General features: G+C 29.9%; 5 protein-coding genes across 7 annotated transcripts in view; 3 read left to right on the top strand and 2 right to left on the bottom strand.

Moving 5' to 3' along the window:
• Positions 1-2,366, bottom strand: part of LOC122859551 — a 2,879-nt gene extending 513 nt beyond the window's left edge. The window contains exons 1-8 of the mRNA XM_044163215.1: positions 2,037-2,366; positions 1,788-1,933; positions 1,562-1,705; positions 1,246-1,500; positions 1,012-1,180; positions 861-929; positions 709-789; positions 1-621 (exon numbers count right to left, since the gene is read on the bottom strand). The exon at positions 1-621 is cut by the window's left edge and continues 513 nt beyond it. Coding sequence (XP_044019150.1) covers positions 215-621; positions 709-789; positions 861-929; positions 1,012-1,180; positions 1,246-1,500; positions 1,562-1,705; positions 1,788-1,933; positions 2,037-2,235 — 1,470 coding nt within the window. The 5' untranslated portion in view covers positions 2,236-2,366 and the 3' untranslated portion in view covers positions 1-214. The remainder of the gene's footprint in view (positions 622-708; positions 790-860; positions 930-1,011; positions 1,181-1,245; positions 1,501-1,561; positions 1,706-1,787; positions 1,934-2,036) is intronic.
• A 210-nt stretch (positions 2,367-2,576) lies between these two features.
• On the top strand, positions 2,577-5,789 carry LOC122859546. 2 transcript variants are annotated; one of them, XM_044163208.1, is made up of 4 exons: positions 2,577-2,797; positions 2,912-3,055; positions 3,138-3,383; positions 3,453-5,789. In XM_044163208.1, the coding sequence occupies exons 1-4, from the start codon at positions 2,714-2,716 to the stop codon at positions 5,661-5,663; spliced, it is 2,685 nt and encodes an 894-aa protein (XP_044019143.1). In that variant the 5' UTR covers positions 2,577-2,713; the 3' UTR covers positions 5,664-5,789. The 2 variants fall into 2 exon arrangements, with proteins under 2 accessions (XP_044019143.1, XP_044019144.1); XM_044163209.1 differs by having other exon boundaries at positions 2,695-2,797; positions 2,879-3,055; positions 3,453-5,733.
• Positions 5,790-20,505: 14,716 nt separating this feature from the next.
• On the bottom strand, positions 20,506-36,674 carry LOC122859561 (ras-related protein Rab-7a). 2 transcript variants are annotated; one of them, XM_044163225.1, is made up of 5 exons: positions 36,421-36,674; positions 27,278-27,478; positions 26,987-27,205; positions 26,767-26,904; positions 20,506-20,888 (listed from the first exon to the last, which is right to left on the bottom strand). In XM_044163225.1, exons 2-5 carry the CDS (start codon positions 27,455-27,457, stop codon positions 20,802-20,804), a joined length of 624 nt encoding a protein of 207 aa, XP_044019160.1. In that variant the 5' UTR covers positions 27,458-27,478; positions 36,421-36,674; the 3' UTR covers positions 20,506-20,801. The 2 variants fall into 2 exon arrangements, with proteins under 2 accessions (XP_044019160.1, XP_044019161.1); XM_044163226.1 differs by lacking the exon at positions 36,421-36,674 and adding an exon at positions 35,617-36,172.
• On the top strand, positions 20,896-23,465 carry LOC122859558. The gene is made up of 5 exons (XM_044163222.1): positions 20,896-21,241; positions 21,400-21,488; positions 21,574-22,438; positions 22,509-22,704; positions 22,817-23,465. The coding sequence occupies exons 3-5, from the start codon at positions 21,942-21,944 to the stop codon at positions 22,844-22,846; spliced, it is 723 nt and encodes a 240-aa protein (XP_044019157.1). The 5' UTR covers positions 20,896-21,241; positions 21,400-21,488; positions 21,574-21,941; the 3' UTR covers positions 22,847-23,465.
• Positions 36,675-55,789: 19,115 nt separating the features above from the next.
• LOC122859560 lies at positions 55,790-71,791 on the top strand. Its single transcript, XM_044163224.1, has 4 exons — positions 55,790-56,800; positions 71,104-71,308; positions 71,397-71,583; positions 71,656-71,791. Exons 1-4 carry the CDS (start codon positions 56,654-56,656, stop codon positions 71,780-71,782), a joined length of 666 nt encoding a protein of 221 aa, XP_044019159.1. The 5' UTR covers positions 55,790-56,653; the 3' UTR covers positions 71,783-71,791.
• The last annotated feature ends 298 nt before the right edge of the window (positions 71,792-72,089 follow it).

The raw sequence follows: 72,089 nt of genomic DNA, 5'->3' as shown, positions 1-72,089 counted from the left end.
AGAGACGTTCGGAAATATTTCTCTGTAAAAGACACGCGGAGATAATTTTTCCGCGGTTTCTTCAGAATAGACTTCGAAAAGAATAAAGGAAAAAAAATAACTCACAGAATTTTATAAATTTTATTTATCATTTACTATTTCATATCAAAAATAAAAAAGGAACTAAAAAAAGGTACCTCGTAGCTTTTACAAGTACAACTCCTTCGAATTTATCTTATTCATTGTTAGATTTTTCACAAAGATCCTTGGATGGCGTTTTTTCCGGTGGTGTACCATTTGTGTCAATTTCTAATTTTCTTTTTAGTTTATTAGCATCCACTTTTTTGGCACCATCAATAACCCGTCCTATATGGGTATTAAATTGCTTTAACTCTATGTTCCGGGCATCTTTCATGTAACCGACTTTTTTTAGCCAGCTTGCAAACATTTCTTTTCCTTTCACCACTTTTTCTGGAGTTAAAACCTTTTTTGAAATACCTCGAGTCTGACGTACAACTCGATCCTTTAATTCTTCTTGAGTCCATATTGATCGCACTATTGATTTTGCACAGTCAGCTGCAGAGTTGAAAGTTTTGTTGCATAATTCGTTAATCTCAGGTATATTTGAAGGCTGTTTATTTTCTATGAAAAAAAAAACACCAAGAAATTATTATTTCACTAATTAACAGAAAAAAATTTTTAACTCTATAATATTTTGTTGATCTTTACCTAAATTATCAGTAACTGTATTTTTTTTTGGCTTAACTCCATCTTTACTAGGTGCAGTCATAAGCATTGTCTTATCTGAAACTATTGAATTGATTTTTATTATTATTTTTATCATCTTGTGTCAGTTATAAAAGAAACAATCCTCGTTTTACCTGATATTTCATCAACAGTTGATTTCTGGCTGGACTGTTGAACCAAATCATTGAATGGTTTTTGCAAATCTGCAAAACATAATACACACCGTTATCGAATAAGAACTAAAACAATCTTTGCGAAAACAAATTACAAGAATAATGGCGTTACCAAATCGATCAAGTATTTCGATGAGTTTTAGTCCAGTTTTTTCTGTTATTGGAAATGACTTGGACTTCAGAAGATCGTCATATTTTTGTTTCCAATACTGAGCATATTTTTCAGCATCCAAGAAATTGCCAGTCGAGCTTGAATTCAATATTTCTAAGGATTGTTTGGACTGAAATAAATTTTTGGATTTAAACAAACTTTAATTGACGAAAAATAAATGAAAAAAATAATCACCTCATTTTCATTACATTCTTCATAATCCAATGATAGAGGATCCTCGTTGAGAAATATCTCTTGAGGTGAAATCATATCACCTTTGCCAACCTTGTCCTTTGGGGATGATGTGATTTTTGGATTGAATATATTGGTTTGCTCAGTGGGAAGGGGTGAAAAGAATTTTGACTTCTCTGCAGTATTTTGACTTTTTTTAGCATGTTTTACATGGGCATCAATGACTTCTCGAGGAGATATTTTGGTTTTTTTTCGTTGCTAAAATCATTTATTGAAAATGACAACATAAACTAGTTAATTCATATTACGATTCTCATACCTGCATTGTTTCACTGGGATTTTCAAATTCATTCTCGTAATCTTCTTCATCACTACTGTAGATTCTATGATTTATTCGCTTGAATTTAGATGTAATCGCTTGTTGTGCATTGTATCCTGCTGCTGTTTGTTGAACTTTCTTAATCTATAAAGCGTAAAATTGTAATGAGACGTTTCCATTTCTGCCGTGCTACTTAGTAGTGTGTATGATATAAAGATGACATTACTTTTCTTGATTGTTTTTCTTGTTCACTTCCATTTGATTTATTAGAGTCATCAGATTCATCACATACATCGTCAATAGTAGATTTACTTAATTTTGGAATATGCCAGCGCTTCAGCTCTATTGATTTTTCAATACCGCTGCGAGTTTCTGCAAGGTCAGATTGTGCCGGATTATTAAGGAAATAGATTGTCGGAAAATTAATCATCAGTACAATATTTTTGTGCTGGTTTACCACCTATATATACTCTACCTGAAATTGTAATAACCTGACAAGTCAAATGAACATTTTGTTCAGATGGCTTACGAAGGAGATATGGTTTAGATGATCTTGTTTGTTCATCTTTGCAAATAAACGTGCCAAGATCAAAATTTTGTAACCAATCCGTTTGTATAACTTGATACGACTTATTTGGAGTTTGTTTGTGAACGTAAACATATGCAAACACCATTTTTTTCACAAATTGTATGACACTTTTGGTTCAACGGAACAAATTTTACCACTAAACTTTACTGGCAGTAACACGCTTACACAAAGTTTATGTACGGCAAGTGGCAACTGTAAGAAATCTTAAGCACATCTGGGCGTATGAGCAATAGTGGGAAGATCAACTAGTGCGCGCGCAATAATTTCAGCAATTTTTCTAGGGACTTTGGGTATTGGCAGTGTTTCATGAGTATATTACTAAGAGAAGTTTTCTTGCTTTCATAATTTTCTAGAGTATAAAACTGTATAATACTGTAGAGAAGTACTAAACCTAAAAATCGACTGTTTACCTAACACGGCTTATTTAGTGAATTAGCGCTTAAACTGCGTTGTATATAGAAATGATACCTATATAAATTAGTTATACTGTCAATAAAACAGCCTATGCAAAGTTGAGTTATCAAGAGAATAAATCCTTTACAGATATACTCAGCGTATTAACCATGCGTCGTTATAAAAGATATATGGACATTGGAAATGATACTGCGATTCCACGTAAAACTGAATATCGACACAGAAGGATGGAGGTTAGTAAACCATAATATAATAGCCGAATCTGTTATGATTAAAGTTTTTTGTAATTATCTCCATTTCACTTTTATAAACAGTTCATTTGAGTCAAACAGTGCTTATATTTATAGATGATGCATTCGAATCCTTCAAGAGAATCCAGCGTGGATAGCAATGAATCAGCAATTGATCAGCTGTTAAATACATCACTCACCGATCAAAATGAAATAGTTCATCTTACCGCCAGCGAAATCAATAGTATTAACAATTTATCGGTAAACAACTTCTCTTTCGTGCTCTTTCTTTGTGGTATCTACAATATATATGAAAGGAAACTATAAATTGAATTTCTTTCAGACTGAATTTCCAGTAAACTCGATTCAAAGAAGTATGTGTGAATCAACTAGTGGTGTATCTTGTACACTCGAGAGTGACTTATTTACTAGTAACCGAATAGATGATTGTGAAACTGATAATACACGTGCAGTAGCTGAAGAATCAAAATCAAATAGTAATAATATATCAGAAATAAGTAATGTAAGCAACAACGTCGTTTTTGATGGAAGTGAAAATGAAGAACGTTCCCAGGCTGATGATTCCAGCGTATGTTGAGTTTTTTCCTTCAAATTCATAGGTATCGAGTTCGGGTAACTTATTTCGTTTATTTTTTAGGAAAACGCTATTCCGGAAGAGTTTGAAAGCAATGCTGATCTTTCCCAGTTGCTGTGTAATTCATTAGATTGCACTCGAGGAGAAGTATTATTGATGGCAATGACTATAGGAATGCGTCACTCACTAACGTGGGAAGCTATTGTTGACATACTTAAAATGGTCAACGCTATTTTTGGAGAAAAAGTTGTTCATGATTCAAAATATTTTCTACACAAATTTTTTCCATCTAACATTGCTAATGGTGTGTATCATATATATTGCCCCCAGTGCCACAGATACGTCGGTATTCGTAATAATTTAGAAAACAATATTTGTTGTCCGTGTGGATACACAATGGATATATCTACTACGAGCTCTTATTTTCTACAATTCGACGTTCGCAGTCAACTAAAACATTTTTTTGATAATCCAAAATTCAGAAATAATTTAAATTATCGATACACTAGAGTTAAAATAAATAACGCGGCGCTGGAAGATATTTTCGATGGCCTTATGTACCAACAAAAAGCTCATTTATTCATCGATAATCCAAATATATCATATACCTTCAATACCGATGGCTGCCAAGCTGCTGACTCATCCAACACTACGGTTTGGCCAATCTACATGATGTTACATGATTTACCCCCAGCGGAACGCAAAAAATATATGATACTTGCTGGTCTTTGGGTTGACAGAATTGAACCGAAAATGAACATTTTTTTAGAATCGTTTGTTAGCCAAGCGAATGATCTTTCTTCGTCAGGAATCACGTGGAAATTAGGTGACAGACAAATAACTAGTCGGTTGATTCCCTTGATATGTCCGGTAGATTCTGTAGCCAGGTGTAAAATGTTAAATATGAAACAATATAATGGGTTCTTTGGGTGCACTTTTTGCATGCATCCAACTGAAACAGTTGATCGGCAAAGATGCTATACAGTTACAAAAAAAATTCCAGCACTTCGTACTGATTCTTCTATAAAGTCAATGATGTTAGAAGCTTCTAATATTAGACAATTAGATACCAGTGTTTTCGGAGTTATGGGAGCTAGCAGTTTGATGAATCTGCATCATTTTGATCTTGGTGAAGGAATGGTTGTTGATGATTTGCATGCTGCATTTCTGGGAGTAGCTCGTAAATTTACAGAGATTATTTTGTCAGCAGTAGGAGAAGAGTATTACGTGGGAACACCTTCTCGTTTATCTAGGATCAATCGACGTTTGTTGCATTTTTGTCCACCGACTGTAATATCACGCACACCACGAAGCCTGGATGAAAGACGGAATTGGAAAGGTTCTGAATGGCAAAATTGGACTATTTTATATTCGCTTATATGTTTAAAAGGGATACTAGAAAAGAAATATTTTGAACATTGGGCCTTGTTTGTGGCGGCTATAAATATTCTGCTTCAAAACAGTATTGTGGAAGAATCATTGAAAGATGCGGAAGTGCTTTTAATTAGGTTCGTTGTTGGATTTCAAGAACTTTATGGTAAAAGAGCTATGTCTTATAATATTCATCTTCTCTTACATATATGCCGAAGTGTCAGAAATTGGGGTCCTCTATGGACACACAGCACATTTCCATTCGAAAACCAGAACCGTTTTCTGTTGAATCTGAAGCATAGCCCAGCTCGTATTATTCCTCAAATAAGCCAAAGATTCCTATCTTTCCAAAAAATTCAATCATTTCCCGAACAAACAAGAATAAGTCCGAGAGTTCAAAATTTTTGTAGTTCACTTTTTGATAGAAACCTTAAGTTTTTTACAAGGACTCCAGATTGTGTCCTACTGGGTAAAGGAAAAAACCATATTTTGAGTAGACAAGAATTGCTAATTTTGCAGCATGATGTGGATGCTTGCTGGTCGTATGATAAAATGATCTATAGCGGTGTTAGATATGTTACTGCTTTATACCATCAAGAAATTTGTAAAAAATCAAACGATTCCAACGTATGTCTTAAGTCAGGACAAATTGGAAAAATTGTTAATATTTATAAAATATCGTATGAAGGCCAAGAACAAATCTTAATTCTTATCAATTTGTACCATATTGAGAATGATTTTTTGTCAAATAGAAACGTTACCGTACAACATATAAGAAAATGTAGTACTGTTGATAATCTTCAATTATTTACACCTACAGATTTACTTCGACCATGCCTGCATATGAAAACAGAAAAGTCAGAATATGTTATCGTAATACCATACGGCTGTGATCGAGATTGAAGAATATTTTTGTATTTTTATATTTGTACATATTTGTATATTTTTAAACATCGACGATAAAATTGAAATAATTGACCAACTTGCTTGTGTAATTTTTGTTGTTAATAAATAAAAAATTTCCCTCAGTTTCTGATTTCTTATATTATTGTACCCCTGGTGAAAATCCTTCTCCGAATTTCTCCGAATTTCTCCGCATTTACTCCGAATTTCTCCTCAGTAACTCCAAATAAGTCGATCATCAATTGTTATTTACATACAATATATAAAAAATATTATCCATTCAACATTATCGAAATTTAAACATTAAACATATTTTTGTTATCATTTCTCTACGTTTGTCAGTTTTGCGGAAAATTCGGAAAAATTTTTCCGAGTCACGATTATTTTTCTCCACGTTTCTCCCCATTAGCTTTTTTCGGAGAAAGTGCGGAAAAAGTTCGGAGTAATTTTTCCGCGCCGAAAAAAAGTTCTCCACCCATTTCTCCGCATGGGTCAATTTGGGAGAAATTCGGAGTAATCGCGGAGAAATTCGGAGTGAATGCGGAGAAATTCGGAGTAAATGCGGAGAAATTCGGAGAAATTCGGAGAAATATTTCTACCAGGGAAGAAAAAGAAAAAGATTATGGTATTTTACAATTTGACAAAATGCTGAATAAATTATTATTAAAATGAATATAAAATATCGGATGACATCCGGTGAACTTTGGATAATGTGACAATCTTGATCATATAAGCAAATACGTCACAAAACGTTAGTTTTAAAACTAAAATATTATATTTGTAAAAAAGAAAAAATAAACTTACTTATGTATTTTCTGTTTTTGTGTTACAGCTGTCAATCACGGTGTGCTGCTACAGCGGCCAGTGTTTTCGAAATTGATAATGAAAGTATTATGCTGATATATCTGGTTCATTGCTTGCAGTACGAAAAAATTATTTATTAGTTTATCAAACATTCAATTCAACACTCAAAAATATTATTTAAAAAAAAAAAAAAAATTCCTTATTTTTCTAATAGTAAGAGGATGAGATGTGTATGAATTTGTTGTAGGATAGTTATAGATTCAGACTCGGAAAAAATTAAAGATCTTTGTGCAAATAAAAAGGAAGTTAACCTCCACTTACAACAAAAATACGGGAAAAATTATGACTTAGTGAAGATTTTCACACATAACACATGGGATAAGACATGTGACATAAGACATGGGAACATAAAACATGGGACATAACACATGGGACATAAAATATGAGACATGGGACATAAGACATGGGAACATAAGACATGGGATATAAGACATGGGACATAAGACATGGGCCATAACGAATCGCAATTTAAAATGACAAAATTGAAATCTGTATTACCGACCCAGGGTAAAAATGCACACATTCGAATTTCTTTACCATCTCTGTATTACCTACACGGTCTCATTCCCCTGCCTTTTCGCCGATCTACTATTTTTCGACCGCCCCTTGTCACAGTACTCTATTAGCTACACTACTAGCTAAGTTAAAAATTCAACCGGAGAAATGTGTCTTCCTAAAAAGAGAAGTAACGTTCTTAGGACACGTTGTCTCAGAATAAGGACTGAAAACAGATCTAAAGAAAATAGAAGCATTCGAGTGCTTCCCCACTTCAAAAGTTAGAAAAAACATAAGACAATTCCTGGGACACACAGAGTACCCACACGAAAAAAATATATGAAATTTTTATAAAAATTATATATAATCACTTATATATAATTCTTATATATAAATTTTATATAAAAGTGGGTCAAAAATGGTATAAAATTTTTATATAATTTGCATAAGTTGTATTGTATAAATGCTTACATATGATACCGACTGTCCCATTTTAAGGTGTTACCCGCGCATATCTAGAGACCTCTTGTGGATGGCATTTAGAAACATAATATTTCTATGAGTGCGAACGAGATAAAAAAAAAAGGAGAAAATCTCGTTTCTCACTTCCACTTAAGTATTTAGACAAAGACAAAAATTTATTTTTATTTGTTGTAAAATAAAAAGGTCTCAAAGCCCTATTAATTTTTATATCAAAAGTTTCCTTATTGTTTCTTCTATCTATACTTAGTTTTTGATAAAGCTAGCCGTATTTTTCATGAAATGGTTAACCAGGTTTCTAAAAACTCAACCGGACTCTCCATAAGAACCTATGTATAACCTCCAAAAAAGTAGCCTACTTTATTAATTAATTACTAAGTAATTAGCTACAAGAAAATTATCATAAAATTTGAGCGTGTGTATTACTATTTCATTAAGCTACTTAAAAAATTACAAGGCTCTATCCGTATTTTTGATTTGTGCTGGATATTCCTTAATTCGATAATGGATTTTTCTTGAAAAATATAGCTCAAATTGAAAAATGATTCAAGTAAAAATTGTAGGGTTTGGACGAGGACCTAGAAAAAAAAAAAAAAAAATTCAAAGAATTCAAAATGGCGGAGTTTCAGGTATGAACATAGTTTTTTTAAATAAATACTGTATTTTTTTTTCGCACCAAAATGTCTCTTACATCAAAACTAACACTTTTTATTTGAAAAATTTTTCGATAAAATCACTGTTTTTTCGGCCCGATTTCATCTGTTGATGGATTTTCCTAAAAAAAAAAATGGCTTTGATTTGAAAATGATATTTGGAAAAGTTGTAGCGTTTAGGAAGACAAACACGAAAAAACAAAAAAAATTTGTTAAAAATTTGGAATGGCGGAGTGAGAAACATGGATAAAAAAAATGGTCTTAGCCAAAAAATTTTATTTAGAAAAAGTGTTAATCTTGATGCGAACAATTTTTTAGTAAAAGATGTTCATACTTTATACTCCGCCATTTTGAACTTTTTAAAAATTTTTTTTTTCTTTTCGTGTATGTCTTCCTGAACGCTACAACTTTTCTAAATATCATTTTTCAATTTGAGCCATATTTTTTGAGAAAAATCCATCAACAGACAATATTGGGCCGAAAAAAAAAGTGATTTTATCGAAAAACTTTTCAAGTAAAAAGTGTTAGTTTTGATGTAAGAAACATTTTGGTACAAAAAAAAAATATAGTACCCATTTGAAAAAACTTAGTTCATACCTGATACTCCGCCATTTTGAATAATTTGAATTTTTTGATTTTTTTTTTTTACAAAATTTATTTATTCAGTATTACATGTTATACATTGGGTTTTACATTATGTTTGACTGCTGTTCTTAGTTGAATTAGCAATCACACGTAGCAACCAAACACTAACTTTTTCTAATTATGTTTACTTATTTATATTAATATTAATATTTTATACAATATTAATATCTATATATTATTTTAATTAAGTAATATTAACAAATATGATGACGTTTTTGATAAACGTAGTAACCAAACTTTTTTTATTCAAATATTAATTTATTAATACATATTATACTTTGTATTCACCAATATAAAATTTATTTAATATAATACTTTTTTATTAAATATGAATATATAGAACTTAATAAAAAGCTGTAATATGACTTTTGATCTAGGAACGACACAACTCAAATAAATTAATTGCCGAAAATAACCAAACGTAGCAACCATACAACAACACGTAGCAACATGTTAGTATAAGAGAGAAAATAATAAAATATTAGTTATAAACAAATGCTAAAAAATTTCGACCAATTACATCACGAATAAAAAGCGTTCTATAATTTTACGTTCTATAATGGCTATTGGTGCAAGACATTAAATTCTAATGATTAAAAAAATAGGCAAATAACTTTCGAAATTTGATTAAAAACTTTTTATCTGGTGTTCTGATCGATAACCGATATTATACTAGTAGTTAGGTAAGGAGAGTTCTGGCTCACCCCCTGCTGTGCTATTGTTCTTCACGGTGGGGGGTCTATTGTTGTTCACAGCGGGATCAATGAGGGGTCTATTATAGTTAATATTTATTAAATTTCATATTTTACTAATTTTTTCTTTATTTTATTTTTTTGTTCATTCGAAATTTTTTTATTTATAATTGACAACCTATTTTTTTTTTTTTTTTCAATTTTTTAGAAAATTATCATTTTTAAATTAAATAATTAATTTTTTTTTTTTTATTTATGGGAATAGGGAGGTAGAAAAACAACAAATACTTTTTATCATAATAAACGAAATAGATCATCATTGTTTATTTTTATTCACCAATATCACTATCTATATTATTATTATCATCATCATCATCAATATCAATATTTTCATTTTCATCATTATTATTATTATCTTCTTCTTTATTCTCTAATATGATGATATTATTTTCATTATCATCATCATCATCATCATTATTATTATTATTATTATTATTATTTTCATCATCATTATCTTCATCACTATTGTTTTCATCTCCATCAGTGTCATCACTTTCCATTTTACTCATCCTCTCTTTATATTCCTCAAATTTTTCTCTTGATTTTTGTTGCTCATCTAAATATTTGAGAAACTCTATAACAAATAAAAAAATAAAAAATCAAACAACGTTATCAATAAAAAAGTATTTTAAATTAATTGATTATTCAATAGATCTTACCCTTATGAATTTGGGTTGTCCTCATCGAAGATTTGGACAGCACACTCAATTTTCTTCCGCCTAGTCGTATCTAGAACAAAAAAAAGATCTGGTAACGTTTGTTGGGGCGTGTGGCCCGCGTTACCGTTGAAAATTAAAAATTTTCAATACTCCGGCTAGGGCCGTGTTAAATTTTATCTCTTAAATGGTTTTTAAAAGTAACAATACAATAATAGTACATTTTTTTTTATTTTTCTGAAAATCGATTTTTTTTTTTTCGTTCAAGTTAAGGCAAGCTATAACTTCTGTTAGAATCAACGGAATGACTTTATATTAGGCTCAAAAAACGTGGTTTTTAAAACTCTATCGCCCCTTAAGGAGATTTTCCTGATTCCAATAGTCAATTTTTTTCTATTTTTGAAACAAAAGAGAAAAATATTTCGAAAATTCTATTTTTTACTATTTTATGAAAACTATAATTTTTTTTGAAAACAGTTTCGACTAAAAGTTGTAGGATTTTACCACACATGCTTTTTAAGTCTTATACGAAGTATCTAGGACGATCTTGTCGAAAGTTAGAGCGTTTTTCAGAAATTACTCGAAAACTAGGAATGCAATAACTTTTGATAAAATTGTAGTGGAGACTTCGTATTAGGCTCAAACAACGCGTCTTCTAAAACTCCATCGCCCTTCACGAGAAAGAGCATTATCTGTTCAGTCACTTTTTTTTTTTTTTAAAAAAACTAAATTTAAAAAAAAAAAAACGGTTTTTTTTTAATTTTTATGAAAAATATGATTCATAGATCAAAATTTTTTTCGGAGAGGCGATAGAATTTACGAATACGCATGTCTTAAGCGTAATATGAAGTCTCTAACACCATTTCATCATGAGTTATCGTTTGCCTAAAAAATGAAAACGGCACGAGCTATAACTCAAAATAGAGTAGTCGCAGAGGTTCATATTAGGCTTAAAATAATCGTTTTTCAAAATTCTATAACTTATAATACCATCAACTAAAAAAGGATCTTGTGTTAGAAGAAAAAAGTGTTCAAAAAGAAAAACAAGAAGTAAAAAAATTTTTAGTAACGGATTCGTTCTATTGAAAATTGAAAATTAAATTATATGAATAATTTTAAAATCAAAAGAAATAGGTATGTAGAAAAAATTCTATTTCTGCATTCTGATAAACCGGACAACATTAGGAACCAATGCATTTTTTTATTTCTTTTCTTCTCGATAAAATATATTTTTTGATCAAAAAAAACTCAGGAGATGATGAAACAATTCAATATCTATATCCTGGTGAACCGAAAACCAATATGACAAACTAAAGCAATATTTTCAATATCTTCTTTTTGTAAAAATATATTTAATAATAAGAAAAACCCTGAAGATAATTGGAAAAACCATTTTGACCTCCTGGTGATCGTAAAAAGTAACCTGGATGAGTTTTTCGTGGACTTAAACCCTCCTGAGCTCAAACCAAATATATATGTTAAATTTCATGTAAATCGGACCAATAGTTTGCGTAAAACTGCGTTTCCAAGGATCCGGCCACTTCTTTTTATTATATAGATAAACAATAATAATAGGTTTATTAATCTTGTAAATGAAAAATACTTGCAAATGCATGTATATATATGTACAATATGAACTTTACTTCGCCTAACAAATGCAAGTATAACTAATCAATACAAATAAAATACTTGTATATTAATATATACAATGGCGCATATATATGTAATAATAAATAAATTAAATATATAAATACTCGCCTTTAAATTCATCTATACTACAGAAAGCCTGATGGTAACGGTTACCGACCGATTACCATGGCACTGCAAGGCGCAATGTAGACTGACAGAAAATGGATTCCTGCCCAGATCCGTTACCGGATCTGACGTCTAAACTCTATGTTTTTTCCTTTTACTCCATACCCAACCCGCACCTAAAGATATTTACACATCAAAAATAGTTAAAAGCATATAGATTTTCTGATTATCCCCTCTCTTTTCCACTGATTTGCATGCCCCCTTTATTCAATTTAAACAACTTTTAATTTTTTTATTGTATCTAATATATTTAAACAAGTTTTTTCCAACTTTACTAAACGTGAATCTAAATTTTGAATGAGTTCCACATTTCGCATAGTAAGATCTTCAACTTCTTGAATATTAATCATGTGATTTTTTTCATGTTCAAGAGCATTGGAGTGTAATGTATTGATTATTATCTGATGATTCTCATTGCTTTCTTGTAATGCTGTAATTGCATGATTAATTGTTCTTTTTTCTTCTTTAATTATATCATGAACGATTGTAATGGAAGCAGCATCATTCATTTCCTTAGGATAACCTATATTACATAGTCTTTTATTTCGAAGGTTCAACTCTCCATCTTCCGTTGTCATAAATCCTTCACCTGGTGGTCCACGAGGTCCAACAGAACCATTTCTAACCTTACTTTTTGTTAATTGATGACCGAACACATCAACGCTCATCGTGTTTCACTGTTAAATAATTACTAACTAACTATCAATGAATATAAAATGTAATTTGTATTGATGGTGGAAAGATATCAGCACTGAAGTTGTAATCATAAGTTGCTAAGGTCAATTCACCATGAATACAAATTTTTTGTTTCTAATCAAAATTCAAATCAAATTCCACAGATTTTGATGAGTTTGCCTTTGGAATTGTGAGTTCTTCTTCATCATTATATTCATCATCAATAAAATCCTCTTCTTTTACCCTTTCTTCTTCATTTTTTTGTTCAAATTTGAACTCATATGTATTTTTTTCTTTGAGGATTACTAAAACATAAGTCAATTTATTTATATAATGTAATTTAAATGAGTAAACTAGAAATATTATGAAGTTAAACGACATACCATTTTCAGCAGCCTTTAATTTTGATAAATCATCCGATGCGTCAAGAAGAGTTTGAGTTAACTTTTGAATCTAAAAATGAGATTATTGAAAAGTATATTTTTTTATTTTATTTTATATAAAATTAAAGATATTACATTATATTATTCTTACACTTTCTATTGTGAGTTGAAGTTCATTAACCTCTCGATTTTTAGTTGTTTTTGATGAATTAATAACTTTTCTTGTTTGTCTCAATTCATTTTGTATACGTGTCAGGTTTTTATTCATCTTTTAGATAATCAAATAAATAATTAAATCTGATAAGTAAACTAATAAATTAATAAGAATTATTTGCTTACCTCTGTACGTATACTCATTTTATAAGCTCTTAATGGACCAACACTTGCTCCACGCATTTCAAACATTTTAAAACTTGTTTAAACTTGTCGAAACTTGTTCTACCTGATTATGGTGTATTTTCAACAATAAGGTTATGGATTGCAAGAGGAATATGAACGGCCTTATATACTATCTATCCCCACTTCGTTATTTCCCCACTCCCTTTCACAATTGCCCCCACTAATAAAATAAAAAAATTCTATATTATCAAAATGTCGATAACATAGATATGTATATTTCTCATACGAATTCGAAAAACCCTACATTATCAAAGTTGGTAATAAATCATTGATATGGTAAAACAGATTGCTTTTTTCTACAGCTACACCTAAGCTATAACCACCTGATGTGATATATAATAAACCCCCCCATTGATCCCGCTGAGAACAACAATAGACCCCCACTGTGAAGAACAATAGCCAACAAAAGAGGGTGAGCCAGAACTCTCCTTACCTAACTACTTATATTCGTTTCAAAATGTTTGTTAATATATATACCATCAGAAAAAAATTAATTAATAAATAAATGTTTACAATTTGCTGCGAAAAAATGACGGAAAATAAGTTAAAATTTTTTTTTTAAATTGTCAGCCGAAAATGAACTGAAAAAAAAAAATCTTAAGGGGTACGTAAACATGCAAGAATATTTATCACCAGATATCTCTGAAAGTTTTAGTAATTGCTGGTCATAAAGTTTTTAGAAAAAGCGATTGAGAAAGGCTCATGAAAATGGCCAGTTTGTTTTTTTTTTAATACGGCGCTTTCAATAAATTCCGATAAAATGCTCGTAGAGACTTTGTATTAGGCTGAAATTCAGCGTCATTAAAATAAATTTATGTTACAAGGGCAGTGGGAATAGTGTGTGAATTTCCAAAGCGTAAGAGGGGTAGTGCGCTTTTTGGAAATTCACACATTATTACCACTGTCCCTAGTAACATAAAATATGGTTCGTTACATGTAAAAAATTTAGTAACGGCTGCATTCTCTTTGAAAATGCAAATTTTCAAAACTCCGGTGGGAGGACACGTTAACTCCGAAATTATAATTTTTATTTATTATTTAATAATGAATTGTAATATAATAATTTATTATATTACAATTATTCGTTATATTAAATTTATTTATAAAACTTTAACCTTAAACTTTCAAAAAACAGGATAAATACAAAATAATAAATAAACCAAATTGATTCCTAGAATTGTTGAGTGCTACCATCTGCTATCTTAAAAAACAACACTGAAAAAACGTTCCCGCTGCTGGCACGGTACGTTCCCGCTGCCGTAGCAGTAAAGTAGACTGCGAAGCGCTGTACTGCTGTGAGAGCAGTACACTCAACTTGGAATTTCTGTACTGCTCTCACAGAAGTACAGCACTGCTGCTGCAGCCGAACATTTTACTGTCGATGAGTTCAGGCGTATTAGCAGTACAAAGAATAGCTGTATGACACGTAAAGACTCATTCGATAAATTAAATGATGTATATAATGTATATTATTAATATTAATTATTAATAAATATAATTATATATTACTATTATTATTGAATATGAACTGATTTTAAAATCTTGTATATTATAAAAAAATATGAATAAAGAATATGAAAAAAATATATTTTATTTGAATATAGAATTAAAAAAAAAAAAAATTACATTTTTAATTTACCGTGTAATAATAATAAATTAACTTATTGAATAAACGAAAAAATTGCATTAACTATAATGATAGCATAAAATAATATTACACGGTAAATTAAAAATGTAAAAAATTTAATTGTTAACGTGAAAAAAAATTTTCAAATTTAACATTAAAAGGAATGTTTAATTGAACATTTAAAAAATTCTAAATTTTAATCCTAACCTATAAGTGATGTCAAAGTCATAAACCGTATATGACCGCGCATACAGATGTGCGCATTCAGTTGCCACAGCAGTGCTTTGTACTGCTCTCACAGCAGTACAGTTTACCGAGAATATACGAGTGCTTACTGTGGATTTACATGGACATCCTGCTACTGTAGCTGTCTACCATTACCGGTACAATAGACCGTGCCTGCAGCGGGAACGTTTTTTCAGTGAAATCTAATGGTAAAAATGAGTGGGTATTATGCTCTACAGTCACAAGTGCGCATGCGTACGGCAAAAAAATGATGAAAAAAAAAATAATGATTGTTTAAATCTTCATTAATTGTTTAAATAATTAACTAAAAAAATCTCATATTATAGTCAAAAAATTTGTTAGAAAATTTTCTGCAAGCTGTCAAGCCAAATTAGCTCATTGAATAATTTCTTTGTGGTTCTTTTTATTTTATAAACTACTCACTCTGATATTTTTTATAAACAATCGCTAATTATAAAAAAACTAATTGTTGAAAAAAGTTTGAGTATGGCTCTGGTTGTAGATTTTTTGACGAGAAATCCATTAAAACTAAAATAAAACCTCTTAGTTAATTTTTAAAAAAGTTATGTCTGTTCCAAAAAAATGTCGTTTCAGTTTTTCTTGAATAAACAAACGAATTCGATTTTAAAAAATATAAACTTTTTTTAATTATCTTTATTTCATTATTTACTGTTATCTGTAAAATTTTCGCATCCATGATTTTTTCTTAGCTTTCTTAATATTTCGCTTCGAAGATTTTGTTACATTTTTCTTTCGTCATTTGTAAACTCAATAATTACCCGAAAAATTTCAATTTTATCAGAGGCTCTGGAGCTCATCGAGATCTTTAATTTAAGCCTAATACGAATAATCTAGCTTAATTATTATGGAAGCTATGAGCGGTATTCATAAAACATATAGTGAAAACAAAACTATGGTGGGACGCTTCGCGTCTATCCCACCTCCGTAAAAATCGAAAAAAAACAGTTTTTTTTTTTTTTTTCTCGAAAACTATAATATAAAAAAATCAATATTACAGTTGCTGAAGCAACTGTGCCTTCCCTCCGGGGGGAATTTTAATTTCTTCTTTAATATATATTAAAATTCGTGACTACAAATTTATTTCATTCTCTATTGTTACAATGATTATTGTTACAGCTAAAATTTATTTAATTTTCATTCATTTTGCTTGTTCCTTCTAATGGGTCATCTCCATGTCCAGAATCGCTTTCTCCTAACCTTTTAAACTCTCTGTTTTTATTCATTTTGTTGTACTATGATTTTAGCCTGTCAATGTTAAATATTTATTACAAAATTGTCAAGTTCGATTGTATTTATTCTATTTATTTTTTTCTCTCGGTTGAATCAGGGTTTAACGTTTTAGTTGTTGCTGAAGTCGTCATTATATTTTTAATTTTTTATATTCATTTATTTTCAATTCCTTTAATACTAGCACATCACCCTTTTTTCCCTAGAAATTTTCTGCCTTTTTATTCCATATCGTTAGTTCAATCTAAAATATATTTTCTTTGGTAAATTTATTATCTTTATTTAGTTTAATCAAACTTTTTTTCATTTAAATTTTATTTTAATTCATAATCACTGTCGTCTGCTAATGTTATTGTTCTTTATTTTAATAACCGTCCTGACATTGCATATATAAATTCCACTTTATTTATTGCTATTATGATTGCGATGATATCTAAATAATGTCATTATTACTATTGAATAGTTTTCTTTTTTTTTTTTTTTTTTGCTAAAATTATTTTGCCTGCAAATGAATTAATTGGTAGATGTACAATTTCTTGTATTTTTTTAAACTCGAAATTAATGTTTGGTATATTTTCATTTTCCTCATCGTCATCGAATTTTATATTAGCTTCTACTGGTATCATTATTTCTTTATTATTTATTGATGGGTATTGTTCATTAATTTTTCTCAATAATCCTCCAGTGATCGTATATATTTTGTTTAAATTGAATATTTAATAATTTATCATGTTATTAAATTTTTTTTAAATCTTTTTGTTGAAAAATCTTGTTGAAAAATATGATTTTTCCATGATATTTTGCTATACTTTTCTTTTTTTTTAACTGATATTTTCCTAATATTTTCCTATAATTATCGTATTTTTCTTTATATTCAGTGATTTTTCTATATTTTTGTTTATTCGTTTATATATTCTTTATTTTCCTATATTTTTCTTCATTTTCCCTATTCATCGTGTTTAGATTGATTAAGGGACTTAGAAAATTTTCAGGGGAGGGGGGGGCATAATTGATATGTTCCCTTATTTATCGTTTTTTTCTTTATATTCAGTCACTTTTCTATATTTTCCTTTATATTCACTGATATTTTCCCATATTTATCGTTTTTTCTTTATATTCACTGATTTGTCTTCGATATTTTCCCATATGTATCGTATTTTTCTTCATATTCAGTGATTTTTCTTTCATATTTAATGATGTTCTCCATATTTATCGTATTTAGATTAAGGGACTTAGAAAATTTTCGGGAGGGGGGGGGGGTCCAGATAAAAAGCGAAAACAATAGGAAAAATAAAATTCCCTAAAAAAAATAATTTTATAGAAATATATATACTTTCCGAAAGACGCATTTTTTAGGCTATATACGAAATCACTACGACCATTCTATCAAGAGTTATCGAAGTAGCCGTTTTTCAGAATCCATTAAAATTGCTTTAAAACCGTCATTAATGCATCCATTCCTGCTCAAAAATATTTTTTATGAGCCTAATCTCATACAGCTGAATCTCTGAAAAAAAAAACATACCATGATTGATAGACTAACTTCAATAGTTTTCACTCTATAATTTTTTGAATGATGGAAAAAATAATCTAATTCTGAGTTTTTTTAACTTTTCTAAACAAAAACAAATATGGAGAAATGTTTTTCATCACGAGCGATAGTGTTTTCAGAGACGCATCTTTCAAGCCCTAAACGAACTTTCTAGAACAAATATTTTATAAGTTATAACATTTCTTTTTTTTTTTTTGCCGATGATTCCAATATTGCGGCTGAGCCTTTATAGTTCCTAGCCTCCGTAATTTATTAACAAATTTCCTGAAAAAAAATTTGCTGACGAAACGCTGACGAATTTTTATTTTTTTGTTGAAGAAATGCTGACGAACGCTTGATGATTAATCAAACGGCAAAACTTTTTATAACCTCAAAATATTCATTTCTCAAATTAACAAATTACTGATAATAAAATCTTGTAGCGAGTGAAAAATAATACATACATATTTCGATACACTCACGACATCAGCCACGTGACGTGACTTATGCGTCGGTTAATTTTAAGAATGAGAAATTAAAAAAAATTACTGTGTCCAGCGACCAATCTATAAGGTGCGTCGGAAAATTGTCTTGATAATTTCTGTTGGTGACGTGGCTTTGCCACATCATAAACTAATAATCATACTGTATTATTATTCAAATATTCTGTTTTGTAATATAAATGTATAAATAGTCGTAATTTGTTTTAAATAATAAAATTGTGTTACTGATTTTGAATAATAATTTAAAATGAATATTAAATTATATAAAGTAAAGGTGTATAAATAAAACACTTTACAATTGGCTCAAACTACGCAATTGAAAAAGAAAATCATTGCATCTCAATTGCTGAGAATAAAAATATTATTCTAAAAAATAATCAGAAATAAAAATTTAGGCAAGATTACGATATCCGAGACACCCCATTTTTTTGTTGGTTTCTTATAGGAAATTTTCTCAGGATTACGGGAAAAATACGAGAGGTGAAAATTGAGAGGTGAAAACTCCATAACTGATTCTGAACAAATTGTGGCTTGGAATATAAAAAGAATCAACATTAAAATATTGCGAGTAAAAAGAAAAACTATTCAGACAATTTTCATAATTTAAAAAAAAAATATAGAAAACTCGTATAAACTTGGCAACAAAGTGTTTAACACGTCGTATTCGTAAATATTTTATAAGAAAAATTACAAAAAATAATAATAATGGAAACAAGACATAAATTTACGATTTATGTCCCCAAAAAAGCTTCAATTTTTTATTAAGGGAGAACGGCCCCCATTGAAGGAAATTATAAACTTCTTTTTTTATTGCGTTTTTAGATAGTTAAAATTATGATGAATCTATTAAAACGAACTTCTAAGTCTCTTACAGAGTTAGTTTAAGAGTTATAATGTTTATAAAAAAAATAATTTAACATGGCCTCTTATGGAGTAATGAAAAAATGACCCTCCAAAACAATAGTTATTGCAAAAAAAAGTATAGATCGGAATTATTTTGTATAGTGTTTTTTTGTGAATATGAGTAAATGAAATTATTTAGAACAGATTGACAGTTTTAGTTTTGTCAGTTACTATCTTATTATTTATAAAAAATAGCAATTAAAAAAAAAAACGCTAATTTTATCATTTTTTTTTTCTTGTCAACAAAAATATGGTAACTGCGCATTGGATTCGTGTTATAAATTTGATGGTATATTATCGACTGCGTCTCTAAAACGCGTGTCTACTTAGATCAAACGTTGCCAAATCGCTTTTGTTGTGTAGGTGTGAATTTTTTTTTAATTGTGTGGGTAAAAAAAATCAAAAGTTTTCACGTCAGCGACTGGTTTTGGTACAGGCAAAAAATAGAGCTCAGGGACAAAACTTTTGGTTGATATGATACGTACCGTTCTCCCTTAACTGTTTATTTATCATTATTTCAATAATCAGAAGACGTGAAATATGAAAAAAAATGTTAAAATTTTAAAGTATAAAGTTAGATAATTTGCTGAAAAAAAAAAAAAAAAAATTAGGCGGTTTTATTATAATATTATTAATTAATATTATAATATGTATCAAAATCGTTATCGTGAGAAAAAGTCTAATTTTTTTTTTTTCTTTTTCATTCAGCACATTATCCAACTTTATACTTCAAGATTTTTACATTTTTTTTTTATATTTCACATATTTTGATTATTAAAATAATGATAAATAAACAGTTAATAAAAAGTTAAGGCTTTTTGGGGACATAAATCGTAAGCTTATGTTTTGTTTCTTTGCATCATGCGTTAAAAGCATGCGTTTTGTCAAAATCGGTACTTTTTCTCATTGTATACTGATCAGTGTTATTTGGCACAGGGGCTTGAATTAATTCACAACTTTATGTTCGTAACTTACTGAACTTTATTTTATTCATTATGTTACTTTTACAATAAAATCTTAGGCTACATCGAAATCAACTTTTCACTTGACTGTGAATAAATTTTTTTAAATTATTTTCTTTTAATTTATTTATGATGTTTTATTTTAATAACAAATGTTATATTGAAATCATTCAACACGATGTCAATTTTTTATCAACCAACTTTTGACAAAAGATTGTCGAAGCATCTAATATCTTTTTTTCGTACCACACATGATTATTTGTATGTGAATATATAATTAATAGGAACCAGCTCAATATTGTTAGCAGGTACATGAGTCACTTTTTGCCGATGTTCCTTGCTGATTGTTAAGTTTTATTTGGTCTGGGAATTCGTTATAAAGTTCCACCTGAAAAAGAAATTAATTTATTTCTATTTTTTCTCTATATCAACAAAAAAGTTGTAAGATATCATAACCATAAAATAAAATGTAATTATAGCATGGAGGTGTATAAGGAGGGTAATCTCTCGAAATTTACTGAAGCTCACAGAATGGAGCAAGTCAGTACGTTTTTTTGCCGGTGATGACGCTTTTGCTACAACAGTTCTATGGTCACATGGTATTTTTGTTTATATTTTTTCATGATAATGTGACAAGTCAAAAGATAATTATTTATTAATTGTTATTAATTAATGTGACGATTTAAACTATGATCATAATATAATAAATTGATAAAACTATCAATAAGTCTGCATTTAAAAGTAAGTTAGTTCTTATTTTTTTTATAATAAGATATAAGTATGGATATGTCAATCCTTTTGTTTATGTAGCTTTAATCTTAAAAATATTCGAATATTATTAATTACAGTTATAACTGATATTTAAAATTATTTTATTATCACTGGTGTCCTTTTTTTAGCACGAAAAATGGTACAAAAATGTATTGTTTCCGAATGTCAAACATTAAAGGGAAATAAAAATGGTATTTCTATTTTTTCTGTACCAAAGGTAATATTTTAATGAAATATATATTTATATACCTATATATATATATTGTTTTTCATACTAATTTGTATTTTCTTAACAATTTAAGGATCCTAAACTTTTTGATGCTTGGAAATCAAATCTCCCAAAGCTAAGGAATTCCCTGAGTGTATCAAGTTTGATTTGTGAAAAACATTTTCATCCAAGTGATATAATGTCACAGTTTACTCAAAATTACCTTCAGAAACGTGGATATATCCTCGTAGTAAAAAACGATTGAAACCTAAGGCTGTCCCTATATCTTCAGACGTCTGTTCAACTTCAGATAATACAATATTTAAGGGTGATAACGAGGCAATAAAAGCAAATGATGAAGTACCAAATGAATCTATCGTTGATGCACCAATTAATCCTTATGTTCATGTATCAATTAAACCTGGTGTTAATGTACCAGATGAGCATGAATTTTATGTACCAATGCAATGTAATGTTCATGAACAAAATGACTCTGATGTTCATGTATCAGATGAGTATGAATTATATGTACCAATGCAATGTAATGTTCATGTACCAACTAAATCATCATTACATATGATACATGCGTCAACTCAGACTGTAGACCATGAAGACATGGAAATTGAAGAACTACCAACTGAACACAATTTTTGTAAAGTGCCATTTACTTTTGATACTCTACTCAATAACCTGAATAATATAAAATATCCTGGAAATTGCAACTGGGCTCATACTGTAGCCCCTGATAAAAAAAAAGTAATTTTTGTATCGATTTCAATTGACAATATATTGCGTCGAGTGGAAATATATGATAATTTAAGTTCTCGAGTTTTAATGGAGTTTATTCAAGTACATGAAGATTATTTGCATCATAATTTTGAAAAAATAAAAGAAGTTGTTGATTATTTAACAACAGTTTATAATTGGAATCTTTGTGTCACTTTAAAAAATTCTCCAAGGTAAATAAATTTAATTTAAATATAATTAATTTTTTACCGTATACGAATAAAATTTTTTTTTATGTTTTAGATTTATTTCTGATACAGTTTGTGAAGCCATTGCTTCATGTAACAGACAGAGTATAGGTCGACCAACTTTGAGATGCATGAAATGCAATATAAAGATGGAATCACAGAAATGGCGAAAACCTCCACCAACTACTACAGTAAAAAAAGTCTTAAAAAAAAAGATCTTGCAACAGAAGGTGAAGCGATTTAAGCAAAAGGTACCATTAAATTATTATTGTTGCTAATATTATTATCATGAATTATGAAAATTATCCAGTATTATTTATAATTATTTTCATTAACATCCTTACGTTATTATTTTCCGTTTAGATTGAATCACTAATAATTTGTATAAAATAATAGCTACAGCTGAAAACTTAATACTTCATACTGTGTATGAAGAAAATTTAACTACTGATTTGTTGTCTCATATTTTTAATGCCATAGAAGATACTAAATTTCCTAAAATTGGCTGTGATAAACATGACCTGAGATCTCAAATTTTAAGCTTTTTTATAATTTTTCGTATGAATACACTTTGTCATCGTTACAACGATATTTATTTATCATCAAATAGAGACAAAACTCAAATGTATACGAAAATAGCAAAATTATAGTAGGTGTTAATATTTTTAGACAGCAAAAATAATGTAATGATTCATTCAAACTAAATAAAAAAAAATTAAATGTAAGCACCGGTAATTTTAATTTTTTAATGATCACCCGGGAAAAACGGTTTGTATACAACCATATACAACCATATACAACCATATACAACCATATACAACCATATACAATCATATACAAACATATACAATCGTATATAGATGTATATGGAAAGCTGATTATTTTAGTGACTTTGTATACAACCTTATACAGTTGTATATAAGTTTATACAATCATATAAACTTGTATATAAGTTTATACAATCATATAAACTTGTATATAAGTTTACACAATCATATAAACTTGTATATAGGTTTATACAACTATATACAACCATATACAACTATATACAACTATATACAACCATATACAACCATATACAACTATATACAACCATATACAACTATATACAACCATATACAACTATATACAACCATATACAATTATATACAACCATATACAATCATATACAACTATGTACAACTATATACAATCATATACAACCATACAACTTGGTAGCTTAGTTTATTAATCTTGTATACAATCATATATGGTTATATACAAACATATATGGACATATACAACTGCATATATTTATATATGTTTATATATAAATTTATAAAATCATATACAACTATACAACTTGGTAGCTTACTTCATTTATCTTGTATACAATTATATATGGTTATATACAAACATATATGGACATTTTTAAAATTATATACAATTTTACAACTCAGTAGCACATTGAAGACTGACCAACCTATGACTTGCCATTCATCGATTTTTATTCGGGTCACTAAGACTGATTTTTTTTCATTCTTTCCTTGTATATATAAAAATATATTAAGAACCGCTATTATGTATTTAATATTGGAAGGGTGTTTGTTTAATTATATATAACAGCTACTTATTTTTTTTACGAAACGAAAATTTCAGGGATAAAAAATTTTTTTCATAAATTATGACAATACATTCCGGGGTATACGAAACAAATGAAATTCATATATCGGCCGAGTGTTAGTTGATCCTTGGATTGCTATGATTATAATGAATATTTAAGTAGAACAAATTTTCCTAATTTTCAATTGTAGCTGCCGTGGTTAGGTAAGTAAGGCTCTGGAGTTTCAACTAGAAGATACCGTGTTCAAGTCCCGTTAAAGTCAAGTATTTATGGTGTAATTTTTTCTGTCAAATAAATCATTAAATATATAAACAAAAAGATTAAATTGTTTAAATAATTATAAATTTTTTTTTTTTTATGATATTAATAAATTTTTGAAAGTCACCGCATATAAACTTGTATACAACTATCTATGTTTGTATACAACCATTCTTGAATTTGATCTATAAATTCCATATATGGTTGTATACAACTGTATACAACTTTATAAATTTGTATACAGAAAATGGCGATATACAACTGTATGAGTTTGTATACAATCATATATGGTTGTATATGATTGTATATGGTTGTATACAAACCGTTTTTCCCGGGCATATACTTTGATGTGTCACATTGTCATGTATTATTATGAGAGTGCCAAAAATGTAAACAAAAATACCATGTGACCATAGAACTGTTGTAGTAAAAGCGCCACCATCGGCAAAAAAAGGTACTGACTTGCTCCATTCCGTGAGCTTCACCAACAGCCTATGCTTTAACATAGGAGATTACCTTCCTTATACACCTCCATGAATTATAGTCACCGAAAATCAAAACGCTAACCCAATTAAACATTCAAGTCAGATTCAGACAGAAGCGAATCAGGCCTTATAGATACAAAACCTGGTCATGGTACTTGACATGGAAAAGCCAGAAAATGGATAACTGGTCAAGAATTGAGGGTCCGGATGCAATAATATTTTTCTTATTTTTCACCCACAGCAACATAGCGTTTTCTTGTCTTCGAGCGCTCGACTTGTTATTGCATCCAGAATCTCAATTGTCTAATGTCTCATTCGAAACTGATCGAGAAAAGTTGTTATAAATCCAAAATAAAACTTTTTTTTCGATTATATCATTATTTATCGAGTTACTTTTCTAATATCTTGGACTACTCACTCAAAAAACAAAAAAAAAAAAACGATACCCATTAGATGTAATCGATGTTACTATTACTATTATTACTTGAGATATTGATATAACACAATAAAGAACACGTGCAGATAAGCTGTATGTGATTACACTTTTGGCGGGAGTCACGAAACAATCAAAACTTATATTAATGTCGAACGAAAAAATGACCAATAGAAATTTAAAAATACCAAAACAACCTAAGAAATTATTTTTTGCGCAGTTTATTTACATGAAAGTTGAACACATTTGTTTCATCGTTTCTCGAGCGCGTTGCGTTCTTTCAAGCAAAATTTTTTATTGATATCATTCAAAAATTTATTTTATGTTACAAGGGCAGTGGGAATAATGTGTGAATTTCCAAAGCGTAAGAGGGGTAGTGCGCTTTTTGGAAATTCACACATTATTACCACTGTCCCTAGTAACATAAAATATGGTTCGTTACATGTGCCCAATCAGAGAGCCCGCTCACAACTCATTTGGAGGGGAAACACTCGCCAAGGCTCGTGCTTGCCCCTCCAAATTCGTTGAGAGCACACTCTCTGAGTGGGCACTTATAACGAAATATACTATTATGTTACAAGGGCAGTGGGAATAATGTGTGAATTTCCAAAAAGCGCACTACCCCTCTTACGCTTTGGAAATTCACACATTATTCCCACTGCCCTTGTAACATAAAATACAATTCGTTACATGTGCCCAATCAGAGAGCCCGCTCACAACTCATTTGGAGGGGAAAACACTCGCTAATAGTCCGTAAGCTGATGGCAAAAAAACTAGACTCAACCGTATATGGAAAGAACTTGTCAAATGGTAGTCCTTGGGACTTAGAACACGTTGCACATACCCTCAAGCAGTTTTTTGGTCACCCGTCCACAGGTAAGCCAGGTAAAAAATCGATTATTTAGACTCCTTATAATTACATAATTTTTTGTTTAAATACTTTTAATTTTATTATATTAACTTAATTTTAAACTCTCAAGCAAATTAATTGTAGCCCCGCCGAGATATTAATTTTTGAAAATTGCAAAAAACACGATATACAAGAGACATTATAACTGATTGGCGAGCTAGGGTATTTTTTTTTAATGTATTTTAAATATAAAAAAAAAAAATCTCAAGCAAAAAAAAAATAGCTAAAGGGGTTAAAAAAATTATTAAAAATTAAATTGAATTGTAGAGCAATGCGGGGGCTGAGCGGCATGGGGATTACAGAGGGGCGCGAAAAAAATAGAGTAGTGGGAAGTTTTTATCTTTTTTCTCGATTTTTTACCTGGCTTACCTGTGGACGGGCGACCAAAAAACTGCTTGAGGGTATGTACAACGTGTCCTAGGTCCCAAGGACTACCTTTTGACAAGTTCTTTTCGTATACGGTTGAGTCTAGTTTTTTTGCCATCAGCTTACCGTCTATAAGGCTCGTGCTTGCCCCTCCAAATTCGTTGAGAGCACACTCTCTGAGAGATACTATTCCCTCATAATTTATAAAATGAATAACTATATCAAAATAAATAAAGAATAATCAAAATATATTTTCACCTCACTTTCCTGAGCTAAGGCATTTTTTGCTATCGTTTGGAACGCTTGTTCAACATTAATAGCTTCTTTCGCACTTGTTTCAAAGTAAGGAATGTTATTTTTCGACTGGCACCACTGCTGGGCTCTCTTACTTGAAACCTAAAACAAAACGAAAATTATCTGTGTTAAACGTAGTGTCATTTGATGGAGCTTGTCAATAGAAATCATAGAAATAACTAACAGCTCTATTTTCAAGATCAACTTTGTTACCCAGCACCACAAAAGGAAAATTATCAGGATCTCTTGGTGATGCCTGAATTAAAAATTCATCTCGCCATGAGTCCAATGACTTAAATGAAGCAGGCGCAGCAACGTCGAATACGAGAACGCAACAGTCAGCTCCCCTATAGAAAGCAACTCCCAGACTTTGGAATCGTTCTTGTCCTGCAGTATCCCAAATCTAATTTATAGAAAAATATATAAATATTAAACAAAATATCCATCTCTGTTCTATGTGATAAGTTAATATTACCTGCATGGTAACCATTCTATCATCAACCATAACTTCTTTTGTTAAAAAGTCCGCTCCAATTGTAGCTTTATATTGATTGCTAAATTTTTTATTAACGTACTGGTTCATAAGTGAGGTTTTGCCTACACCAGAGTCTCCAAGAATAATGACTTTGAGCAGAACTTTTTTTCGCGATGACATTTTTAACGTTGATAATGTTTTCTAAAAAAAAATTCAAAATTTTTGTTAGGTGATAATAAAAATAATCGTACATTTTTAGGAAATTTTAATTTCTTATTGCTCTCGCTTTTTTTCTCCATACCGGAAGTTGTTAAGCCCCATCTTTTGGTTAGTTAGCGTGAAAAAAAAATTATCATAATTTCCGACTGTAGTTTACTTGACATCCTTTATAAAAAAATCACTTTATTTCAGCTAACTTCACACTGAAAGGTTTTTATTTTGTTATCATATTTTTGGATTATTGTAAAGTTAGCTGAAATATAGTGATTTTTTTATTTTGTCTTTATTTTTTTAGTTTGTTATTTTTCATTTTGTTAGCGGTCAATTCGTATAAATTTCTTAATGATGTTAATTTAGTTTTTTAGATTAAGCTTTTGAGAATTACTTTTTTAGATTTTTTTTTTCCTTTCTGTTCAGTTAATTATTTGAGTTATTAGGATGTTTTTATTCATTGATATGTTAGTTTCTGTTATTGAAAAATTAATTTTTTCATTTATTTTTTTTAAATTTTTGTTTTTCTTATTTTCGGTTAATTATAAGCTGTCGTTAGTTGTTGATTTTTAAAACGTGATAGAGTAATATTATTTATAGATTTTTTTAGTTTTAGTTTTGTAAATCTTTAAAACGGTCGTAAAGGGTTAGAAAAAGGTTAAAACCGCGGAATTCATGATTTTCTCGATTACGATTTTCTTTTCGTTTTGAACATTCGTGGCTGTCAGTTTTAAATATCATTTTCATGGGGTACAAACGTAATTCAGGAATTTCTTGAGGATATTTAAATATGTCAAAAGGAGAGAGAAAAGGGTTAGAACCGTGGATTTCATGATTTTCTTGATTTCGGTTTTTGTTTTGACCGTGGTGGAAAAAACCTCTCCTGATTTTTTCAGATTATTTTTATAATATCTCCGGATTTTTTCTGAAATTTCCGCTAAAAAAACCCAACGGGAAAAGAATGGAAAAATGAATGAAAAAACGAGAAATAAGAGTTTACATAGGAAAAATTATCAGGAAATATTTTTTCAAAAAATCCAGACAATGTTCGAAAGAACTTAGGAGGTCTCAATGACGTAAAAATCTGGAGAAATCCGTACAAAATTCGGAGAGATCCAGAGAGATTTCTCTACCAGGGGACTCAAACACAGTGTTGCCAGAGCGTAAACTGAGAATGTGCCTCCTAGGCAGGGGGAAATGTGCCTCTTGGCAGATAGATGTGCCTCGACTTAGTTTTGAAAATTCAACACTAGATGGCGATACCATATTTTCTTTATATTCAAAAGTTTATTTAATTTACTGATACAATAATAAATAATTATTTATTATTTCAAGCGATATAATATTATTTCATTTGATAATTGAATTAATTAATAATTTAATTGCTAAGTAATTTAATTTGATATAATAATAGATAATTATTCATTATTTAATGCGATATAATATTATTTCATTTAATAATTTAATTAGTTAATGATTTAATTTCTAAGTAATTTTATTCACATTGTGAATATTTGCTATAAAAATTGTGCTTAGCCTTTTCCTAAGAACACATTTATCCCTGAGTTACAGCTTTACCGTTATATTTTAAGAAAAAAATAAGAAAAAATTACATAAAAGCCTTTATTTTACTTTAACAAATTAAAATAAAAAAAAGTTGTGACGTAGGCAAAATTGTAATTTGCGGGATAAATTGAAAGTGCAAGCCACTGGCCCAGGAAATCTTATATAGAATGGAGCTAAGGAATTGATGCAGCTCACTATTTAATTTCTTTGGCTACATTAATTTTATAGCTTCATCTTTTTCTTAGCTACTGCTTTTCCTTGGTATTTTTATTTATTAAAATAAATTGCATTTATTTTATATTTGTTAATTAAATCAAAATACCAAGGAAGAGCAGCAGCTGAGGAAAAGATGAAGCTAAAAAATTAATGAATAATATTGCTTACCACATAATTTCTTTGGCTGCATCGATTCCTATAGGCAAACCCTAATAATTAATTTCAATGGCAATCAACACTAATTAAAATTGTATTATACAATGAATATTTTAGAAAGAGTTTCTTAAGTTGTACTCAATGCTTGGAACAGGGAAAAGAATACTTCCATTCCGAAACATAATATCCATAACATAAACATAATAAAAATAAAACATAAACATCATAAAATAATAAATTCGAATTTTGAGGTTATTCAAAGCAAGAAGGCAGTTCTTACCGCATTGAAAAAAAAAAAATTCTAAAATGTTTTGGATCTAAAATGTTTTGAAAGCATATAAAAATAATGGAGCTGAAACTAGCGCCCGACAGTTCCGCGCCCACTTATAGTTAGCGAAATAGAGTATAGACTATATAAATGAGAAGCGCGTGGATTTTTTTTTTTTGTTTATGGTGTTGTCTTGGCCGAGGGAATTTGTTTTAAAAAAATTTAAATATACCATAATTTAGAGAATAAAAAAAGCTATAAAAAAACCACCATAAACATGGGGATCTAAGATTTATTATGGTGGAAATGGACTGCGCGCCCAGAAAATATTTTGTTATTTTTTTCAATTTTATTTTTACGTTTTTCTGGGCGCGCGGTCTATTTCCACCATAATAAATCTTAGATCCCCATGTTTATGGTGGTTTTCTTGTAGCTTTTTTTATCCTTTAAATAATGATGTATATAAATTTTTTTAAACTAGATTCCCTTGCCCAAGACAACGCCATAAACAAAAAAAAAAAACGAAAAAATAATTAAAGTAACCAAGTTATTTTGTTTTTTTTTTTGTTTATGGTGTTGTCTTGGCCGAGGGAATTTGTTTAAAAAAAATTTATATATACCATAATTTAGAGAATAAAAAAAGCTACAAGAAAACCACCATAAACATGGGGATCTAAAATTTATTATGGTGAAAATAGACCACGCGCCCAGAAAATATTTTGTAATTTTTTTCAGTTTTATTTTACGTTTTTCTGGGCGCGTGGTCTATTTCCACCATAATAAATTTTAGATCCCCATGTTTATGCTTTATTCCCCTAAATATATGGTATATATAAATTTTATTCGGCAAGACAAATTTAACCATAAACAAAAAAACAAAAATTACTGGTAATTATCGTTTTTATTTATGGCGTTGTCTTGGCCAAGGGAATCTAGTTAAAAAAAATTTATATATACTATAATTTAGAGAATAAAAAAAGCTACAAGAAAACTACCATAAACATAGGGATCTAAGATTTATTATGGTGGAAATGAACCGCGCGCCCAGAAAATATTTTGTTATTTTTTTCAATTTAATTTTTACGTTTTTCTGGGCGCGTGGTCTATTTCCACCATAATAAATCTTAGATCCCCATGTTTATGGTGGTTTTCTTGTAGCTTTTTTTATTCTCTAGATTATGGTATATATAAATTTTTTTTAAACAAATTCCCTCGGCCAAGACAACACCATAAACTTTTTTATTCTCTAAATTATGATGTATATAAATTTTTTTCAAACAATTTCCCTTGGCCAAGACAACACCATAAACAAAAAAAAAAAATCCACGCGCTTCTCATTTATATAGTCTATACTCTATTTCGCTAACTATAAGTGGGCGCGGAACTGTCGGGCGCTAGTTTCAGCTCCATATAAAAATAGGGGAATATCCGAATTCAGTGCCGTGGCCCCCACGGTGAGGGACGTGACTTATCGTCCATACTGGTCTCCATGACCGTCCGTTGTCATTTTTATTTTTCGACTAGTTTCGTCTAGTTTTGCCATGTTGAAAACAATGGACTTAGAAAAAAAAATTAAACTTTACAAAAAAAACTAAGTCATAAAAAAAAAAAATTTAGATATCTAGATTATTTTACTTAGCTAGATTTTTTACTCAGCTATAATTGTAACCACACAATCAATATCTACATTATTTCGCCACGGGGGCCACGGCACTGAATTCGGGTGCGTCCGTTCATAGAAATGTGCCTCGAAAGGCAAATTTGTGCCTCATGTGGCAACGCTGCTCAAACATTCGTGACTGCCAGTTGTGAACACCATAGTTTTAGGTTTCTCGGGGGGCATAAACGCGATCAAGGAATTCTCTAAGGATATTTTGATCAGTCGAAAGGAGTGCAAAAATTATCAAAACCACCGATTTTATGATTTTATCGATTTCAGTTTTTTTTTTTCGACTCAAACATTAGTGGCTACCATTTAAAAATTTTATTCTCATGATGTCGGGGGTACTAACGCGATTTGGGATCATATGATTTCAAACATATTTGAAAATCATGAAATGTAAAATTTTCTAAAATTCAGTCATCAGAAAACCTTGGCTCCCAGAGACCGCTTATTCGCTCCTGTCCCATTCAGCTATCATCAGTTGTTGAATTCTCGAGGTAGTAGGTTTTTTTTCTAGTTTTTTCAATTTCTTTGAATATTAATGAATTGAATTAATTTTGTGTATCATTATTTTCAGTATTATTTTTGACTATAATTTTTGGTTAAAAGAAAACTCACAAAGAAACCCGCGCGAAGCGCGGTCATGACTTAGTTGTAATAAATAATTTACAACAAATAAAATAAATTTTTTTAACTTTTTCATTTTAGATACTAGCGCCTCTCGCCGGCCGCAAGCGGCCGCCTGAGTTGTTTCTATGCTATATGCTAAATTCTAATGACACGTCATCATGTGGTGTTATTAACGAAAAAAAAACAATAAAATTTTTAATTGGAGAAAAAATTCATTTATAAATAATATTTGACGATGCCTAATAGAATGCTTAAGCCCAGCTCGCGGATACGGAAGTCTTATTTGATTTGTACTAATTTTTAATAATGTCAACAATTATTTTATTTACACGTTATTAAAAGGTGGAGGACAGGTTAATTTTTTTTCAAATTGACTCGGAATCATAAAAAAGTTGCTAAATGATCAGAATTATTTTGTATTAATTTGTGCTATTAACATCGGAATTATTCATCTGAAGAATAACGACAAAAAAAAAAAAAAAAAAAAAGTTACTCCAAAAAATGTTTACACAATATACAGAGGCATGGTGCTTTAAATGATGAATCCTTTTTCTATTTATTTCCTATCTATTTCAAAGAAAAGAGCAATTCTGGTGGAAATATTTCTCCGGCATTACTCCGTTTTCGGTCCATTTTTTGAGAAATTACTCTGGCATGAGATCAATGCTGGATTTTTATCTCCTTCATTGATCTCATGCCGAAATAATTTTGCCGGTACTAATTTCATGCCGACGAAATTACTCCGGCATCAATCTCATGTCGGAGTAATGCAGGAGTAATATTTCCACCAGGAAAAAGCTACAACTTGTATCAATAAAATAAAAAGTTACACCTCAAAAACAATAACATAGATTGTAAATTAAAATTTTTTAGCTCACGTCTTTCTCATCAAAAATGACAAATCAACAATTGTTTTTTCATCTATCGTCGAGTAAACTATTTTTTTTTAAGTATGATTAAAGTACGAATCCTGCTTTCATTGATTCAAATAAGCTCATGACTTTTTTTTCGAGAATAAAGAAAAAAATTATCTATCATTATTTATTATCCGAGGTGCCATGCAATTGTTATAATAATCAATTTTCGTCAAACAATTTTTTTCTATTCTTTTTCATTGAAGGACAAATTCTTATTATTAATACAAATTAACCCATGACTTTTCCTTTAAGCGTAAAACAAATCATTTAATAACATTTATTTTTTGAGGCACCATAGAATTGTTAATAAAAAATTACATGACACCTCAAAATAATAGAATAATCCTTTTAAATAATTCTTTTTTTATCTTTCGAGAAAAAAACGTTGGCTGATAATAGCAGAAATCGTACTTCAGTGGAAAATGATATGAAAAATTGTTAATTAACGATTGCATGTCACCTCGAACAATATTGTTAACATTTATTTACAAATATTGTACAATAATTTTTTTTTTTCTTCTTGAAAAGAATATTGTGAGTTTATTCAAACCAATGAATGCAGGTTTCGTACTTCAATAATGATTGAATAAAAAAATCTGATTACTCCAAAATTTTAATTAACAATACTTGCCTTATTTAAAAATGAATCTATCTTTTTTTTTTTTGTGTTTGGATGTATTTTTTTCGTTATTTTTTTATTTATAACACATTAACTACTCTTTTATTTATAACAATTGAATTAAATATTGGTAAATCATTTGAAGGTTATGGGCATTAATATTTTTTGACAGATATAAAATATTGTTATAATCACATATGTCAACACACACATACATATGTATATGCAATTAGCGCCACCTATATCAATTTATACGACATGCACGTGACCTTCTGATACCCCAATCAGATTCCCGTAAATTCAAAAAGAAGGCGCTAAGTTTGAAAAATGAAACACCAAGTTCTAATTTGGATGCGCACGCAGAATGCGACGCCATGACATGACTGCTTTTTTTTCTTAAGGAGTAAATATTTTATTTGTTTGATTTAAAAATAAATTCAGTACACTGTGAAAATTTTTTGTTGAAGTTAAGACAAAAAATTCTGTAAAATAAAACTAAAAAAAAACTCTCAAAATTCAAATCGTTCAATGGCCACATGGGTCAAGATATGCGTTTAGCAATTAGAAGATTAGTCGGATCGAGTCCCGGTTAAGACAACAAAAATAGAATTAAGTTTTTTCAGGATAAGTAGCATTTACGTAGACAATAAAATAAGAAACATAATAACAATAAATGATTTTTTTTTCACACAATTAAAAAAATTTTTTAAATATCTTTATACGTGTTGAGTCATACTAACATTCCTTTTCATTCAGCAAATAAAGTCTTGAAAGAATAAAATTAAGTTTTGATTAGAGGCAATATTGTTCATAAAAAAGGAATGTAATTATGTGAAAAAGCGAAACGTAATAGTGTCTAAAATTTAGACACTTTTGTTTTCAACGAAACCGAATCTGTTACAAAGCAAGACAAAAGTGTCTGAAATTGAGACGCTTTTGTTTTTTTTCAAGAAGAATATATTTATGGAATAAGAAAAACAAAAACTAATTCAATTTCTCCAATTGAAATATATGAGTTGTTTAAAATAAATCTTTTTTCACTGTATTTGATGTTTATAATACTCAAATTGAACCTAAAAAATATATAATCGAGAATTTTTTTTTTTTTCAATAAGACATATTTTTTCTCCAAGAAAACTGTTTTTTACTTCTTTTAAATATTTTTTTATCCTAGACAATAAGTTCTATTTTACAGAATTTTTTTTTCACAATGTATCAAACAGAAAATTGTTTCCTTCAAAAAACTCATTGTTTGTAACAAGAACCATGTAACGAGTTAAATAATATATCGATGATATTTCTATAATTTCCACCACATCAGTTCTGTCAGTCATGTGAACGGGGGTGAAGAGGGCGGCCACTTTGGCTGCCTAATTAGGGACGAATAGAGTAGCGGGGCCCCGCTCATGAAAATTTCAGAAAAATCAAGTCAAAGTAATGAAATTTTGTTATTAAATACTTTAAAGCATGAAAGAAATGCTTATTGATTTTTTAACACCCTCTAAATAACACTTGGGGATGGAAAACTGAACTTGAACTACTTATAGCTGACTCTTCTTTTTCATTGCAATTGAAAAACAGTTATAAAATACGCATTTAATAGTTTTTTGAAGCCTCCTCGGGTGGTACTAGGGGGTGGAAAAAATTAAAAACCTATGTTTTTTACACTATATTGAAGTTTTATTTAAAAAAAAAAAAACTATCCATAGCTACCTCTTTATTTTTACGGCAAAACATGTGAAATAAAAAGTATGGATAAAAAAATTAGCCACAAATAACCACCTGATTTTTTTTATTTATACTTTTTAATTTCGCATGTTTTGTTTATTCAATAAGGGAAAAATAAGTCACTTTTGTATACGAAAATTAAGGATTTTTGTTTTGATGTTATATTTTGGTTTATACGGAGTAAAAATGACTGTGCTTAGCACAGTCATTCTTAGTTAACATAACCAGAAAAACAAATAAAAATTTATCGGTGTAAACACTAAAAATTGGTGCTTACATGATACTATATGTCAAACCTGAAAGATCTCCGACGTATACCATGCAACACAGTAATTTTTATAAGAAAGTAACGATAAGAAATATTACCTTTTTCTCTCAGTGTACTATATCAGTATTTAACTGGCAATATTTTTTCTATAACCTTTCAACAGTATTAATATTCAAAAAAAACTAACCAATAAGTGGTAGATTGAAAATATAAAAATGACTTTTTTACGAAGGTTGGTATAATCAGAAACAACTTGACAACTTGTCGAGAGTAAACGTGACTCATTTGTAACCACGCACTTGGGCCAAACTTGGATCGAAAACTTGCTTAGTGGAACCACCTTTTAATGAGCTTGAAAACTACCCGAATCGAAATATTATAATACTCACAGATCTGTAAAACGGATAAAGCGAAATTAGAAGAACATTTGTCCACGCGTTAATTAAACGAAAAAAAAAAAACAATGAATCGGTGAGCTGATTTAAAAATAATCGTAGAAAAAAATTGTTCAGGGTTTGAACCAATCCAGTCCTTAGAAGAGGAAAACAACAATATTTTTTGGACACCGTCAAACTTTGTAGATGCTAGACAACTTGCTGTGACCACATTCAATGAACCTACTCATAGGTTTAATCAACTTGTGACTTCTTTCTCCGATTGAACTAATTCTCAGCGCAAGTAGTCTTATAATAATTTTTCGACTCAAAATCTGTGCTTTAATCGTTTTGATGGCAGAATATAGTGTAATTAGCACTACTAATTTAGAAAGAAAATTTTGAACATATATATTTTATGCCTTTACATATAAATTAAATGGATGAGAATAAAAAATATAATGATAGGTATCATCAAATTAATAGGTTGAATAAACAGTTAAATGGACTAACTCAAAGATAACAAACCTGTCAACACACCAAATGATGCGCACAATTTGGCTACAATGTATCCACTTCGACTGACGGATTAAAATATTATGATCTTAAGTGTAAAAGTTTCATTCAAGGGCTAGTAACACAATAATTCATTAATTGACTTTCAAACTTGATAGAATTACAGCACTAAATAGTTTGGTGTAGGCTATTAGATTCGATGTATTGACCGTACGGGGCACGACAATGAAAATGGCGTACAGAGGTGCCAACCAATGATGGGTAATATCGGGGCAGTGATGGGTAAATGGTCGATTTTTGAGGTTTCATACACTTACAGTAAGATACTGTAAGAAACTGTAAGATACCTCTGACGCCATTTTGAACATTCTTATTGACTGTCGACTCGACAATTAGTTCTTATTGCTCGATATATATTGGTACATGTAATTTATTTGTTATATAAATATATATAATATCAAGGAAAACATTAAGGAATTAATGTTGCTTGAAACATAATTTTTTATTAATTAATTCTTTCCATCATAGCTACTGCTTTTCCTCGGACATTTTCTATTTATAGTAAATACATAATATACGTGTCATTTTATTTTTTAAAAATAAAAATGTCCAAAAAATACATGTAAATTTATTTTTAAATAATACAAATGTCCAAGAAAAAGCAGTAGCTAAGAAAAGGATGTAGCTAAGGAATTAAGGTTGCCAAAAAATTATGTTTCAAGGAAATAATGTTGCTTAAAATATAATTCTTCGGCAACCTTAATTCCTTAGCTACATCTTTTCCTTAGCTACTGCTTTTCCTTGGACCTTTTTGATTTTTTTCATAAATAAAATACATGTAAATTTATTTTTTAATGATACAAATGTCCAAGGAAAAGCAGTAGCTAAGAAAAAGATGTAGCTAAGAAATGAATGTTGCCAAAAAATTATGTTTTAAGGAATTAATGTTGCTTTAATTCTAAATAACTAATTTTTTAAATAAATAAAAATCCCAAGGAAAAATAGTAGCTAAGGAATTACAGTTGCCAAAGAAATTCTTTTTTAAGCAACATTAATTCCTTAGCTACATCTTTTCCTTAGCTACTGCTTGTTTTTGGAATTTTTATTTATTTAATAAATGAATTACATGTATTTATCGGATAAAAAAAAATTGTAGCACGAAGGTTCCACTTTTATTCGTAGGAGGCGCTAGGAACGCAAAGTAAGATACCCCGATGTATGAAACCGATGATGTAAGAAACGGTATCTTACATGGTATCTTACATGTAAGATACCAAGGTATCTTTCTTACCCAACACTGACTCACTCTAATGATACATGGCGAATGATAATGGAGATGTATCATACTGTATGATACAGTGTATGATACTACTGTATGATACACCGGTATCATACCTACCCAACACTGCAGTCCAATTCACAAGGCATTACAATTTAGGGCTTTTTTTCACCATTCACGGCGCTTGTGAAGCTTTTGTATGTAAAATCTATATGAAAGAAATTTTTACTAGCGCCATCAGCGGCAAAAAAAAGCCCTAATGAGAACGATTTGCCCCGTGAATACGGGTGCTGATGGAACTATCTTTTTTCCAGCACCCGCACCCGTATTAACAGGGCAAATTTTATACAATTTAGAGCTTTTTTTTGCCACTGATGGCGCTTATAAATTTTTTTTTATATAGATTTTACATATAAAAGCTCCACGAGCGTCACCGGTGGATGAAAAAAGCCCTAAATTGTAATGCCCTGTGAATACGGGTGCCGTATTCAGAGGATGTTCTCATTAGGGCGTTTTTTTTCCGATGGTGGCGTTTGTGGAGCTTTTCTATGTGAAATCTATATAAAAAAAATTTTGTCAAGCGCTATCAGCGGAAAAAAAAACCCTAATGAGAACAATTTTGCCCCGTAAATACGGCAGTCCAATTCACAGCAGTCCAATTCACAGGGCATTACAATTTAGGGCTTTTTTCATGACAATGTAATTCATGACTAGAGAGCTCATTTTTTTTGTGTTACGTTGGAGTTCACATCGATCATATGTATGTATATGATTATGACTTTATGAGTTATGACATATGTATGTCTATTGTAAATAATTGGAGCGATTAGAGCCATACTGACTCAAGCTTGAAAATAAAATTTGGAAAAAATGATGAATTAGTATAAGAGAAAGCAATATTAATATGATCTTCGAAAAAAAACTTGTTTTGGTAACCTATCATTATTAGGATATTTATGAATTTTTTTCCTTTTGTAGACGGACAATTTATAATTTGTTTCATCGCATTATTTTGTAAATTGTAAGTTCCCTAAAATAATTTAAATAAAGTTCTGTCATCTAACGTACGTATCAAATGAATTGGATACTTTACTAATCATATTATTTCTTCTCGTATTATAAATACGTAATATTCTATGTTTATCTTCTTCTTCATGTTCTTCTACATTATTCAAGTGCGCTCCAACAATAGCAAACACATGATAAACCAAGTACAATGACAGATTAAGCACACCTTTGTTGTTTATAAATAGTCGTATATGATCGATGTGAACTCCAACGTAACACAAAAAAAATCATATATGTATTACTAATATTACATATCCATAGTATTACATATATGGAAAAAATGAGCTCTCTAGTCATGAATTACATTTAGCATAGAGCAAGGTCCCTAGAATGATTCCCAATATACAAGTATCTATAATTAACAAATTAAATTCAATTCAACGTCAGACAATGTCAAATATAAACATTGATAAACATGTGTGAATGTGTGTGACTGTCCACGCATTATATATAATACTAAAGTATTATATATATGGTCCACGCATGCATACGTACCTACCTTGTGTACATATACGCATGCACACAACTACTGATCCCCAATATGGCGTCCCAAATTCTAGCTTCGGATGACCTGTCTAAATCCAGTAACTCATCTAGGGACCTTGGCATAGAGGTTTGACAAGAAGTTTTTCAAGCGCCGCCATCGGAAAAAAAGGCCCTAAAGTGTAAAATTTATTTTGCCCTGTGAATTGGACTGCGGCAGTCCAATTCACAGGGCAAATTTTTTACAATTTAGGGCTTTTTTTTGCCGCTGATGGCGCTTGTAAAATTTTGTTCATATAGATTTTACATACAAAAGCTCCACAAGCGCCGCCAGTGGAGGAAAAAAGCCCTAAATTGTAATGCCCTGTAAATTGGACTGCTGGTGCTGCACCCGTATTCAGTGTTGTGTTTGTATAATACCGCAGTATCATACCGGTCGTAAACCTCGGTATAATACTGGTATTATACCGCGGAGGTTTCATACTTTCATACCACGTTAGCAACGCCATCTGTAGGAATTTTCGTATATTACGTCACACACCATTTTTAATTGCTCATAATTTAAATTTAAGAATATCATTCCTTTAATTATAGCATAATAGTAATAATCTTCATCCTTTTCTCAGACATTTGTCAGTAGTAATAAATCTATTGAATATATTAAAAGCTATTGACAAATGTCTAAGGAAAGGATGTGGCTTACCTGTTCATTTCTTTGGCTCAATTAATTCTTTATAAATCAACATGTGGCAACACCCTTTGTTACGTACCAAGTTGAAAAATTAAAATTTAACTATGAAATAACAAGAAAAAGAAAGAATATGTAAAATCAAAATTAAATAACCAAATAATCATAGAATAAATAATATAAATCAACTTGGTATTTCACGTTAAAATTAAAAATCCTCTTATTTTGTTATTCCCTACAGGGTAACGGGTTAGGAGGGAATGTGTATGATTGTAGATGTACCTTGATGTAAGAATAATCCGAAACAATTGTTGAGAGCGTGTCAATCTGGATGGTCGCCTGTTGATGTTTGTAGTCTCGAATAATCCAAATGGTAAATTAAACTCGAAGCACAGAAAACAACACCCCGGAGAAATGTCACAGTCAATAATTTTTATATAGGATTAGGGAAGGTTAAATAACACAGGAAATAATAATTTATCACAAGAATTAATTAGTTTAAATTCACTCGAAAAATGTTATTTATTTAAAACGTAAAAGTTCAATTGATTTTATTCAATTTTTATCAGATGTAATTGATTTAATTTTAATCTTAATTTTGAATTTTTAATTTAGTTTCAATGATTTGAATAGAACGAAAGTTGTCGCAAGAGTGACGCTCTTTAATATTAAAAATAAAATTATTCCCATAAAAATTTAATTATTAGGTAGGGATGAAAAGTGGTACCATAGTTGAACCAATCGGATTTAAGGGTTCCCATGGTAGTCAGCATTTATTAATTTGCTTAAACATTTTGTTAATAATAATTTAATAATTTTAACGGATGTAAGATCTCGAGTTGCAAAGGTGACTTTGAAATGTGTTCATAAAATGATTTTAAATAAAAATTTATAATATTGTGAGAAACAAGTAAAATGATGATTTTGATTAAAAAGCATAAAAATAATTTTAGAAAATAAAAAAAAGAAAGATGTTATTTGCTGACTCGGTATCTCCATGTGTTAAATCTATTAAATTATTATTTTATTTATTAATTATAAATTATTTTAATACCAAGACGTAACACCCTTCCTTAGTTTTTTTTCCATAGATTTTTATTTATTTATTTATGTAAAAACCTATTGGAAAAATGTCTATGGACAGAATGTTGTTTACATGTTAATTCATAAAATATTAATTTAGCCAAAGAAATTTCCCATAGCTTTTTATTAATTTGAATAAATAAAAAGCTATAGGGAAAATGGTAGCTAAGGAAAGGAAGTTGTCACATGTTAATTTATACGAAATGAAATTTGCCAAAGAAATAAACATGCAGGCAACATCCGTTCCTTAGCTTATATTTTTCCCATAGCTTTTTATTTGATTAAATTAATAAATGGTCATAGGAAAAATCGTAGCTAAGGAAAGGAAGTTGTCACATGTTAATTTATACGAAATTAATTTCGCCAAAGAAATAAACATGCAGGCAAAATCCTTTCCTTAGCTAATATTTTGCGCATAGCTTTTTATTAATTTAACAAAATAAATGGTCATAGGAAAAGTGGTAGCTAAGGAAAGGAAGTTGCCACATGTTAATTTATGCGAGATTAATTTTTCCAAAGAAATTAACATGCAGGCAACATCCTTTCCTTAGCTACCATTTTTCCTATGACCATTTATTTATTTAAATAAATAAAAAGCTATGGGAAAAATGGTAGCTAAGGAAAGGATGTTAATTACTTTGGCTGAATTAATTCTTTAGAAATTAACAGGGAAGCTACATCCGTTTCTTAGCCATTTGTCAATAGCTTATTATCTGTTTTAATAAATTGAAATACATTACTGTTGTTGTTTTTATAATCAAATATTGTTCATATTATTTGTTTATTCTGTAATACATCTATTAATATATCAACAAAAAATTTGACATTCGAGAGTTTTATGCTGGTATGGTAGACAATTTTGATGCCATAGGGGGCGTTCCTGAGTTTCATACTTTTATACTTTCATACCGATATTAAACCCAAAAATCGACCATTTACCCAACACTGCCCGTATTCAGCAGTCTACTTCACAGGGCATTACAATTTAGGGCTTTTTTTCACCACTCACGGCGCTTGTGAAGCTTTGGTATGTAAAATGTATATAAAAAAGATTTTTACAAGCGCCATCAGCGGTAAAAAAAAGCCTTTAATTGTAAAAAATTTGCCCTGTGAATTGGACTGCTGGGGTTCACATCGATGCGTATATTTAATACCATGGAGGTGAATAAAGAGTGTAAGCTTTGCTTTTTTACTGAGGCCGACATTTCGGATTAAATGAGGGCGCTGGGATCGGACTCGAACGACAGTATCACGTGTAATCTTTTATCTTTAAACATAGTTGTACAGGCTAGAGTGAATAAGAATATTTTGTTCTGTCTTTTTTTTTGGTCAAGGGCTGATGTCAGCGCTGCAGCTGGTAGTTTTTCGAACTGACTTACTCCGAAATTGAGGTTTCAGTGACAGCCTATGCTTTAACACAGTAAAAAAGCAAAGTATTGTTGTTGATGGTCGCCCAGCTTACGGTTACTTTAGTGAGCGACGTACGGTTGTTTGAATTGTACAGCACAAAATCTTTCAATATAGGTCTATCTATATCATCACTGTAAATAAACAATATTTTTGGCAATCATACAGTGATGATATAGATAGGCACCTGTATTGAGATTTTGTGCCTTTGTAGTTCTTCAAACAACCGTACGTCGCTAGCGCCATAAGTGAGCCGTAAGTGAGACGGAACTGAGCCGAGACGACCATCGAACACAGCTATTCCTTATTCACCTCCATGATTTAATACTACTATAGTATACACGACATTGATGATTTTGAGCACCAGTGTTGGGTAAATGGGCGATTTTTCGAGTTATTTACATTACATATAATTTACATTTAATTTTCGTCAAAAACGTAAATAATGTAAATTTTCCATACCTAGCCCTACCTGACGCCAAATAACCTGTTGTTGTAAACAAAAAAAAAACATGTCAATGTCATCTAGCTTTTTTGTGAGAATAAATACAATAATAGATAAATGAACGAACGATCATAATTATTAGATGAGTTTATATAATATCGTTCATTATAATATTCTAATCAATAGCATAAACAAAAAAATTTAGTAATATGTGTGCCAAAAAAAGAAAAGTTAGTTAAAAAACTTAAAAAATAAGCAGAATTTTTGCATATTAATTTTTTTAATAATTACGATTATTTAACTGAATGTGAATAAATTTATCGTTTTTTTAATTACCTTGAAAATGACTTATGATACATTTTTTGGCTAGTCTTATAATTGAAAAATTTTATACGACTTTGCATGAACCAAGAATTTTATATTAATATTACACAAGAAAAAAATAATAATTTTGTATCAGATATTTATTAACTACATGTTATATTATTATTTGGTGTTCTGTAGAAAAAGTTATAATATCTTTATATTATCTTTGATTAATTATTGAAATATTCATTATCTGTATTATGCACAAAAAATTAAAGTTAAGCCAAATTTTTATTCAGCTATTAATAATATTTATATATTTGTATTTAACGACGTTTAGTATTTTTTTTATTTAAACAACTATAAAATACGTCTTAAGTACAGTCTTTCGGTTATTAAAAGTCACAAGTAACATTGAATGAAATAAAATAATAATGAGATCGAATAAAATTAATAATTTATTATTTTCATATTAAAATTGTTTACAATTTTAACACCTGACATTGTTGACAATTTTTTTAAAATAACAAAAGAACAAATTTATGCTAATTAGAAAATATAATAACAACAAATAACAATAAACATCGAGAGTAATGAAAACGTGAAACATATGTTTGCAAAATGGCTACGAAATACATAGTTCCAGACTCTCCACGGCGAGGCGCGCAAGTCGTGTAATTTACCATGTACAAAACAAGGTGTAAATTACATTGTAAATTACAATGGGTTTCATACCTACCCAACACTGATCGTTATTGTGGGACCCGCAATAACTCCCGCAATACGGGACCAAGAAATATTATAATTGTTTTCTGTAAATATTATTATATACTTTCCCTGGCAGAACTGGCGTGATCGCTTTTGTCGCCAAAGCCAGAGCAAAACCAAAGCAAAGCCAGAGATAATAAATACAGAATATTAACGATATCAAACGTTAATTTGGGCTTTATATAGATATATTATTTGAATTCAATTATTATTTAAATTATTTTTAGCAATAATATTGATGTAAAGAGATAAATATAAGTAGAATAAGTAATGTAAAAGTTGACAGATTTTGACGTTTTGAGGTTGACTTGAATCGACTAAACACAAAAATCCCTAGCGTGAAGCAATAGTAAATCCAGACCTTTTTCAGAGTAAAGCCAGACTTGTAAAAAAAACATTTATTTATAACAATATCACTAATTATTAATAAACAATAATAAATTAATAAATTTTAATGACTTTTAGAGACTTTTTTATTATTAAAATTAATTTTTCGCTTAAAAAAAAAAAAAAAAACACATCAATCTCTGGCAATACAAAAGCCAGAGGAAAGCCAGAGTAAAGCCAGAGTAAAACCAGACAAAAGCCAGAGCAAAGCCAGAGTAAAGCCAGACTTGTAAAAAAGACATTTATTTATAACAATACCCTGGTGAAAATATTTCTCCGCGATTTCTCCTGAATTTCTCCGCATTTACTCCGAATTGGTCCGTGATTACTCCGAATTTCTCCCAAATTGACCCATGCGGAGAAATGAGTGGAGAAAGGTATCAAAATTTTTTTCCGAATTTTCTCCGAATCGACTTGGTTGGAGAAACGTTCGGAAATATTTTTCCACGATGAGAATACGCGGAGAAACATGTGAAAAAAAAAATTTACCGCGGAGAAATTTTTTACGAATTTTCTTCAAATTGATTTGGGCGGAGAAACGTTCGGAAATATTTTTCCGCGATAAGAGTACGCGGAGAAACGTGTAAAAAAAAAAAATTATCACAGAGAAATTCTTCTGAAATCAACGACGAGGAGAAATTTTTCCACTTATTAGCCACATTCATCAATTTGATGAAACGATCACGGGAGTTTTGTAGACTAAGTACCTCAGGTATATCAACTTTTTTGAAAAAAAGTGTCTTCGAATTTTCATTTTTTTCAGAAAAAATAAACATCATTATGCTTTGCGTTATGTAACAATTAATAATTAGTCATTTTTTTTTTAAATAATTGAAAATTGAAAAAGTTGGAAAAAAATTGAACAAATGGTGGAGAAAGTTGGAGAAAGGGTGGAGAGATTCTTCCGCCATTTCTCCAACCGTGTGAAAAAATAATTTTACTGCTGAGAAATTTTTTCTAAAATCAACGAAGAGGAGAAATTTTTCTTTCGTTTCTCCGAATCAACTTGGGTAAGGGAACATTCGGAAATATTTCTCCGCGAAAAGAAACACACGCGGAGAAACATGTGAAAAAAATAATTTTACCGCGGGGAAATTCTTCCGAAATCAACGACGAGGAGAAAATTGTTCCACTCCTTTTTCCGCATGGGTCAATTTGGGAGAAATTCGGAGTAATCGCGGAGAAATTCGGAGTAACTGCGGAGAAATTCGAAGTAATCACGGAGAAATTCGGAAAAATTCGGAGAAATATTTTCACCAGGGATAGCACTAACTATTAATAAACAATAATAAATTAATAAATTTTAATGACTTTTAGAGACTTTTTTATTATTAAAATTAATTTTTCGCTTAAAAAAAAAAAAAAAAACACATCAATCTCTGGCAATACAAAAGCCAGAAGAAAGCCAGAGTAAAGCCAGAGTAAAACCAGACAAAAGCCAGAGCAAAGCCAGACTTGTAAAAAAGACATTTATTTATAACAATATCACTAATTATTAATAAACAATGATAAATTATAAATGAATTTTAATGACTTTTAGAGACTTTTTTATTATTACAATTAATTTTTCGCTTAAAAAAAAAAAAAAAAACACATCAATCTCTGGCAATACTAAAGCCAGAGGAAAGCCAGAGTAAAGACAGACTTGTTAAAAAGACAATTATTCATAACAATAGCACTAACTATTATAATAAACAATATTAAATTGATAAATTTCAATGACTTTTAGAGACTTTTTTATTAATATAATTGATTTTTAGCGTAAAAAAAAAAAAAAAAAAAAACATCAAGTCTGGCTTAACTCTGGCTTTACTCTGGCTTTTGTATTGCCAGAGATTGATGTGTTTTTTTTTTTTTTTTTAAGCGAAAAATTAATTTTAATAATAAAAAAGTCTCTAAAAGTCATTAAAATTTATTAATTTATTATTTTTTATCAATAGTTAGTGCTATTGTTATAAATAAATGTCTTTTTTTCAAGTCTGGCTTTATTCTGGCTTTGCTCTGGCTTTTGTCTGGTTTTACTCTGGCTTTACTCTGGCTTTCTTCTGGCTTTTGTATTGCCAGAGATTGATGTGTTTTTTTTTTTTTTTTTAAACGAAAAATTAATTTTAATAATAAAAAAGTCTCTAAAAGTCATTAAAATTTATTAATTTAATATTGTTTATTAATAATTAGTGATATTGTTATAAATAAATGTTTTTTTTACTATGTCTGGCTTTACTCTGGTAAAGGTCTGGATTTACTATTGCTTCACGCTAGGGATTTTTGTGTTTAGTCGATTCAAGTCAACTTTAAAACGTCAAAATCTATCAACTTTTACATTACTTGTTCTACTTATATTTATCTCTTTACATCAATATTATTGCCAAAAATAAGTTAAATAGTAATTGAATTTAAATAATATATCTATATAAAGCCCAAATTAACGTTTGATATCGTTAATATTCTGTATTTATTATCTCTGGCTCTGCTCTGGTTTAGCTCTGGCTTTGGCGACAAAAGCGATATATCGTTTTCTTCTGGCTTAGCTTTCACCATTTCCGCCAGGGTTACTTATTCATTAAGGGATTACCTCGGCCAAATTTTGCGGTATAGGAGAGGGGATAAAGCCTATGTTTAATACATTGGTCTGAAAGCCATTGCCAACCTCAAAAAGATGAATTTTTTATTTTTTTTTTTCGATGAAACAATAGTTTTTTGAAATAATTTTTGTATAATAACCTAATATTATTAATCCCTGAAATATAATTGATCAACTTTTTATTCTTTTAAACATTTATTCAATAGTTTAAAAAAATGTGTAAATCGTGAAACACCGCAAAAAAAAAAAAACAGTTGGTTGTACTGAGAGTGCGGTTGTGTTAGTGTATGATATAGCTGCTGTGGCAGTATGTGTGTATCAATGTGGGATTTATTACTGGCGTTTTTAAACCTACGCGCCACAACATGGCGGATCACTATTCGGTGTTGCCAAGCGTACATTAGAATATAGTAGACGTCATATATACTGCTCGATTAGATGAATTTTTTCATACTTTAATTATTAATTATAAAAAAACTAAGCTCCAAACCTCTTCAATTTTTTTTCCATACGTTTTGTTTTGTTTCACTTCATAGCCCAATAGGTTTTTTTTCACGATGTCATTATTTCGATTAAAGATATCGGTATTTTAATGGACTTTTTTTTGACAAAAATCGTATTCTCCATAAGAGCCCATGTTAAAAGTTGTCAACTTTGAAAATTAATAAAAAAATAACGAGCTTCCAAACAATTACCAAAAAATTACATAAAATGTATCAGTATTTCAAGAATCTACTGTAAAAATTTCGAAGCATTCTCATTATTAGTGACTGGCCGAGGTAATCCCTTAAATGCAATAATATAATAATAAGGCATCTTTGAACTTGAATTTAATTTTCTTCGTTGAGAACCCAACTGAAATTAAAGAAAAATATGTCAAATATGAACTTAAAAAACGTGTGTAAAAAAAATTATACCTATTTAATTATCAAAATAAAACTGTTCATACTCCATAAGTAAAACATAATTGAATTACTTATTTGCTATACTCACAGATGTATTTTTAATGTTCTTGGATGTCATTTTGTTATGTGGTTATGCAAAAATATTTTTTTCAAACGTTATACTTGTTAAATGATTATTGTTTAATAATTTAATTTTTTATTGTTTATTGATATAACATGGAAACATCAATTAACAGCTTGCTTTTTGTTGACGGCCGGTAAAGAAGAGGTTCTAAAACTGGCGGTGGACTAAATTACATAAGTTACAGTAATTTACATGTAATGTAATAAAGTCAAAAATCGGCCAATGCAAAGACCCATCACTGATAACGATTCGCCACAAGAAATGTTAGTCGCAATAGAAAAAAATGAAGGTGCTTGTTGTTGCTTTTATGTGAAGCTGCTATAATCGTATGCAAAATGCGAAAATAAGGTAAAATTTACGTGAAAGCAACAACAACCGCCTTCATGTTTCTTATCGCGACCAAAATTTCTTGTCGGCGAATCATTATTGCTGCACCCGTATTCACAGGGCATTACAATTTAGGGCTTTTTTCATCCACCGGTGGCGCTTGTGGAGCTTTTATATGTAAAATCTATATAAAAAAAATTTTATAAGCGCCATCAGTGGCAAAAAAAAGCCCTAAATTGTATAAAATTTGCCATGTGAATACGGGTGCGGGACCCGCAATAACTCCAGCAGTGATGGGTAAATGGTCGATTTTTGAGGTTTCTTACACTTACAGTAAGATACTGTAAGAAACTGTAAGATACCTGAGACGCCATTTTTGAACATTCTTACCGACTGTCGACTCGACAATTAGCTGTCATTGCTCGATATATGTTGGTACATGTATTTTATTTGTTAAATAAATATATAAGATATCAAGGAGAAGCAGTGGCTAAGAAAAGATATAGCTCAGAAATTAATGTTGCTAAACAATTATGTTTTAAGGAATTAATGTTGCTTGAAACAGAATTTTTTTGGCAACTGTAATTCCTTAGCGACATCTTTTCCTTAGCTACTGCTTTTCCTTGGACAGTTTTATTTATCAAATAAATAATATGCATGTAATTTTATTTGAAATAAATAAAAATGTTTAAGGAAAAGCAGTAGCTAAGGAAAAGATGTAGCTAAGGAATTAAGGTTGTCAAAGAATTATATTTTAGGCAACATTATTTCCTTGAAACATAATTTTTTGGCAACCTTAATTCCTTAGCTACATCTTTTCCTTGAAACATAATTCTTTGGCAACCTCAATTCCTTAGCTACATCTTTTCCTCGGACACTGCTTTTCCTTGGACATTTGTATTTTAAAAAAATAAATTTACATGTATTTTATTCATAAAATAAATAAAAATGTCCAAGGAAAAGCAGTAGCTAAGGAAAAGATGCGTGGCTAAGGAATTACAGTTGCTCAAAAAATAATTCCTTATACCCACTGTAGCAACTGTAATTCCTTAGCTCCATCTTTTCCTTAGCTACTGCTTGTTCTTGGGATTTTTATTTATTTAATAAATAAATGACATGTATTCATCGAATAAAAAAAATTTGTGGCATGAAGGTTCCACTAAAAAATCATAGAAGACGCTGGGAACGCAGTGTAAGATACCTTGATGTATGAAACCAATGATGTAAGATACAGTATCTTACATGGTATCTTACCCATGTAAGATACCAAGGTATCTTACCTACCCAACACTGAACTCCAGCACCCGTATTCAGAGGATGTTCTCATTAGGGCTTTTTTTTCCGATGGCGGCGCTTGTGAACTTTTTATATAGATTTTACATAGAAAAGCTTCACAAGCGCCACCATCGGAAAAAAAACGCCCTAATGAAAACATCCTCTGAATACGGGTGCAGGGGTATGTTCCAAAACCTGGTTCGGTGCGGTATATCAAGATGGCAGCGATTCAAATCAAATATATGAAAATTTTAAACACCCCTATAAACTTTTTTATATTAGTGTCAGTTGATGTATTTTTCGGTAGAGGAAGGAGAATAATATTAGTTAGTTATTTTTCATTCTTACCAATAATAAGTATTAGCGATAAACTTATTATTGCGATAAAAAAAATGGCAAAAAAAACACTGAAATCCGCCATCTTGATATACCGAACCGAACGAAGGTTTCGGAACGTACCCCTGCAATACGGGACCAAGAATAGCACCCCAGGTATAGCAGTGCGCAGCCTGGTTTGGCCGCTGTGAATCGACCAATCAAAAGGTCACCGTCTTGCCACAAAAATGGATGACTTTATGCGCGCGCGATACAAATTTGTTAAGAAAATTTTCAAGTTTTTTTTGAATTTTTCAAAAGTTATCATATTTATTCAACTAGATTTGGTATATTTTATAATGATTCACATACATCAAAAATAAAAATTAATTATTTACATAGAATAAATAAATCCAAGTATAATAAATACAACACAACTTCTATTGTTTGTGGCATAAAAAAAACAACAATAATAAAAATATTATAATTTCTTTAGGCATGTGGCCACTAGCATAGTTTTTCGACCAAGTTCTATGCCATAGCACATGTGTCACTATATCTCACTAAAAATCTACTAGAAAATGGCCGCTGAGGACTATGTTGAAAAAATACTACACGCAGCATTTTCAGCATAGAACCGCTAACTTCACACTTGTTTTTTTGGATACAGCCAACATTAAAAAAATACAACAACATCGGTTAGCGTTATTAATAAATTTGTTTGTTTATATTTACACATGTATAGTACATATGTATAATGATTGACTGTCAAAGTATCAAATTGTCAACAAATAAGAAATGTTATATTTTTATTTATTTTTTATTTGTTTCCCCTGGTGAAAATAATATGGCGGATTATGTCATAATATGCCATAATATGCCATAAAATGGCAGGAAAATTATGGCATATTATGGCATAATATGACATAATCTGACATCTTCTGTCATTATTACTTTTCAGAATTTGTCGGAAAATGCCAGAATTTCTAAGGTTATTTGGACTTCCGACAAATTCCGATAAATTCTTACATAATTTTTTTTTGGGGATTATGACATATTATGACATAATGCGCCATTTTTTAACGTCAATTTATGGCATTTTATGTCATAATATGACATAATTTACGAACTTCTTATGGCATTCTATGGCATAATATGACATAATCCGCCAACTTTTTATAGCAATTTATGGCACATTATGTCATAATATGGCATAATCCGCCGCAACTTTTTATGGCATTTTATGGCATCTGGAAAATTTCTGATATTTATTAAACATAACTATTTACGTATTATTCATTTTTACTTCTTTCAAACAATTACGGGAAACATTGATTAATTAAAGTTTTGTATTATTATATCGTCATATTTTTTGGATATGAATATGATGGATCCATATCGTATATATAAGAACTAGTTGTGAGATGACCACATGCGAGAAACTTCAAAAAGCAATGTACAAGAAGAAATGTAAAAAAAATGGTATCACCCAAAAAATTTCTTGCGTAATAATTTAATAACAAAGTCACATAATTAAAACAATGACGTGACCGAGAAGAAAATATTATTTACTAAAAAAACTATTATCAAAATGATTTTGCCATTACAAACTTTTTAGATGCCATATTCTGACATATTCTGACATATTCTTACATGATTTTTGGATGCCAGAATATGCCATTTTCTGTGCAAATGAATTTTTGTCGGAATATGCCATATTCTGACATATTCTTACATGATTTTTGGATGCCAGAATATGCCATTTTCTGACAAATAAATTTTGTTGGAATATGTCAGAATATTATGACATATTCTGATATATGCTCACATGATTTTTGGATGCCATCATGGTAGAAGTACTACAGGTATGGCAGTAGTCCATGCTTTTTTCGTCGCGTTCTGCGCAGCCTTATTTTTTCAACCAATCAACAACGCGCCATCGAGCTGTTTTGCTTTTCTTTCTAACACGCAATCTCTATTATAAGAGCCTCTCTCTCTAACATACTGTTTTGACAACTATTTTTTATATTGTTGTAAATACTAATAAATATATGTGGAGCATGTTTATAAAAAATAAAAAAAATAAAAAAACCAAGACAGTTTAACAAATAAATTATAATATTTTCATTATTGTTGTTTTTTTTATGCCACAAACAATAGAGGTTGTGTTGTATTTATTATACTTGGATTTATTTATTTAATATAAATAATTCATTTTTATTTTTGATGTATGTGAATCATTATAAAATATACCAAATTTAGTTGAATAAATATGATAACTTTTGAAAAATTTAAAAAAAACTTGAAAATTTTCTTAACAAATTTGTATCGCGCGCGCATAAAGTCTTCCATTTTTGTGGCGAGAAGGCGACCTTTTGATTGGTCGATTCACAGCGGCCAAACCAGGCTGCGCACTGCCATACCTGTAGTATTTCTACCATGGATGCCATAATATGCCATTTTCTCGCAAATGAATTTTGTCGGAATATATCAGAATATGGCATATTCTTACATGATTTTTGGATGCCAGAATATGCCATTTTCTGGCAAATGAATTTTGTCGGAATATGTCAGAATATGCCATATTCCGACATATTCTCACATTATTTTTGGATGCCAGAATATGCCATTTTCTGACAAATAAATTTTGTCGGAATATGTCAGAATATATTATGACATATTCTGACATATTCTTACATGATTTTTGGATGCCAGAATATACCATTTTCTGGCAAATGAATTTTTGTCGGAATATGGCATATTTTGTCATATTATGTCAGATTATGTCATATTATGCCATATTATGACATAATCCGCCAAATTATTTTCACTCGGGTCGAAACAAAATGGCACAGCCATGGTAGAAGTACTACAGGTATGGCAGTAGTCCATGCTTTTTTCGTCGCGTTCTGCGCAGCTTTATTTTTTCAACCAATCAAGAACGCGCCATCGAGCTGTTTTGCTTTTCTTTCTAACACGCAATCTCTATTATAAGATCCTCTCTCTCTAACATACTGTTTTGACAACTATTTTTTATATTGTTGTAAATACTAATAAATATATGTGAAGCATGTTTATAAAAAATCAAAAAAATAAAAAAACCAAGACAGTTTAACAAATAAATTATAATATTTTCATTGTTGTTGTTTTTTTTGATGCCACAAACAATAGAGGTTGTGTTGTATTTATTATACTTGGATTCATTTATATTATATAAATAATTAATTTTTATTATTGATGTATGTGAATCATTATAAAATATACCAAATCTAGTTGAAGAAATATGATAACTTCTGAAAAATTAAAAAAAAAATTGAAAATTTTCTTAACGAATTTGTATCGCGCGCGCATAAAGTCTTCCATTTTTGTGGCGAGAAGGCGACCTCTTGATTGGTCAATTCACAGCGGCCAAACCAGGCTGCGCACTGCCATACCTGTAGTATTTCTACCATGGGCACAGCTGAAACAATTTCAAAAAACGATTAAAACGCCGCCCTATAGCCGTCATATGTGAACTATTTCTGCCATATCGCTACACTGCAAAAACTGCGCCTTTGGATTCTAGGCACCGCAGTCCAATTCACAGGGCAAATTCTTTACAATTTAGGGCTTTTCTTTGCCGCTGATGGCGCTTGTAAAAATTTTTTTTATATAGATTTTACATACAAAAGCTTCACAAGCGCCGTGAGTGGTGGAAAAAAGCCCTAAATTGTAATGCCCTGTGAATTGGACTGCTGTTCTATTGGATTCATGGAGCACATTTTATTGAGCGCTGCTCAATGATATTCAAGGAGCACCGATATCGGTCCAGTTGCTCTGTTAATTCAAAGGTACTGTTCAACTGTATTCGTTGAGCAGCCTGAGTCGTCACTCGAATTAAGAAAGAGACATGCATACACATAACATAACCTCTCTATATCAGTAACTATTGAACAATTAATATATATATGAACGCATATATGTTAAATATTCGATAAATTTAATAACTAAAGATATATAGAAAATTTATAATAATTTATAAATGAATATTTATGATGTACATATCATTACATGACAGATATAAAAGTACACCCTGGTAGAAATATTTCTCCGCCGTTACTCCGGCTTTTTCCGGCTTTCTCCGGCATTACTCCGGTTTTCTCCGGCATTACTCCGTTTTTGGCCCATTTCCGGAGAAACTACTCCGGCATGAGGTTGGTGGCAGAGAAATTACTCCGGCATGAAATTGATGGCGGAGAAATTATTCCGCCATGAGGTTGATGGCGGAGAAATTACTCCGGCATGAGATTGGTGGTGGGAAAATTACTCCGGCATGGGATTGATGGCAGAGAAAATATTACAATTGTTATTAATAAATACTATTTTTGAGCAGACAAACTAGAATTATTTTTCATCGGTTGAACATTTTTATAATATGACAATCTATTCTTTTGTGTTCTTTTGGTTCATGGAGAACCACATCCAACCCCGCACATACACATGCTTTATAAAAAAAAAAAATTGTCAAGTTCGCTCACACATTTATAATTGTTTATAATCTAATCCTCGCCGAGTCGCCGGACGGCTGCCAGAAATACCACCTCTACTGCTCACCATCGCTACTCATATACATGTGTGCCCTGTGCGCCATTGTAGCATAGCAGTGGAAGCAACGTAGATTGTTTTTATTCATTATCTTGTTAAAAGAAAAAAGTTGTAGTGTTGTGCCCTAGTATATAAGGCAATGGAAAATCATATCAATAAACAAATGAAATAATAAAAAAAGCCATATTGTGCCCAGGGCTAATATTAAAACACTCAGAATAAATGAATTCTGCTTGGATAAATTTGTGGTTCAGCAAAATGGCAGCAGCCGACTCACCAACGGACGACAGTCTTTATCCAATTGCAGTTCTGATCGATGACTTATAAAATGCAAATTTACAAGTAAGTACAATAATTATTATTTTTCAAATATTACCAAAGTTTTTTATGTTTGAAAAAAAAAAAAATAACTCGATCTTAGTCAGCAAGTGTTTGTAACAATGAGGTTATAACTGGAGCGGTTTTTTTTTATATTAATTTCATCATATCAGTTGACTTAAAATTTGTTCAAAATGTAAATATGATGAACATTTTATTTTATTACAATTAAGGTATAACTTGCCAAAATGAAAAATAGTCTGAGGCTCATGAGATTAATAATTTAGATAAATGAAATAATAATGCATCTTTTTGTCAATTCAGTTTTTATGTTATAATACTTTTTTTTTTTTAATAATTATTCAAAGTTAACATAATTTAGAGAGGTTAGTTAGAAAATATCTACGAACTTAACAAAACAATACTTGTTTTGGTCTCACCTATCCCAAAAACTAATAGATAATAAAAGAAAAAATGAGGAATTTTTTGATATCAGGATGAAATGAGCTTCTAAGACTAAATCTCACGTAATTAATAAAAATATAAGCTAAAAACACGATTTTTAGCAATTTTATGAGAACAAGTATTGAGGCTCTGGCAACAGCGCATTGAAGCGGGAAAATTTAAACAACAAATTTAGCAAAATTTAGCATCCATGTTTAGCTTTTACACAGCATACACACACATGCATTCATGAAATAGATATTAAGATGGCGTCAAGATCAGTGTTGCAAACTGACAAAAAAAGCACTATTGCCGGGGTTATTACGAGAAAATAAAAACTAATTAAAATTGTTTAAATTACAAGAATATGATTTATTATGCAATAAAATAGACGAAATGATAAGATTCTCTAGTAAAAAGTATTATTAATAAGCCACAAACACCCGAAAAAGATCCATTTTTTTAGTTATTTGGGGTTGGCAGCGCAAAAACTATCCATGTAAAAGCATAGGCAGTATATTTAGGACACGCCCCCAAAAATTTTCGCAAGTTATACCTTAATGAATATATTTTTATTTTATAGCTGCGATTAAGGGAGAACGGCCCCCATTGAAGGAAATTATAAACTTCTTTTTTTATTGTGTTTTTAGATAGTTAAAATTATGATGAATCTATTAAAACAAATTTCTACGTTTCTTACAGACTTAGTTTAAGAGTTATAATGTTTATAAAAAAAAAAATTTAACATGGGCTCTTATGGAGTAATGAAAAAATGACCCTCCAAAACAGTAGTTATTGCAAAAAAAAGTATAGACCGGAATTATTTTGTATAGTGTTTTTTTGTGAATATAAGTAAATGAAATTATTTAGAACAGATTGACAGTTTTAGTTTTGTCAGTTACTATCTTATTGTTTATAAAAAATAGCAATGAAAAAAAAAAAAACGCTAATTTTATCATTTTTTTTTTCTTGTCAACAAAAATATGGCAACTACGCATTGGATTCGTGTTATAAATTTGATGGTATATTATCGACTGCGTCTCTAAAACGCGTGTCTACTTAGATCAAGCGTTGCCAAATCTCTCTTGTTGTGTAGGTGTGAATTTTTTTTTAATTGTGTGGGTAAAAAAAATCAAAAGTTTTCACGTCAGCGACTGGTTTTGGTACAGGCAAAAAATAGAGCTCAGGGACAAAACTTTTGGTTGATATGATACGTACCGTTCTCCCTTAAATTCAATCAAAAAACTTTCAACGATTGCCTTGGCACTTTGTGCTGAACATACTCGTTGTGAGTTGATACATTTTGTTCCATTGGTACAACGTTTGGCATCTGGTGATTGGTTTACGTCAAGAACATCGACATGTGGTTTAATAAGTGTATCTTATCCACGTGTAAGTATAGCAACATTAGCTGAATTAAGAAATCATTTTTGTAATTTATGTCAAGATGATACACTAATGGGGCGACGTTCAGCATCATCAAAATTGGGAGAATTTGCGAAAGTTGTTGAAATTGAGTATTTAAAATCTGATTCAATTCTAATGTTTGTTATACTTGCACGAGATGAACAAGATTCTGTTCGTTTATTAGCTGTTGATGCATGTGTAAGTATATTGCAACATTATTACAACGAGAAGATGTTGAACAACGTGTTATGCCAAAATTACGTCAATGTGCTGCTGATTTATCATGGCGTGTACATTATATGATTGATGATAAATTTATAGATCTTGGAAAAGCAGTTAATTATAAACGTACCACATTCCGAAAATATGTTTTAGTTTTTCTGAGTCATTAAATGTGATGGTTAGTTTAAATAAATATATTTGATAAAATTGATGAACATATAACATTTCTACATTGTTTTTTAGTAATCTCATGCCGAATTAATTACTCCGGCATTAATGTTATGCCAGAGTAATTATTCTGGCATAAGATGAATGCTTAAGAAAATGCTTCGGCATAAAACTAGTGGCGGACTAATTTTTCCGACATTACTTTCATGCCGGAGTATTTACTCCGCCATCAATCTCATGGCGGAGTAATTTTTCCGCCGTCAATCTCATGCCGGAATAATTTTGTCGGCATGAAGTTAATGTCGGAAAAATGAATCCACCACTAGTTTTATGCCGGAGTTTTTTCTCCTTCACTGATCTAATGCCGAAATAATTTCTCCTTTACTGATCCCATGCCAGAATAATTTCTCCGGCACGAATCCTATGCCGGGATAATTCCTCCGCCATCAATCCCATGCCGAAATAATTCCTGCGCCATCAATCCCATGCCGGAATAATTTTGCTGGCATTAATCCCATGCCGGAACAATTTCTACGGCATGAATCTCATGCCGGAATAATTTCTCCGCCATCAATCCCATGCCGGAATAATTTTTCCGCCATCAACTTCATGCCGGAATAATTTTTCCGCCATCAACCTCATGCCGGAATAATTTCTCTGCCATAAATTTCATGCCGGAGTAATTTTTCCGCCATCAACTTCATGCCGGAATACTTTCTCCGCCATCAACCTCATGCCGGAATAATTTCTCCGTCATCAATTTCATGCCGGAGTAATTTTTCCGGAAATGGACCAAAAACGGAGAAATGCCGGAGTAATGCCGGAGTAATGCCGGAGTAATATTTCCACCAGGGCAAATAGGGAGAGAGAAAAAATATAATGTAGTTGTGTTTGCGCATGCTTCCGAAACGCCGAAATCTGCCCAACAAATATATAGGTACAGGACCAAGAAATCAAAGGAGTAACTTTAGTGGAGCAGTGCTCCTAGGGATGTGCGATATCACCAATATCGATATTATCGGATATCGCGATATCAAAATCCGATATCGTTATCGAACCGATATTTTGGCGAAGTAATATCGGATATTCGATAATATCGGAGTAAATTGATTTTACCAACTGTTAACAAAAAAATGGTCCGTCCATTTTTAAATTCAAAATTCATTAACTAATATAATTATAGGAACTATTGAATTTAAATCGTAAGTTAATTAATAAATTGATACGTATACTTGGTTTTTGATGAAATAACTCGGATATTGCTACTACTTATTATTGATTTATTCATTCATTCATTTAATCATTGCAAATAAATTGGCGTATTAATAACAAATTATGGAAAAATTATAATAAAATTTTTAACAATGTAATTTTTTTTAATAATTATAGTACCAGAAAAAAATAATCAGACTTCCTATGTATTAATAATATTTCATTATACAATACTCAGAAAATATAATAATGAAAATGTGTAATTATTAATCAACATTTTATTGAAACATGACTATGCAATAATAAATACACAATTCCTTAATTTTTTTACTACTGATTATAGCTTCTAATGATTTTGTTATTAATAATTATTAATTATCGATTGTCAACTGTCAATCTAAAACTCATTAGTCCACACTCATAAATTCACAGCTAATTAAATTAATACGTTTGAATATTCTTTGATCTTGATTGGCTGTGGCCATTCAAGCCGCCATTAAAATTTGTTGGTAAGTAGTTTTTTAGTCGGTATATCAACCGATATTTTCGTGACGATATTCCGAAAGTGATATCGAATATCCGATATTTGACGCCTACTCATATCGAATAAATATATCGTCGATATTGGGTAAAAATATCGGGTCCTCCGATATATCGTCAGATATCGCACATCCCTAAGTGCTCCATTAATCCAATGAAACAGTGCCTAGAATCCAAAGGCGCAGTTTTTGCAGTGTATGGCATAGAACTTGGTCGAAAAACTATGCTAGTGGCCACAAGCCTTTTGTTAAACTGTCTTGGTTTTTTTATTTTTCTGATTTTTTATAAACATGCTCCGCATATATTTATTAGTATTTACAACAATATAAAAAATAGATGTCAAAACAGTATGTTAGAGAGAGAGGCTTTTATAATAGAGATTGCTTGTTAGAAAGAAAAGCAAAACAGCTCGATGGTGCGTTGTTGATTGGTTGAAAAAATAAGGCTGCGCAGAACGTGACGAAAAAGCATGGACTACTGCCATACCTGGGGTGCTATTCTTGGTCCCGTATTGCGGGAGTTATTGTGGGTCCCGCAATAACGATTCGCCAACAAGAAATGTTAGTCGCAATAGAAAAACATAAAGGCACTTGATGTTGCTTTCCTGTGAATTCTACCTTATTTTTGCATTTGCATACGGCTAGGCAGCTTCACGTGAAAGCAACAACAAGCTTCTTGATATTTTCCTATCGAGACCAACATTTCTTGTCGGCGAATCGTTATTGCGGGACCCGCAATAACTTCCGCAATACAGGACCAAGAATAGCACTCCTGTAGTACTTGTACCATGGTAAAATCTATATGGCAAAAATTTTATGAGCGTCATCAGTGGCAAAAATAAAGCCCTAAACTGTATAAAATTTGCCCTGTGAATACGAGTGCTGGGGTGCATTCCTTTAATCAAAAATTTTTTTTGTTTTGCAATTTCGCCCTGTACTACCGGCCAAAATTTTATAGGAAAAAGCTGTTTCTTGTAGTGGCAGTACTGGCACATGACATTATTTTTTTTGGCTTCCAATTATTAGATGAATAACTGTTCAATGTTTATATCAAACTGAAATAAATAGAAAATTGACTTGTTGTGATTGTTTGTTATTGTCACATAGGTCGTACTGCACATTATCGTAAACTGTAAAGCCTGGAATATTGCATAGAGAAATTTATCACTTTTGTCGTTGTTTCTGTTTCTAGTTTTTAGTCGGTATTACAGGGTGGAATTGCAAAACGAAAAAAAATTTTTTATTAAAGGAATGCACCCCTGCAGTCCAATTCACAGGGCAAATTTTTTACAATTTAGGGCTTTCTTTTGCCGCTGATGGCGCTTGTAAAAATTTTTTTTATATACATTTTACATACAAAAGCTTCACAAGCGCCGTGAGTGGTGAAAAAAAGTCTTAAATTGTAATGCCCGGCAGTCCAATTTACATCATTATAGACATACATATGTCATAACTCATAATCATATACATCAATGTGAACCGTGAACTCCAACGTAACACAAAAAAAATGAGCTCTCTAGTCATGAATTACATTCAGCATGGAGGTTCCCTGGTGAAAATAATTTTGACAAAATTTGACAAAATTTGTCAAAAATTATTTGCCAATTTTTTTTTTTTTTTAAGTTTTTTGTAAGTATTTTTTTTACTTACTTTAAAATAAAAATTGGGGCATGAAAATATTCTCTAAATTAGAAGTCAATTAATTAAAAGCTAAGAAAAAAACTACGACCCTTAACATGGCGTTTTAGGGGGTGAAAAGGGGTGAAAAAGCGGATTCTAGACAATTTAATTTTCTTTTCTATCTAAAACTCAAAATTAATCCATGAAAATATTATGTAAAATGATAGTCGGCTAATTAAAAGCTAAAAAAAAAATATCAACCCCCAACATAGCGTTTGAGGGGGTGGTAGGGGGGATTAAAACTTTAAGTATTTTTTTTACTTACTTTAAAATGAAAATTGGGGGCATGAAAATATTTTCTAAATAAGAAGTCAATTAATTAAAAGCTAAGAAAAAAACTACGACCCTTAACATAGCGTTTTAGGGGGTGAAAAGGGGTGAAAAAGCGGATTCTAGACAATTTAATTTTTTTTTCTATCTTAAACTCAAAATTAATCCATGAAAATATTATGTAAAATAATAGTCGGCTAATTAAAAGCTAAAAAAAAAATATCAACCCCCAACATAGCGTTTGAGGGGGTGGTAGGGGGGATTAAAACTTTAAGTATTTTTTTTACTTACTTTAAAATGACAATTGGGGCATGAAAATATTTTCTAAATTAGAAGTTAATTAATTAAAAGCTAAGAAAAAAACTACGACCCTTAACATAGCGTTTTAGGGGGTGAAAAGGGCTGAAAACGCGGATTCTAGACAATTTAATTTTTTTTTCTATCTTAAAATCAAAATTCGGGCATAAAAATATTATGTAAATTAATAGTCGACTGTTTAAAAGCAATAAAAAAAATATCAACCCCCAACATAGCGTATTAGAGGGGGCCAGGGGGGACGGAAACTTTAATTATTTTTTTACTAACTTTAAAATAGAAATTGGGGCAAAAAAGTATTATTAAAATCAATATGGAAGTAATAAACAGCTAAAAAAAAAATTTCGACCCCTAACATAGCGTTTTAGAGGATAAAAAGGAGTAAAAACGCAGATTTCAGACAATTTATTTTTTTTCATTTTTAAATGAAAATTAAGGCAGAAAATTATTATCTAAATGAATAGGGGACTAATGAAAAGCTAGAAAAAAAATTTCAACCTATAACATAGCGTTTTAGGGGGTGAAAAGGGGTGAAAACGCGGACTTTCGACAATTTATTTTTTTTTTCTATTTTAAAATCAAAATTGGACCAAGCCGTATTTATCCAAGTTAATATAGAGACAATAAAGAGCTTTTTTTTAGTCCCATATCAATTAAGATAATAGATTTTTGCCCCAATTTTCATTTTAAAGTATGTAAAAAAAGGCTCCATCCCCTCTACTACCCCCTAAAACGTTATGTTAGTGGTTGATATTTTTTTTTTATCTTTTAATTAGTTGACTTTTAATTTAGAAAATATTTTCATGACCCAATTTTCATTTCAAAGTAAGTAAAAAAAATAATTAAAGTTTTAATCCCCCTTACCACCCCCTAAAACGCTATGTTGGGGGTTGATTTTTTTTTTCTAGCTTTCTATTGTTCTAATATTGATTTAGATGATAACCGTTTGGTCCATATTTCTTTTTAAAGTAAGTAAAAAAAATAATTAAAGTTTTAATCGCCCTTACCACCCCCTAAAACGCTATGTTGGGGGTTGATATTTCTTTTTTAGCTTTTAATCAGTCGACTTTGAATTTAGATAATATTTTCATGTCCCAATTTTGATTTTAGGATAGAAAAAAAAATTAAATTGTCTAGAATCCGCGTTTTCATCCCTCTTCACTCCCTAAAACGCTATGTTAAGGGTCGTAGTTTTTTTTTTTAGCTTTTTGTTAGTTGACTTTTAATTTAGAAAATATTTTCATGCCCCAATTTTGATTTTAGGATAGAAAAAAAAATTAAATTGTCTAGAATCCGCTTTTTCACCCCTTTTCACCCCCTAAAACGCTATGTTAAGGGTCGTAATTTTATTTTTAGCTTTTTATGAGTGGACTTTGAATTTAGATAATATTTTCATGCCCCAATTTTTATTTTGAAGTTAGTAAAAAAAATTATTAAAGTTTCCGTCCCCCCTGGCCCCCCTAAAACGCTATATTGGGGGTTGATTTTCTTTTTCTAGTTTTCTATTGCTCTAATATTAATTTAGATAATAACCGTTTGGTCCAATTTTTTTTTTAAAGTAAGTAAAAAAAATAATTAAAGTTTTAATCGCCCTTACCACCCCCTAAAACGCTATGTTGGGGGTTGATATTTCTTTTTTAGCTTTTAATCAGTCGACTTTGAATTTAGATAATATTTTCATGTCCCAATTTTGATTTTAGGATAGAAAAAAAAATTAAATTGTCTAGAATCCGCGTTTTCATCCCTCTTCACTCCCTAAAACGCTATGTTAAGGGTCGTAGTTTTTTTTTTTAGCTTTTTGTTAGTTGACTTTTAATTTAGAAAATATTTTCATGCCCCAATTTTGATTTTAGGATAGAAAAAAAAATTAAATTGTCTAGAATCCGCTTTTTCACCCCTTTTCACCACCTAAAACGCTATGTTAAGGGTCGTATTTTTATTTTTAGCTTTTTATGAGTGGACTTTGAATTTAGATAATATTTTCATGCCCCAATTTTTATTTTGAAGTTAGTAAAAAAAATTATTGAAGTTTCCGTCCCCCCTGGCCCCCCTAAAACGCTATATTGGGGGTTGATTTTCTTTTTCTAGCTTTCTATTGCTCTAATATTAATTTAGATAATAACCGTTTGGTCCAATTTTTTTTTTAAAGTAAGTAAAAAAAATAATTAAAGTTTTAGTTCCCCCTACCACCCCCTAAAACGCTATGTTGAGGGTTAAAATTTTTTTCCTAGCTTTTTATTAGTCCCATATCAATCAAGATAATAATTTTTTGCCCCAATTTCCATTTTAAAGTATGTAAAAAAAATAATTAATGGTTCCAACCCCTCTACTACCCCCTAAAACGTTATGTTAGTGGTTGATATTTTTTTTTATCTTTTAATTAGTTGACTTTTAATTTAGAAAATATTTTCATGCCCCAATTTTCATTTTAAAGTAAGTAAAATAATACTTAAAGTTTTAATCCCCCTTGCCACCCCCTAAAACGCTATGTTGGGGATTGATATTTCTTTTTTAGCTTTTAATCAGTCGACTTTGAATTTAGATAATATTTTCATGTCCCAATTTTGATTTTAAGATAGAAAAAAAATTAAATTGTCTAGAATCCGCGTTTTTTGCTTTTTTCACCCCCTAAAACGCTATGTTAAGGGTCGTAATTTTTTTTTTTAGCTTTTTATTAGTGGACTTTGAATTTAGATAATATTTTCATGTCCCAATTTTTATTTTAAAGTTAGTAAAAAAAATAATTAAAGTTTCCGTCCCCCCTGGCCCCGCTATTTTGGGGGTTAATTTTTTCTTTCTAGCTTTGTATTGTTCTAATATTGATTTAGATGATAACCGTTTGGTCCAATTTTCGTTTTAAAGTAGTTAAAAAAATTATTTTCAAAAAATTTCTCGTGTTTACCCCCCTTTTGCCCCCTAAAACGCTATGTTAAGGGTTGATTTTTTTTATCTAGCTTTGTATTGTTTCAATACCAATTTGAAAATAATGGTTCAGTCCAATTTTCGTTCAAAAGTAGTTTAAAAATTAATTTACCGGTATACGCGTTTTCACCTTTTTTTTACCCCCTTAAACGCTATGCTGAGGGTAAATAATGTATTTCCAGGTTTTATCTACTTCGTTTATGATTTAGATAATAGATTAAGTAGTGAAACATGAGAACGAAGCAATTTTCGGTATTGTAAGCACGGGGCCCCTATACGTCCCTGACTATCCAGCGTTTGGCGGCCAGAGTGGCGGCCAGCTTTAGCGTCATCTTATTTTTACTACTCAGAATATAGTTTACAGTGCCTAAACTCATTAGGGTACTTTAAGGGAAATCGATTTTGCATAAGGTGCTTTCTTTTGTGTATTTATTTTTTTTCACTTTTATGCGCATGATCATGCACATGCGCCTGTCATGCAAACTTGTTGAGAGAACAGTGGCGTCGAACAAATAATTTTTCAAAAATAAGAATTAAAACATGGCTGATCCAGCCCCTAATGTCCTACGCTGTTGCAAACTGGCTTTTGGCTGACTGCGCATTCAATCGCGCATGCGCGAAAATAAACAGGAAAAAAAATAAATACACAAAAGAAAGCACCTATTGTTACGTGAAACCCTAACAAAGTCTAGAAAGAAAACAAAAAAAGTTTCAGTTCGTGGCACCGGTTCTTCTACGCCCCTGATACAGACGCTAGCTCGGACACCAGCTTCAGCGTCATATTGTATTTTCGGTATTTTTTATTTATTCAATAAATAAAATACATGTATTAAAAAAAAATAATAATGTCTAAAGAAAAGCAGTAGCTAAGGAACAAATTTAGCTAAGGAATTACGGTGGCCAGAAAACTTATGTTTCAAGAATCATTAATTCCTTAGCTGCATCTTCTCCTTAGCTACTGCTCTTTTTCGGGGATTTTTATTCACTTAAATTGAAACTACATGTATTTTATTAATTGAATAAATAAAATATACCAAGGACAAGCAGTAGCTAAGGAAAAGTTGCAGCTGAGAAATTAATGTTGCTTAAAACATAATTTTTTTGGCAACTGTCATTCTTTAGCTACATCTTTTCTTTCGCTACACCTATAACCTACACCTACACCTACAACTGTAATTCCTTAGCTACACCTTTTCTTAGCTACTGCTTTCCCTTGGACTTTTTCTTATTGATTTAATTGATAGAATTTCCTTTTTGATAAATCACAAATTATTTATTATAAATTAAGAATATATCGTTAACAAAGTACCGGTAAAACACCAGTATAAAATCTATTTATATTTTTACTCTATATATATAAGTTTATGTATAATACTACTTTTCTACCACTTATATACCGGAAACATACCGGTATCATACCAGTATGTGGTTATCTGGGAATTCTCATAAGTTTAACACATCATCTATAGAAATCTGTCTATCTGTTCAATATTACCATATGAGTGATGGATATATGATTTTCTCTATATACTAACAGAACATTACATGCCTGCATGCAAGAAACATTCATCAATATATTATTTTCTATTTTGTTCTAATTAATTAATATCATCAGTAGCAAAGAAGGTAACAACTCGACGATATTTTCCGGTTTATAGATAAATTTTACAAAATTATCAAATTCATATAGTTTCTTCTAAATTAACGGTTTAAAAAAAATTTGGCAAAGTTGGAGAAAATTTGTCTAATTTTGACAAATTTTGTCAAATGTATTCACAATTTTTCAGAAAAAAATAAATTATTATAATTGACAAAATTTGACAAATTTTGGCAATATTTATCAAAAAAAAAAAATTATTATAATTTGCAAATTTAGTCAAAATTAGACAAAATTTGACAAATTTTGTCAAATGTTTTCAAAATTTATCAAAAAAAAAAATTTATTAAGATTGACAAAATTTAAAAAAAAAAATTTGACAAATTTTGTCAAATGTTTCCAAAATTTATCAAAAGAAAAAATTTATTGAAATTAACAAAATTTGACAAATATTGACAAAAAAAATTTGACAAAATTTGCCAAAATTAGTTGAATTTTGTCGAAATTCGCCAATGTTTGCCAAAAATTGAAGATTTTGGCAAACTTCAACTAATTTTGGCAAATTTTGACTAATTGTGGTAAATTTTGTCAAAATTATTTTCACCAGGGTTTGACAAGAAGTTTTTCAAGCGCTGCCATCGGAAAAAAAAGCCCTAAAGTGTAAAATTTATTTTGCCCTGCACCCGCAGTCCAATGCACAGGGCATTACAATTTAGGGCTTTTTTCCTCCACTGACGGCGCTTGTAGAGCTTTTGTATGTGAAATCTATATAAAAAAAATTTTACAAGCGCCATCACCGGCAAAAAAAAAGCCCTAAATTGTAAAAAATTTGACCTGTGAATTAGACTGCAGTATTCACAGGGCAAATTTTATACAATTAAAGGCTTTTTCTTGCCACTGACGGCGCTTATAAAATTTTTTTTATATAGATTTTACATATAATAGCTCCACAAGCGCCACCGGTGGATGAAAAAAGCCCTTAATTGTAATGCTCTGTGAATACGGTGCTGTGAATTGGACTGCTGCACCCGTATTCAGAGGATGTTCTCATTAATGCGTTTTTTTCCGATGGTGGCGTTTGTGAAGCTTTTCTATGTGAAATCTATATAAAAAAAATTTTTTCAAGCGCCATCAGCGGCAAAAAATAGCCCTAAATTGTAAAAAATTTGCCCTGAGAATTAGAGCTGTTAATTAGCCGGTTTTTTATTTTTTTGACCGTTAATAACTGTTATTAACGGTTAGTAACCGGTTTAAAACCAAACGGGGGTGGGGCATCGGCGCGCATGCGCAAAATTTTAACTTTTATGATAGGTCCAAAATCAGAGACTTATTTCAATGTTTAATATAATTAATTAATAATAATATAAACAATAAATTAATATGAATAAATAAATTGTTATGAACAAAAAAATATAATATTTGAGTAACCCATATAAAACTCGAGTTGGAAAAAAAAAATTTTAATGATACGTATTGAAAATAAAAATAATTATGAAAAATAATGATTGGGTATAATAATATTAACAAGACCTGTACATTCCATCTTATATTTATTAATAACAATGAAAGAAAGAAAAATTAAGACTGATAATATTTTAGTATCAATAATCTTGTCAATTGAGCCTATGTTTTGAGTTGTTTTGTTCTTCTTTGTAAGAGTGCTACAACTTGCTCAGATGATTGTCTGACATCAGGTTCATTTTTTGGCACCATCATTTCCATAAAATTTGTTTCAATTTCATCATCACAATTTTGACATTCTTGAGCAGGATGCTTCATCATTCTACCAGCATTCGAAACATATTTTTTTCCACAATATTTACAACTTCCTGCCTTGTATTTGCATTCAGGATTTACAACAAGTAGAGCTGTTAATTAGCCGGCTATTTATTTTTTTGACCGTTAATAACTGTTAATAACGGTTAATAAACGGTTTAAAACCAAACGGGGGCGGGGCATCGACACGCATGCGCAAAATCTAAAGCTTCATGATAAGTCCAAAATCAGAGACTTATTTCAATGTTTAATATAATTAATTATTAATAATAAAAACAATAAATTATTATAAATAAATAAATTGTTATAAACAAACAAAATATAATATTTGAGTTATTTATATTAAATTTGGGTTAAAAAAAAAAATTTTAATGATACATACTGAAAATAAAAATAAATATAAAAAACAATGATGATTGGGAATAATAATATTAGCAAGACCTGTAGATTCCATATATTATATTTATTAGTAACAATGAATGGAAGAAAAATTGAGACTAATAATATTTTTAATATGTAACAATAATATTGTAACAAGTAGAATAATACAAATTTAGAAATATACCATATGTTAACGTTTTTTATATTTTTTCATACCATTGTTTTAAATTTTATATGATTAATTTTTGGTGTACTTTGAACTTTAAAATTTAATCCTTGTAACCCTTTTTTAAGTACAATAATGTTAATTGAAGCTCTGGCATATATTGCTCGTGCACAAGAAGCATTCAATTTATCATGATTTTCTTTGGACATTTTAGTATCAATAAACTTGTCAATTGAGCCTTTGTTTTAAGTTGTTTTGTTCTTTGTAATTAGTGCTACAACTTGCTCAGATGATTGTCTGACATCAAGTTTATTTCTTCACGTAGCAAAAAGTTTTATAAACATTTCTATAAAACGTTTTTATAAAAATTTGTATAAAAATTTTTATACAAATTCTTATATAGATTTGGCGCTTTTTTTATAGAACAAATTCTATAAAATTTGTGGTTGATTTTTATAGAATGAATTTATTAATTTTTTATAGGATTTGGTTTATAGGATTATTTTTATAAAAAAAATGATTCGTATATTCCATAATCATAATAATACGCTGTTCTATAAAAATATTTTTCTATAGAATTTTGAATGATTTTTATAAAATATCCGAAACGGAATGTTTTATAAGATTTTTCCTATAGAATAGTTTTTATAGAAATATTATATATAAACTCTATAGAATAGTCCTGTATAGATTTTATTATATATGTATAACATTGTATATAATTGATTTATTTTATTTATTTATTGCTGTAACGAGTCTTTTTATTTATTATACAATAATATTCATTTTTTAAACAAAGATATAAACCAAGCCAATGAAACATGATGACACTCAATCCATTGACAAACAGTTACAGTCACTTCTGAATCATCAGGGTCTATCTCATTATTAAACTCGACTAGAACACTTTTTTTTTTTCAATCAACAATAAATATATATAATAACGATAAATCAAACTATCTTCATAATATAATGTACAAATTGAATAAGAAAAGTTTGTGGTATGTGAATACTATTTTTAAATAAATTTAAAATTTGGTTCCTACGTGGTTACTATGTATAATAAAATGAATAAATAAAAGTGTGTGTGTGTGTATTAATACTTTTTTTTTTATAATTAATGAAAGTGAATCAGTGTACGATTTTTTTAATTGTTTATTTTATGAATTATAAATTAATTAAAAATACTGATAATTTTGTGGTTTATCTTTGAAATATTTAATAGAAATATACTATTATTTTCTATTTTTTCAAAGATTAAAAAATTGTTCAACAAATATGTCATACGAATTTACATCGGATGAGAAAATAGACGGTTTTCGTACTGGTGACAAATTTGTGTAACTATATAATTTATTATTAATTTTGATGATTTTAATACAATGATATTAATTTTTATTTATGATTTCAGTGATATAACACATTGTTGATGTGATAACTAATATAAAATCTGTCAATATTAAAGGTCAACTAAGTTGGTTATTTGCAGTCATACTAAATAATAATTCAAAAGTAAGAATGCGTGTAATATTTTAGGGTGACAAAGCACAAGAATTCGTCTGAAAAAATAAAAATGAATGAGGTTATTTCTTTGTTTTTCTTTTTAAATTTAATAATAATTTATAATAATTTTTATAATTATATTAATTGTTACGTACCAGGCTAATTAATTTGTATTATTTATGAAATAACAAAAAAAAGAAAGAATGTTAAACAACAAAAATAATAATATAATAATTTAGCAATAATACAAATTAATGAGCCTGATATTTAACGTAACTTTTATAATCCTCTTGTTTTGTTATTCCGTACAGGGTAACAGGTTAGGAGGGAATGTGTAATTTTTGTAGATTCTACCTTGTTGTTGTGGTTTATCCAAAATTAAAGTATAGAGAGCGTGTCAATCCGGATGGTCGCCTGATGATGTTGATAATTTAGAATAATCCAATAGGTAACACAACTCGTAGCACAGAAAAATAACACCCCGGAAAATTTCACAGTCAATGTTAGGATTTAGGAAGGGTAAAATTTGTAAGAATAATTATTTGTCACAGTTATTTAATTAAGTTTTAATGCACTGATAATATTATTTATTTGTTATTAATTTCTTTAAGGTTGATTCCAAGTCCCATCGCCGTACCAATATTTATGCCACAAAGGGCCCGTATATTAATAACGCTATTTTTTATTCCCCGTATTCTGAAATTTTTGTGGCGCCACTGATGAAAAAACCAAGTTCTTTAGTAGTATGTGTGTGCGCGGCAACACACTAGCAAACAAAGTTTACGTCGTACGCCAAAACCATGCTTGTGTTCATGTCTGTGTGCCGCGCATCTAGCAAAATTTCGAAGTTTAAAAGTTAAATATTTATTAAAAGAAAAAGAAGAAAAAATTGAAATAATTATCAAAATTTCGTCTTGTCCAGGGCTACAATCTGATAGTAAATGTACAGTTTTGAATCAACACAAAAAAAAGTTATTCGTAAAAACATGAGGTAACGCGTATACCTTGTGTGTTAAAGTTGTCAACTTTGACAGTAAATATCTCGAAAAAAGCAAACAAGAAAAAATTCAAAAAAATTCACAATATAGATAATTATTTCATTTAGAAAATAAGCCGAAAAAATCGAAAGTCTATCAGAAATTCAGATATTCGGAATCAACCTTAAATGAATTAAATTTATTTTATTTATATTTTTATCAATTAAAATGATCAATAATTTTTATTATAAATTTATGAAATTTTATTAAGTATTTAATTCAAATAAAATTAGAATGATTTTAAATTTAGTTAGATGTTGGCCGAATAAAAGTTATCACGAGAGTGACGCTCCTTAATATTAAAAATAAAATTATTCCCATAAAAATTAATTGTTAGGTAGGGATAAAAAGTGGTGCCATTTCTTGAACCAATCAAATTCAATGACTCCCATGGTAGTCAACATATTCTAATTGTTTAAACATTTAATAAATAATAGATTAGTAACTTCAACGGATGTGGCATCTCGCGTTGCAGAGGTGACTTTGAGAACTGCTTACCAAAATTTATATAAAAAATATAAAAATAAATTGTTTTATAAAAATGCAAAATATGAATTTTTATTCCGTGTGAAAATAAAAATAAATAATTTATAATAAAAAAAGAAAAATTTTATTGCTTGTTCGGCATCTTGTATCTATTGAATTTATTAAATTATTATTTATTAAATGTTTATTAATTATAACTTATACCAAGACGTAACATAATATTTTAGATTTTGGACATTTTTGGAGGTAATTTGTCAACATCTAACCCAAAATTCCGTAATTCAAAAGACAATATTCATATTTTGGAATTTAATTATCAAGATTCAAGTAAGATGATTACACATGGTCTTTTTGTTCAACCAGAAATAACGCATATTGATTATCAAAATGTTGAATTGGAAAATTTGTTGAAAACAAAAATTAAATATATTGGTAATGATATATGAATTTTAATTATAATTATTTTTAGATTAAAAAAATATATTTTATTTATCCCTTCTATTTATTCATTTTTTTTCAGAAGTTAAAGCTTATTTGAAATCAATATTATTAATTGAAGAAGGAGAGAAGTCTCACGGCTTAGGAAAAATTGTTGATTACAAAGAAAACTACGTGTTGGTTAAAATTGTCAATGATCCAAAAGAAGATGAACGTTTAAAAATTGGTGTTGCATTTAAAATGCGTGGAGTCATTTACGATAATCATAGGCATTCATTTTTGTAGATTATTATCTCTTAATTTATTATTGTTTGTAAAAATTTTAATTTTTATATTTTCAGAAATACCAATTTTTCAAGTAAAAGATATGGACGACGTGGATGTGTTGGAAGAAAAAACGTTGCCTATTCCACAAGTCAGAAAAAGTTTCCAACGTTTATCTGCAGTTGTGGAACGTCAAAAAATTGATAATGAAAATGATGATGTTTAAATTAATAATATATTTGTACTTAATTAATTACATATAATGAATTATTTAAAAAAATTCGTGATAATTGATAATTAAAACATTGATTATTGATAATTACAAAAATATGTAAAAATATATATATTATTTACAGATATAAATTATATATATAAGTATATACTCTATGTATTGAAATAAAATAAAAATGGAAATAAAAATTATTATTCTTTGTATTGAATAAAATGACATTTAAATAATAAAGTCTGCTAAAATTAGTGTACCATTATGTTTTCTCTGAGATTCTTCAAA

The sequence above is a fragment of the Aphidius gifuensis genome, linkage group LG6 (assembly GCF_014905175.1).
Source record: "Aphidius gifuensis isolate YNYX2018 linkage group LG6, ASM1490517v1, whole genome shotgun sequence".
NCBI classification, from domain to species: Eukaryota; Metazoa; Arthropoda; class Insecta; order Hymenoptera; family Braconidae; genus Aphidius; species Aphidius gifuensis.
This window is presented reverse-complemented; position numbering and strand designations above follow the sequence as displayed.

Bases quoted from the DNA above. Each gene is read 5' to 3' on its own strand.
- LOC122859558 (XM_044163222.1), top strand. From the start codon at position 21,942: ATGCAATGTAATGTTCATGAACAAAATGACTCTGATGTTCATGTATCA. The intron at 22,439-22,508 runs GTAAATAAATTT...TTTATGTTTTAG, and splicing joins ACTTTAAAAAATTCTCCAAG to ATTTATTTCTGATACAGTTT. The intron at 22,705-22,816 runs GTACCATTAAAT...TTTTCCGTTTAG, and splicing joins TGAAGCGATTTAAGCAAAAG to ATTGAATCACTAATAATTTG.
- LOC122859560 (XM_044163224.1), top strand. From the start codon at position 56,654: ATGGGGCGACGTTCAGCATCATCAAAATTGGGAGAATTTGCGAAAGTT. The intron at 56,801-71,103 runs GTAAGTATATTG...ATAATATTTTAG, and splicing joins TATTAGCTGTTGATGCATGT to ATTTTGGACATTTTTGGAGG. The intron at 71,584-71,655 runs GCATTCATTTTT...TTATATTTTCAG, and splicing joins GTCATTTACGATAATCATAG to AAATACCAATTTTTCAAGTA.
- LOC122859561 (XM_044163225.1), bottom strand. From the start codon at position 27,457: ATGTCATCGCGAAAAAAAGTTCTGCTCAAAGTCATTATTCTTGGAGAC. The intron at 27,206-27,277 runs GTAATATTAACT...TCTATAAATTAG, and splicing joins ATAGAATGGTTACCATGCAG to ATTTGGGATACTGCAGGACA. The intron at 26,905-26,986 runs GTTAGTTATTTC...GTTTTGTTTTAG, and splicing joins TTGATCTTGAAAATAGAGCT to GTTTCAAGTAAGAGAGCCCA.
- LOC122859546 (XM_044163208.1), top strand. From the start codon at position 2,714: ATGCGTCGTTATAAAAGATATATGGACATTGGAAATGATACTGCGATT. The intron at 2,798-2,911 runs GTTAGTAAACCA...TTATATTTATAG, and splicing joins ATCGACACAGAAGGATGGAG to ATGATGCATTCGAATCCTTC. The intron at 3,384-3,452 runs GTATGTTGAGTT...TTTATTTTTTAG, and splicing joins CCCAGGCTGATGATTCCAGC to GAAAACGCTATTCCGGAAGA.